The 72,089-nt window shown below is 45.4% G+C and overlaps 1 protein-coding gene across 1 annotated transcript; it reads right to left on the reverse strand.

The window, feature by feature from the left end:
- Window positions 1-293: 293 nt before the first annotated feature.
- MAJIN (membrane anchored junction protein) lies at window positions 294-56,255 on the reverse strand (the record flags this gene model as incomplete). Its single annotated transcript, XM_082269574.1, has 8 exons — window positions 294-339; window positions 11,963-12,071; window positions 12,934-12,979; window positions 18,032-18,069; window positions 40,205-40,318; window positions 42,805-42,880; window positions 43,563-43,608; window positions 56,155-56,255. 8 exons carry the CDS (start codon window positions 56,253-56,255, stop codon window positions 294-296), a joined length of 576 nt encoding a protein of 191 aa, XP_082125700.1.
- Window positions 56,256-72,089: the final 15,834 nt, after the last annotated feature.

The raw sequence follows: 72,089 nt of genomic DNA on the forward strand, positions 1-72,089 counted from the left end.
TCCTTTAATATTTGTTTTTTATTGAATTGGTTGATACAGATCATAAACATTTTGTTGGAACTGGGCTTTATAAAATTGTCTGCCCTCTCATCAGGTGGCAGATGGTCTTCAACTTTAGCTCTCGTGATATGAGTGATAGTTTTCTGGGATAAACTGGACACAAAAATTAAACTGTTAAATGAAAACAGATGAACAGAATACGGATAAGCTTGTCTTGACATGTTATTCCTTGACAATGTATTCTTTGGTGCCGACAAACGAAGCAACCATTCACAAGGACAAAATATTTTTGCTCACATAAAATTACTTCTGCCAAAAAGGAACCTGAATGGAGTAAAACTGACATGAAAAACAAAATGAATAACTACACAGCAGGAAAAAATATATTTTTAGGCATTTAAAGAAAAAGTTCACCTTTAGAACATGTTACATCAGGGCTTGACAAATTTGCTTGAAATCTACGAGCCAGCTAAAAGAGTTAGGAGCCAGTTTTTCTTTTTACACACATGCCGAGTGGCTGGCTTCTGTCGTACCGGCTGCCATACACACGGGCCAAATGGCGGCCAGTTTTTAATGAACAGGACGGTGTTGCCCGGCATTCGGCCCGTGTGTAGTTGGCTTTATGGTGTGATGGGCAGTGGCTCACTAGGGTAGGACAGTGCAGCAAGGTGGAGGCGATAGGAGATCCAGTAACTCATGCCACCTTTCACACGTGCAGCTCAACGGGGATTTCTCTGCTAATCCCCGCTGAGCAGGCGGATGACAGGTCTTGTCTGCTCCACTATGCAGAGCGAACATGGACACAGTCCCGCTCTCTATGGGGCAGCCGGATGGAAATAGACTGTCTGTCCATTTCAATCCGATGCCATCTGATTTGATCAGTCCAACGGATGGAAAGTAGGACCGCCATCTGCCTGCTTTTGGTCGACAGGATGGGATGGTGGCGGTTGTCAGTGGACATCCACCACTCCATAGAGGAGAATGGAAGGTCCAATCAGGTCAGCCTGAAAAACTGACAGGGGGACCGGATCAGACAGCCTGTGTGAAAGGGGCCTTCGGCTGTATGGCATGATAGGGAGAGAACAAAAAAATAATAAAAAATGTATTGGAAATAAATAAATAAATAAACTGTTTCCATCTTTGTGGGGTTGTAAATGGAACTAAGGCTGTCCCGACCAGCTGCCCCATACTCCCTGCCCACTCATCAGTAAGGACAGGGTGCCAGATCAAGCCCTCAACATCTTCAACCTCTTCTCTAAGCAGTGAGAACAGGCAGGGGAAACCCCCAGTGCCGCCAGTGACTGCTTGTGGCAGCCCCTGCCACCACAAGAGGGTACCAGTTCCCCGATGTAAGCGTCTCCCTACAGCAGGGCGCAATCTCAATTACCGGCCGGCGCGGCATCTTAGTCCGCACACTCGCGGGCAGGGGGACAAGACACCTGCCACAGTGTAGCCTAGGCGCCAGGCTGCTAATTATAGTCACCAATGCGGTTTCAACCTGGAGTTTGTCGAGCCCTGTGTTACATATCACACTCGTATATTGAGTGTAAAATGTAACATGTTCTAGCATTCCCCCTCATCCCCTGAGTGGGTTAGGGAATTCTCCCTGCAGCTGCTGTCATAGTTAAAATAAACACGGCTGTGTAGGGCCCTATCCTTAATCTGTGAATGAATGATCATTCACAAATCATACAAGTCCCATCTTCCACCACAGCAGACAGACTTGTAGTTCTCAATGGAGAATAACACTTCTTGCAGCTTTCTCACTGAAAGCCAGGAGGGCTGTACAGGCAGAAAGCTGAAGGATGTGTTTGCAGGAGCCTGACATTGCACACGCGATTCACTGATCGTGGGGGCAGTTCTTTGCAGGCTCCTGGAGGGAAAAATAATGAATGTATATTTTGTTCCCTGCAAAAATATTTATTTTGTATTTATTTTGTTTTTCTCCTTACAGCCTTAGCTTTTAAGGCTTAGGCTGCATTCACATGTCAGCGTATGGATCGCGGGCAGAATCCGGAGATCATTGCAAATCGCAGGACGCCTGTGCGTTGCCCGTGATTTGCAATAGCACCCCAAACGCTGAGCGATGTTGCCGCGATTTCCGCCTGCCGAATCGCGGTAACATCGCGCAAAAAAAATTGCGGGACGCATTACGCCCAAAAAAGTACAAGAGCTTCCTTGGAGCGTATTGCGTCCCGCGATTTTTTTTGCGCGATGTTACCCCGATTCGGCAGGCGGAAATCGCGGCAACATCGCTCAGCGTTTGGGGTGCTATTGCAAATCACAGGCAACGCACAGGCGTCCCGCGATTTGCAATGATCTCCGGATCGCGGGCGGGATCTCGGGCGGAATCGCGGCGATTCTGCCCGCGATCCATACGCTGACATGTGAATGCAGCCTAATAATTAAGGCTCACTTTGGTGCACAAAATAACACAAAGACTGTTATCAACACTGAAGCTGATTTACTAGAGGAGTTCATTAAATTATGTGAATATTTACTTTAGTTGTCCAATCGAGTGAACAGCAAATACCTGTTTATTTAAACTACACATGATTGGATATTTAGCCACTGCAGCTCCAGAAGGTTTTACCCCCTTCCCAACCATTTTTTGCGATTCGGCACCCTTTCTTTTGGTGGTATTTAATCGCCTCTGCGTGTTTTTTCTTTTTTTTTTGTGCTATAGACAAAAAAGTGACAATATTGAAAAAAACAAAAACAATATTTTTTACTTTCTGCTATAAAACACATCCAATAAAAAAAGGCCACACCCCCACAGTTAGAATCACTCCCCTAGGCACACATTTAACCCCTTGATCACCCACAATGTTAACCCCTTACCTGCCAGTGTCATTATTACAGTAACAGTGCATATTTTTAGCACTGGTTACTGTAGTAATGTCACTGGTCCCCCCAAAAGTGTCACAAATGTCAGTTAGGGGTCCGATCTGTCTGCCGCAATGTTGCAGTCCCGCTAAAAATTACAGATTGCCGCCATTACTAGTAAAAAAAAACAACAATAAAAATGACATAAATCTTTTCCATAGTTAGTAGACGTGATAACTTTGGAGAAAACCAATCAAAATCCGCTTATTGCGATTTTTTTTTACCAAAAATATGTAGTAGAAAACAAATTGGCCTAAAATGTAAAAACATTTTGATTTTTAATTTTTTTGAGAATCTTATATAGCAGAATGTGAAAAATATTGTTTCTCTGTCGCTCATTGACAGACGCAGTCCTCTTTGATTAATATCAGTAAGGTTATACTGCCCCCTACAGGAGTAGGACACTAGGCAGGAAAAACGTTCTGGCCACACCTTAGGGGCAGTCCCAGAGGGTATATCCTCTCTATCCCTGCTACAGGATGTCAGTTTTTTTCTGCCTAGTCAGGAGTAAGGACCTAAGTTCCTTGCTGGGATCTCTGGTCCTGGCAAGCTTTTTTAGATAAATCTTTTTTAGTTAGCTTTTTCTCTCCAGTTTTTGTTCCTGTGAGATCTTCAAGCAATTATGCTGGAGCTGGGCGACGGGCTGGATGTTGAGATCCAGTGGTCACCCCAGCCAGCCTACGAGCGCGTGCAGGCCCTAGCTCCGCGCTGGGTCGGCCGCGACATAGTCCCACTGGACGGGGACTGGCCCCGCGAGTTAAACATCTCGCCAGGTCGCCTACGACCAGTCAGGAAACTGAGTCGCGGCGTCCGTATTGGTCGACAGCCACCCCACCTCGGTGGAGAGGGGTTCTGTTAGGAGTGGGTGCCCGCCTGGTATGGTGAGTAGAATGTTCCCCCTCTCCCCCTGTCGGGTTTTGGGAATAGATGCGGGCCCCTCTGTGGATGGTCGGACCCTCATGATCCGGGGTTCCCCTCCATCCAGTGACACACTTTACAGATCTCCCCCTTGCTAGTGTGAGTGGTGAGTAAGGTATACCATTCCAGGAGGCTTGGTTTGGGAGCTGACAATCTATATGAGTCTGTCACTGCAAGGAAAGTCTGCATTGTAAAAACAGCATTCCAGGTGGCTCAGCAAGTAGAGTCATTGGCAGACAAACTGGAGCTCCCAGGGGACTAAGGATCCATGACTGATGCGGTCAGGGATGGAGACAGGGCGCCGCTGGCGTTACTGTTAAAACAGTCGTGCAGAGGGGTGATACTATCAGGCACCTACCTATCGCACGGGAGTCCTCTAATAGCGATGCAGCTGTATCACGGAGCCGTCATACTTCCGCAGGCCGCGCGGGGCCGCCATACTTCCGCGGGCCGCCATTTTGGCGTAGCCTAATGTCTCCTGCATGGCGGTGGCCATCTTAGACACCCAGCTACCTCGAGGAGTAGCGGTGGGAGTGCCGGAAGGCGTGTAAAGGGGCAGAGCCGCCTCCTTTACCCGGGTAAATCGATCCACAAGACTTCCTGTTCTGTAAGGACAGCGCTGAGAGCAGTTCGGTAGAAGCTTCTGTGCATCAGGTGGTGAGCCCTTGGGGTCTCTCTCTCTCTCTCTCGCTGTGGGGGTCCGAAGCAGGTGGCACTGAGGGGCGCTGTTGCGCTGGGGGATTACATACAAAATCCTTGTTTGCTGGCAAGTGTTCCTGGATTTGTCATGGACCCTGCCACACATGTATCCCCACCTGATCCCCTCAAGGTGGCCGCAGGACCCTCCAGTTCTCCACTTACTATTGATGCATTGTCAGCGGTTTTGGAGTCTTTTGTATCCCGGGTGGAGGTGGCCTGTCAGGGACGGGGGGCTAAAAAGCGACCCCCGCCTACCCCTATTTCGTCTGACACTTCAGATACAGATTCTGAGCCTGTCGCGGCAGCTGCAGGTCCCTCTTCTGGGGCTAGTGCCTCGTATCCCATATACTCGGATAGCAAGGAAGACATTTCTCCCTCCGCTATAGCGCAAGATGAAGCGCTGGTAGATGCACTGATTGTGTCTGTACGGGAAACTTTAAGACTTGAGCTTATACCTACGGAAGCAGTTGATACTGAAATTGCTTTTGGTACTTGCAAGCCTACCAAGATGGCAAAGGTGTTTCCTTTGCCCAAATGTTTTCAAGATATAATTAAGGAAGAATGGGTCCGTCCAAAACGAACCCCTGGTATTTCCAAACGGATTGCTAGACGATATCCGTTTGAAGAATCCCTCCTTAATAAATGGACGGTACCACCGTCGGTGGATTCACCGATTTCCAAAATAAATAAAGCAACTGTTATCCCGGTGGAGGACGCTCCGTCTTTTCGGGATCCGGTGGACCGTAAAGCGGAATCTATATCCCGCTCTATATTTTCCCTGATAGGGTCAGCCTTAAGGCCAGTGTTCACCATTGCTCTGGTTGCACAAACATTGACAGAGTGGACCAAGTTGTTACGCAGAGATCTGGAGGGGAGAAGTCTCCCCCCGGCAGTATCGGACTTGCTGGAGCAGATGGTACAAGCGCTACAGTTTGTCTGTGACGCCGCCCTGGACGCCGCTCCATTAATGGGGCGCGTATCAATCTCGGCGGTGGTCCTTCGGCGCATGCTGTGGTTAAAATGCTGGTCGGCGGATCAAGCTTCCAAAAAAGCTTTGACTAATCTCCCCTTTCAAGGGGATCGCCTGTTTGGTGCCACCTTGGATGAGATCATCAAGGGTATCACTGGTGGCAAGAGCACCTTTTTACCACAGACTACTAAAGGGAAAGGACCTCGTCGCAGACGGGGACCTTCCTTTTCCGCTCATAAGAAGTTTTTTCGCTCCTCTGGGGCGGGCGATAAGGCGAAGTCCTCCAAAGCCCCCCCAGGGGGTTTCAAAGGGCGCTGGTCGAGTAAACAAAGGTCTGACCCTGCCAGACCTGAAGATAAGACCAATATAGCCTGAAGGTGTGCCCCCACCCATATCTGGGGTGGGGGGACGTCTTCACCGGTTTCCGGACCCATGGCTCTCCAGGATTCCAGACAAATGGGTTCAAGAGGTCATACGGTCGGGATACAAGATCGAATTTCGATCACTTCCACCGGTGCGGTTCTTCCCTTCCAATATCCGACTATCCCCGGACCGCTTAGAAGCTTTGCGGGGGGCAGTGACGGATTTAATGCAACAAGGAGTGGTGGTCCACGTTCCTTGGACAGAACTTTTCAGGGGTTCTATTCGAACCTATTCACAATACCCAGAAAAGAGGTCAAGGTGTGTCCAATTCTGGACTTGAGAGCACTCAATCATTTTGTCCAGGTGCAAAAAGTAGTGGCCTCCCTGCATCAGGGGGATTTTCTGGCGTCCATAGACATCAAGGATGCCTATCTTCACATTCCCATTTACGCAGGACATCAGCGTTTTCTTCGCTTTTCCGTGGGAGAGAACCATTATCAGTTTGCGGCGTTACCCTTTGGTCTCGCCTCTGCTCCCCGGGTCTTCACAAAGGTCTTGGCCCCAGTTTTGGCACTGTTGCGACAGCGGGGCATTTCGGTTCTAGGCTACCTAGACGACCTTCTACTCCATGCGGAGTCTCCACAGGCTCTGTTGCTAAACTTGGAGATCACTATGATCTCTTTGGAAGAGTTCGGGTGGCTGGTGAACCGGCAGAAATCATCCCTGGTCCCCACCAGGAGACTGAACTATCTGGGCTTAACTCTGGATACATCCTTGGCAAAAGTGTTTCTCCCGCCGGAGAAACTCCGGAAGATTCAGTCGACGACTCAGTTATTATTGACCGTCAACTGGCCTTCCCTGCGAACTTGCATGAGTATTCTGGGACTGATGGTGGCCTCCTTCGAGGCAGTACCGTTTGCCCAGTCTCATACCCGGATTCTTCAAAAAGAGATTCTTCTCAAATGGAACCGGAATCCCGATTCCCTGGACAATCGGATCTGGCTGAGCGAACGGACCAGGGAATCTCTGGTTTGGTGGCTTCGGTCACCAATGCTCAGTCAGGGGAAGTCATTTCTTCCAATCTATTGGACGATTGTCACCACGGATGCCAGTCTATCCGGGTGGGGTGGGGTTCTCGGCAGACGATCTGCTCAGGGGCTCTGGTCCCTGGAAGAATCCAGGTTACCGATAAATGTATTGGAACTGAGAGCGATCAGACTTTGTCTGATTCACTGGACCGAGCAGCTCCGGGGCAGCCCGGTGCGGATCGAGTCGGACAATGCCACGGCCGTGGCTTGCGTCAATCACCAGGGGGGCACCAAGAGTGTCCTGGCGGCCATGGAAGTGGCCAGCATCCTTCGTTGGGCGGAACGATTTGTTCCAGCCCTCTCCGCGGTATTCATTCCGGGGCTGGAGAATTGGCAGGCAGATTTTCTCAGCCGTCAGATTCTGGATCAAGGGGAATGGTCTCTTCATCCAGAGGTATTTCACCAACTGTACCTTCGTTGGGGCACCCCGGATGTGGATCTGTTGGCATCTCGACTCAACAGGAAGGTGCGGAGGTTTGTAGCCCGCTCCCGCGATCCTCTAGCGGACGCCGCAGACGCGCTGGTCGCCCTGTGGGGGCAGTATCAGCTACTGTATGCTTTTCCTCCTCTCAAATTTCAAAACTTCTTCGCAGGATAGAGGTGGAGGGAATTCCAGTGATCCTGGTGGCTCCGGACTGGCCTCGTTGGGCTTGGTACGCCGACCTGGTCAGGCTGGTCGCAGACGCTCCTTGGCGACTTCCTCTTAGGGAGGATCTGCTGTCTCAGGGACCGATCTTCCATCCTGCTTTACGATCGCTGGCTTTAACGGCCTGGCTGTTGAGACCCAGGTGCTGAAGGACAAGGGGTTGTCAGCTTCAGTTATTCCTACTCTAATTAAAGCGAGGAAAGTGACTTCCAGAAAAGTCTATCATCGCACATGGAAGTCTTATATCGCGTGGTGTGAATCCCTTGGGTTTCCTCCACGTTCTTACTTGGTGACCCGAATATTGGCTTTTCTGCAACAGGGGGTTGAGCAGAAACTGGCCTTGAGCACTATCAAGGGTCAGGTTTCAGCATTAGCAATCTTCTTTCAGAAGCCTCTGGCTACTCATTCCTTGGTGCGGAATTTCATCCAGGGGGTGCGACACCTGGCTCCGCCGGTGCGCGCGCCCTTGCCGCCCTGGGATCTTAATTTGGTGTTGTCGGTTCTTCAGAAACCTCCCTTTGAAAATATTAGGGAGATTCCCTTGCTTACTTTATCCCAGAAGGTGGCCTTTCTGGTGGCTATCACTTCTGCACGCAGGGTGTCAGAACTGGCCGCATTGTCCTGTCGTTTCCCATATCTGGTGGTTCATAGGGATAAGGTGGTTCTTCGTCCGAATCCATCCTTCCTTCCTAAGGTGGTTTCAGATTTTCATCTAAATGAGGATATTGTGCTACCTTCCCTGTGTCCTAAGCCCAGTCATCCTCGGGAGTTTGCGTTACACTCCTTGGATGTGGTTCGGGCGATTAGGGTGTACTTGACTACTACGGAATCTTTCCGTAAGATGGATTCACTGTTTGTGATCACGGATGGCCCTAGAAAGGGGTTGCCTGCGTCTGCCGTGACTATCTCCAGATGGATCAGACAGACGGTGGTACAGGCTTATTCTATTAAGGGTCGGGTTCCTCCGTTCCCTGTTAAGGCGCACTCCACTCGGGCGCTTAGTGCTTCCTGGGCCTTCCGCCATCAGGCGTCAGTGGTTCAGGTTTGCAAGGCGGCTACCTGGTCGTCGGTTCATACCTTTACAAAATTTTACAAAGTTGATGTGCTGGTATTGGCGGATGCCTCTTTTGGCCGCAAGGTTCTGCAGGCCGCTGTTTGAGGAGACCGGTGGTCTACCTCGAGGGTTTTTTTCTGTTGGGTTTTCAGTTGAGTCTCATCCTTTTGTCTGATGAGCCTTTAAGACTTCTGGCTGGCACCGGTTGGGCCTTCTGGATTGGATTTTGATTTCCGTTATCCCACCCCTCATTTGTGGCACTGCTTTGGGACGTCCCTACTGATATTAATCAAAGAGGACTGCGTCTGTCAATGAGCGACAGAGAAAATTGGATTTTTGACTTACCGTAAAATCCTTTTCTCTTAAGTTCATTGACAGACGCAGTACCCGCCCCTCTATTTTGAGTTGGGTTGGGTTAAATTCTCTGACACTGCTTTGTGACATAACTGACATCATGTAGCAGGGGGAGAGAGAGGATATACCCTCTGGGACTGCCCCTAAGGTGTGGCCAGAACGTTTTTCCTGCCTAGTGTCCTACTCCTGTAGGGGGCAGTATAACCCTACTGATATTAATCAAAGAGGACTGCGTCTGTCAATGAGCTTAAGAGAAAAGGATTTTACGGTAAGTCAAAAATCCAATTTTTTTTTTTCAGAATTGTCGCTCTTTTTTTGTTAATAGCGCAAAAAAAAAAAAAAATATATCGCACAGGTGATCAAATACCACCAAAAGAAAGCTCTATTTGTGAGAAAAAAAACGACATCAATTTTATTTAAGTACTGCGTCGCATGACCGCGTAATTGTCCGTTAGAGTAACGCAGTGCCGAATCGCAAAATATGGCCTGGTCATTAAACAGGAAAATCTTCCAGTCCAGAAGTGGCTAAGCAGTTAAAATGTATATTTCCACAATTTATTATGAATCAGCCCAAATGCCACATCTTGCAGACATGGTTGTGCTTACACTGCAAGTACACTTTTACCGCATGTAACGTGGTTTTCAGCACCAGTTATGCATGTTAAAAGTTGTGCATACTTTCAAACATAACAATGGTATGTATTTAACAAACTCAGCTCTGGAAGGTTTTGCCCTCTTCATGACCAGAGCATTTTTTTGCTGCTCAGCACTATGCTGCTTTAACTGGCAATTGCGTTATCATGCAATACTGTATGCAAATTACATTTTTATCATTTTTTCCACACAAATAGAGCTTTCCTTTGGTGGAATTTGATCACCACAGGGTTATTTTTAATTTTTTTTTTATATATAAACGAAAATGTTTGAAAAAAAACTCTAATATTTATAACTTTATAAAACATATCCAATACAATCAATCTTTGTCAGAAATGTAGGCTAAAATGTATTCTGCTACATGTCTTTGGTAAAAAAAAAAATTCCAATAAGTGTACAATAAATCGGTTTGTGTGAAAGTTATAGCATCTACAAACGATGGTATATTTATTTGAAAATCGATTCAGGCTTATCCCATTTTTTGAGGCCCTCAAAATGCAAGGACAGTACAAATATCACCCAAATTACCCCTTTTTGGAAAGTAGACAGTCTGAAGCATTTAGTAAGAGGCATGATGACATGAACAGTTTTTTGAAGTTGTAATTTTTTGAGACAACTTTTTATAAAATTAATTGAATAAAAAAATGAATGTTTTTTTACATTCTTTTTTCTAAATACTGTCACCAGTGCAGTACATCATCATCATATGACTGGTGTGGCAGTGATCAGGGACACTGACTGGTGACAGTATGTTAAAAAAAAAAAAAAAACAATTTTCTTTATTAAATTTTTTTAACTTTTTTTTTCTTTATTAACCACTTACCGCAAATCAATGAAGCCCTACGTCGGCTGCAATAAGTGGCTGTACCGGGGTGATGCCTGCAGCTAGAGGCATCATCCCGGTACCATTTTTTAGAGCTGGCAGTCGGCTTTCAGTCGGTAACAACCGATTCGGCTCGGGAGCCATTCGAACATTACCCCAGCGAGCGGGAGGGGATGCTCCCCCTCCCGCCGCCTTCCGTGGCTCTGCCCGGGTCTCCCATCCACCGGCTGGTTGGAGTCCCGATCAAAGCCGCATGCGGCTTCGATCGGGTCTCCGATGATGTAACCCGGAGGCAGGGTCCATGACGTCACGTCCGGGTTACTCGGCTGCTAAAGGCACCGAATTTAAAAAGTGACAGTATTCAAAAATACTGTTTTTGGGATTTTGAATACATTGAAGTGTAGTGGAGGGGTCTAGGGTCTTTTAGACCCCTGATTCCTCAATAAAAAGAGTACCTGTCACTGCTTGTGACAGCAATAAAAGTGATCTTGTTTTTTTTTTTTCTTTTAAAAAACCTGTGCTAAAATTAAAAAAATAAATAGGGGAAAAAAAAATGTAACCGCCCCCGTCGCCGTGAGCTTGCGCATGAAAGAAAACGTATACGGAAGTTGCGCCCGCAAAAGGAAATCGCTGTTCAAACCACACATGTGAGGTATCGCCGAAAAACCAGAGTGAGAGAAATAATTTTAAAAAAAGAGCTACTCTGTAACTCTAAACTGGTAACCGTTAAAATTTTTTAAAACGTCGCCTATGAAGATTTTTGTCGACCGTAGTTTGTCGCCATTTTGCGGGTGTGCGCAATTTTAAACTTTAACATGTTGGGTATCTATTTACTCGGCGTGACATCATCTTTCACAAAATACAAAAAAATGGGCTAACTTTACTTTGAGGGGAGCATGAGTGTTTTTCACGTTCACCTATCAAATATTTCTTATTTATATACTTATATGGACTGTTTTGGACTTTATTTATGGTTTGCACTGTAGTCACTTTCCTATACCTGTCACTTTAATTATTTGTAGTTGCCATATTTATGGCAATTTGCACCAGCTAGCACTTTATTGAGATATATTGCACCTTGGTATATGATATATATTTTTTAAGGTATAGCTACAAGGTATATCTTACATTGTTGGTTTAGTTATTTATTCCATTAATCAGGTTTACACTTGTCACTTTATAGCATTTGCAGTTGCCATATTTATTGATTTTTTCACCAAGTTAGCACCTTATTGAGATTATTTGCACTCTGACATTTTCTGACAGTCATATTTACATATTTAAATTGTCGATTTAATCAATCAATCACTTTTATTAGTCTCACTATATTGCCTCCAATATTAGGCAGTGCCATATACCTCTCTTTCCATTCCATTTATTTATATCCCCTTGTGGGAATATATATGAGGTAGGCTGCAGCCAGTCAGGTATAACCTAGCGCGGACTTCTTTATATATTACAGATATGGGAAAGATAGATCCATCTCCACAGTTAAACCTTTTAATACCTGATTAAATACTGCAGAAAACCACTACCATAACCACTGTTCTCCGTACGTGAGCATGGAATCCCTGCTAATCGGTCTGAGCAGCTGGCTGTTTGGCAGACTCCATTATCTGTCATAAAGTATTTTACAAGAAAACATGTTAAAGTAAATATATATTGTATTTGCATTTTTTTTTCTTTATGGTCATGACTAATCCTAACCCTAACCTTACCTCAACCCTAGAGCTACAGGCTCACTGGACGTCTAGTCCCTGTGTGTCCAATCCCTGTAACCCAGGAGATACATGTGCAACTTCTAGCCCTGCTGCCTGCAGCCCCTCAAAGTCTTTGACAGGCTGAAATATGCAGCAGATTGACCCTGCTATGAGTGGTACATGTCTTTAGGGGCCAATGCCAAGATTGCAGGTTATTACTTCCACCAACATTATTGATTTGGTATATATTGTGATCCCACTGACACCGATGATTTGGGGCATATTTTGTTGCCACTGACATTACCAATATCAGGTTTATTTGGGAACTTATTTTCCTTCCACTGACACCAACTATTTGGAGTTTGTTTTGCACTCAATGTCACCATGATGGGCATATTTTATTCCCCTGACTCCAACATCATGGTGTTTATTATATCCCACAGATGGGTCCAATTTTACTTCCACAGACAACAACAATAGGGAGTTTATGTTATCTCACTTACACTAACAATATGGAGTTTCTTTTTAGTCTCTTACATTAATGATGGGGCTTATATTCTTCTCACAGACACCAGGGATCAGGTTTATTTTGCTCCCATTGACACTGACTGTGTCACAGTCATATGTCTTATTTAATCACAGGCATAGCCAAAATATAATAATTCAGTTATTGAATCTCTGACCTGATCTACCCTTCAACACAAAACTTTATGAATATATGCACATCCTATATTTTTTTATTATTTATTTGATGAAATAATTATAAAAAATATCTCACCGACATTATCGCAAGTTTCATTACCTACTACATCTTCATCTTCTTGCTTTGTGTGGCAAAAGAAGCACAACATTTATTGAGAACAATACATTAATCACTAAATTAATCACATAGTAGATCAACTCATTATGATAATGAAGAGCAGATGTTTTATATCAACAAAGAATAGTTTTTCACTGCTTACAAGCAGCTATTTTAGTAATATACTGTACATTGAATCTGCACAAAGTATACTGTTCATACATTAACCACTTCCATACCACGCGATTTCTGGAACTCCGCTCCTACATGTAAAAATCATAATTTTTTTGCTAGAAAATTACACTGAACCCCCAAACATTATATATTTTTTTTTAGCAGAGACCCTAGGGAATAAAATAGCGGTCATTGCAACTTTTTATGTCACACGGTATTTGCGCAGAAATTTTTCAAATGTGTTTTTTTGGGGGAAAAAAAAGTTTTATGAATTAAAAAACAAAACACTAAAGTTAGCCCAATTTTTTTGTATAATGTGAAAGATGATGTTATGACGTGTAAATATATACCTAACATGTCACTCTTTAAAATTGCACACACTTGTGGAATGACGCCAAAATCTCTATAGGCGACGCATTAATTTTTTTTTTTACAGGTTACCAGTTTAGAGTTACAGTGAAGGCCTTGGGTTAGAATTGTTGTTTTCGCTCTAACGTTCTCAGTGATGCCTCACATATATGGATTGAATGCCGTTTACATATGTGGCCGCGACGAACGCATGCGTTCGCTTCCGGGTGCGAGCACGCGGGGACGGGGACACTTTAAATTTCTTTTTTTTTTGTTGTTTATTTTTTTATTTTTACACTTTCCCTTTTTTTTTTTTTTTTTGATCACATTTATTTCTATTACAAGGAATGTAAACATCCCTTGTAATAGGAATAGTGACTGACAGGTCCTCTTTATAGGGAGATCTGGGTTCAATAAGACCTCAGATCTCTCCTACAGGCTAGAAAGCCTGAAATAAAAAAAAATAAAAAATAGAAAAAATGATCTCGGCTATTCAGCCAAGATCAGTGCAGTATTGAAAACTGCCAGGCCGGGCGTCACGTCATCACCAGGGCCTCCGAGAGTCATACAGATTGCCAGGGACCATCTGGTCCTCAGTCTCTATGGTGACACTTCTGCCAGTGGCCGATTCCTTCTCCGACTCGCTGGAGAAGCGAGGCGGTAGAAGCACCGGAGGGCAGCAGGAGGGGGGATATCCCCTTCCGCCGCCTGTAAGAACGATCAAGCCGCTAAACAGCCGCTATGATTGTTTTTATGATGAAGGGAATTTACGGCTGAAAAAAATGATATCTGAATGATGCCTGCATCGGTCCTTGGGACAGCAGATCCTCCATGAGAGGAAGCTTCCAAGGAACATCTGCGACCAGTCGCACTAGAGCGGCGTACCAAGCCCGGCGAGACCAGTCCGGAGTCACTAAGATGACTGAAATCCCTTCTGCCTCGATACTGCGTAGGAGTCTGGGGAGAAGCTTGAGAGGAGGGGAGGCGTAGATCAGACGATACTGACCCAACGGGGCCACCAGCGTGTCTGTGGCTTCCGCCAGTGGATCCCTTGACTGAGCCACAAACCTCTGCACCTTTCTGTTGAGCCAAGATGCCAACAGATCCACCTCAGGGGTGCCCCACCAGAGACACAGCTGATGAAACACCTCTGGATGAAACGACCACTCCCCTTAGTCCAACGTCTGCCGTCTGAGGTAATCCGCCTGCCAATTTTCCACCTCAGGAATGTGTACAGCGGAGAGGGCTGGAAGGATCCGTTCTGCCAACCTTAGAATGCCGGCTACCTCCAGAGCCGCCAGGGCACTTCTTGTGCCCCCTTTGTGATTGACATAAGCCACAGCCATGGCATTGTCTGAATGAATGCGCACTGGGCATCCCTGAAGATGATCCGTGCAATGATCCAGACACAGTCTGATCGCTCGGAGTTCAAAGACATTGATCAGCAGTCTGGAGTCTTCAAGCGTCCGGATCCCCTGAGAAGAATGCTTGCCGAGGACGCCTCCCCAGCCGGACAGGCTGGCATCCGTGGTGACCACTGTCCAATACAAGGGGAGGATGCGCCAAAGAGCGAAGCCACCATATCAGGGACTCCTTTGTTTCTCCGACTCAGCAGGATCTGATTGTCCAGAGACTGCGGAGTCTTGTTCCACTTGGTCAGAATCTCCCCCTTGCAGGCACCTCGTATGGAACTGAGCAAACGGAACCGCCTCAAAAGGTAGATACTATCAGACCCAGCACCCGCATGTCCGGTGGGATGACCATTTGTTAGACAGCAGGAGGTGATCTGCAGTCTGCAATAAGCTTTGACAAAAAAAAAAACCTGGAAGCTTATTGGTTTCTATGCAAAGCTGAACCAGATTTTGCACCCTCCAGTTTTAGTAAATTAACCCCACAGTGTCATAATAGTGCAAGGATTATAAAACTGGCTGAAATGTTTACACATTCAGTTCCAGAGTGCATATTTACTTGTACGTTTAATGTATTGTTCAACCCAGTGAAGTTAAAATGCCTGATAATCCTGCCAGTCCTCCCTCCCCTAACCTTTCTGTGCTTTCCAGCCAACGTTATTAAGAGATTACGACAGATGGTAAAGTTAACAGATATGGGCAGTACCAGACACCAAATGTGAACAGCTGGAAGTGCCATACAGAAACCCACAATTCACTAGCACTTTACATTAAAAAACATATGGGGATTTTGCCTTGTTAAAATAATTATATTAGGAAGTTAGTTGCTTTTTTAATGAATTCACATACATTTTACCACTTCAATACAGGCCACTTTCACCCTCTTCCTGCCCAGGCAAAATTTAAGCTTTCAGCTCTGTCACAATTGTGCGGTCAGGCAACACTTTACCCAAATGCAATTTTTATCATTTCCTTCACACAAATAGAGCTTTCTTTTGGTGGTATTTAGTCACTGTTAGGTTTTATTTGTTACAAAAAAAAGAAAAAAGACAGAAAATTTTGAAAAAAAAAGTTTTTCTTATTTTCTGTTAGTAGGTTTTGTAAATAAGTAATATTTCTACTTCACTGATGAGCGCAGATGGGCACTGATAGGCTGCACTGATGGGGAGGCACTTATATGTTGCACTGATAGGCGGCTCTGATGAGCACTGATAGGCAACACTGACAGGCGGCACTGATGGGCACTGATAGGTGGCACTGACAGGTGGTACTGATGGGCGTCACTGATGGGTAGCACAGATGAGCAGCATAGATGGGCACTGATTGGCAGTGGTTGGGGTGACTTATGGGCACTTTTACTGTACTGTAATCAGGGCACTGATGATCAGTGCCCTGATTACCTGTCCTAGACTAACCTTTGTTGAGGAGCCGCTGGTCGGCTCTCCTCGCCACACACTCTGACAGTGTGAGGCGAGGAGCGCTGATAAACGGCACTTCCTCATTTACATATGACCGGCTGTGATTGGACACAGCCGATCACATGGGTAAAGAGTCACATCATTGGCGCTTTTCGGGGTCGCGCCACGTCCTAGGAACACAGCGCAGCCGTGATCGCCGCACTGTGCACCCCCGCAGGTGCGCGAGAGCGGCCCTTCTGGGGCACCGTCATATGACGTCCTCCCAGACTGAGAGCCGCACTGCTCCGTCGTCATTTGACGGTGGGTGGGCGGCAAGTGGTTAAAGAGTTAGTTTACCTTTCCTTCACATTTACAACAAAACCCCCATGCCTTCCAGCATCCCTAGCTCATTATATACAGTACTATTGCTCAGCTTTTTTTAAAGATGTTCCTGTGCAACTCATATTATCAGTGGCTACAGCTCTGGTAATTAATTGTGCATTGCTTATTAACAAATGTTTTTTCATGTTACTGCTTGTACTTTGAAATACTTCAATAAAAAGTCATATAAAGTGAAAAGGTGTTCATTTAACACTATTTCTGTAGGCCATGTGTGACTTGCTCATAAAAACATCCAGGTAGCCAACCCCCTCCATTCTATCTAAATGGTAGAATGGGCATTGAGGTGAAAAGTGGGCCTCCATCAGGCGCTACGGCTGTTCAAGCTGCACTTTTTATCCCTCTAGCAGGAGCTTTTGCACAATGCTGAGCTCAGCCACTGCTGCTAGAAAAAAAGAAAGAGCAATGGACATACATGCAGTTTGAATGAGCCAGACTGCCTACAGGGGACATACTTCTAACCTCCTGTCCTGTTGTTTAAGCAGGATGAAGGGGGCTCGGCTACGTTGGAGTTTTTTGGATAGGATACAGGAATGCATGGGGGGGGGGGGGGGTTGTTGGAAATTTGCAGAAAATGTGAGCTAATCCTTTAGTAGGCTGTTTACAGGGGTGTGTGGTTTAGTTCACTATTACCAAAAAAACTGCCTATGTGGGAAGCGGCATCTGTTAATATACGATCTCACAAAAGTGAGTACACCCCTCACATTTTTGTATATTTTATATCTTTTCATATGACAACACTGAAGAAATTACTATTGGCTAAAATGTAAAGTAGTGAGTGTACAGCTTGTATAACAGTGTAAATTTGCTGTCCCCTCAAAATAGCCCAGCACACAGCTATTAATGTCTAAACCACTGGCAACAAAAAGAGTACACCCCTCTTGGGCATGGAGTTCATCAGAACTACACAGGTTGCCACTGGAGTCCTCTTCTACTCCTCCATGACGACATCCCGGAGCTGGTGGATGTTAGAGACCTTGCGCTCCTCCACCTTCTATTTGAGAATGCCCCACAGATGCTCAATAGGGTTTAGGTGTGTAGACATGCTTGGCCAGTCCATCACCTTTACCATCACTTTCTTTAGCAAGGCAGTGGTCATCTTGGAGGTATGTTTGGGGTCGTTATCATGTTAAAATACTGCCTTGCGGCCCAGTCTCTGAAGGGAGGGGATCATGCTCTACTTCAGTATGTCACAGTAAATGTTGGCATTCATGGTTCCCTCAATGAACTGTAGCTTCCCAGTGGCGGCAGCACTCATGCAGCCCCAGACCATGACACTCCCACCAGCATTGGGAAATTGTTTTATTGTGTTTGTTTAATATCACATTATTATTTCACATGTGTACTTACTTCACATTTTTGTTCTTTAATCTGTCCAGGACAATGTTCTACAAAACAAGTAAAATGTGTAAACATATTTGGCAAGTTACTGCATTAATGAATATTAATTGCATTAATGTGGCAGTGTAAGTTTTTCTGATCAAATCTGCCTTTAGGCTAAGTTAAGACCTATGGGTGTGGGGATTGATCTGTTTTTAAACTTGCATTTTTGATGCGTTTTGCGGGGGGGAGGGCTGGCTAACAGGAAAGTATAACAGTTTGATGCAACTTTACACTCTCTGACAGTCAAGTCGCATTAAAATCATGCAGGAACAGAAGAGTTAATCATTAGGGTTAGTGTTAGCGGTAATTGTTAGGGTTAGCCTTCTAACCCTAACAGTTACCGCTAACCCTAATGATTACCGCTAACCCTAACCCTAATGTGAGTTTGGACATAAAAAAGGTGTCTGTACTACTTTGATGTGACTTGAGTGCCAGAGAATGTAAAGTCGCATTAAAGTTGCATCAAAGTCACACTCCTCTAACAGAACAGAAGTGTATTATACGAAAAATGCAATCTGCTGCAGAAAAAAAAAGTCCCTGACCCTTTCCAATAAACGCACCAGCTTAAAAGACACAAAGATGTTTACTAGATTAATAGTAGATCATGTTAAATGGACTGTAGAGCGTTTCTGCAAATCACATAGGTGTGAAAGCAAAGGTTACCAATGTAAAGGAAATAGACTGCATAAAATACTTCAGCTGTCTATGACATCCAGACAATCAATATTAACATAAAATAGACAAGAATTTGTGCAATGTAAACAGACACAAAAGAATTGCAGAAAACTGGTCCCTAAACAAAAATTTTATTCTATTTGTCCTCCTTTCTATTTTGCCCTCAGATGCAGCATGCACCACTCACCACTATCCCAGCTTCTGTGCAATTTTCAGACCTTGTGGAAATGGATGCAGCCATGGTACTGTGCAGCTTAGGCAGCTCCCCATGAGGCAGACGGACACTGACACCTTTTTTGCTAAATGTTCAGCTTCACTTTAATAAGGAGGATAGAACATGAGAACAAACTGGGATAAGGCTGAATTCACACCTGGTACTATGACAGGCGTTTTACGTCTGTCACCACAAGGACACACAGAAATCAATTTTTTTCTGTGTGTCCCATTTATGCTGCAAAGCAGCAGAGCAGCAGAGAGTTGAGCTGCAGCAATAAAATGCAGACATGCTCCATTTTATTGCAGTGCGCTGTACAGCAGCACATCACATTGTGGTACAATGACATGCATGAAGAGTAAAGTTTTTGTAATGTTTGTGAAAAAAGAAACAATAACAAAAGAGCGATGTGATGCGCTGAATCGAACACCACACTAACCCCTTTGCAGTTGGAATGGACAGCTGCCAGAAAGGTAAAGCACTCCTGCAGCTGTCCATTTTAGTGTGAATTCACCCTAAAACAGTTAAAAAGTAACTCCACTTTTGTTGAGAAAAAAAAAAAACAATTCCCACTGGGTAATGTACATTGCAAGAATTTTAACAAACTTTGTTGCAGGGTCTTACCTGTTTTGGTTCTAAAGAAAAAACTGCTTGTTTGACCATGTTCTTTGGATGCTGAATCTGAGGGTCGTGTTCATTTTAATCAACTGGTACACTTGCATTGCTTTGATGAGAAATATTGCAGTGTCTGCATCCCTCCCTCTTAGGAAGTATCTTACCAAAAATGAAATTTCTGTTGCAGAGGATGCCTAAAATCTGACTTGTACCTTAGAGTGGACCTCTGGGAAAATCAGCAAGCCAATCACACAAGCAGAAAATTACATTTCTGAGGGTGTTCTGTACACCAGTGTTTCTCAACCTTTTTTCAGTTAAGGCACCCTTTAAAATTATAGACAATCTCAAGGCACCTCTGAGACGGCTGAGACAGTTGTGGACATCGCTGGATCAAGGCGGGGCTCAGGTTAGCATCATGGAGGGCTGAGGGGGGCTGCTTTACACAGAAGGTTTTTTTATCTTAATGCATAGAATGCATTAGGATGAAAAGCCTTCTGACTCTTCAACCCCTTTAAGGACTCGTCCCCTACTCCTCTTGAAGAATTAGCACTTTTGAGTGGGTACCTGATTTTGACAAGTACCTGCTACCACTGGGCACCCGGCTGTGAAGCCGCAAGCTGTCACAGTCAGGTGCCTATAGTTAAGGTTCTGGCACCAAGGAGAGAAGACAGTCAGTGAAACCAGCTAGGGTGAGCGCACTGCTGGAATCTAGGACAGGTGAGTGGCTATTTTTTTTTTAAAGTCAGTAGCTACAGTTTTTGCAGCTGCTGACTTTTATTTTTTTCACAGAAGACTGGAGCTCCTCTTTAAAGAGCGGGTGCCTGCCCGCGTCCTTACCAACCAAGATATAGCCTTAACAACGGATGACTTATCAGCTGCCAGTGGAGTTCCCCCGACAGCTGAATGTAAATGAAAAAATTGACAAAACAAAAAAATTGAGAAAAAAAAAAAAACTGCTTGCCCACCCCCAAATCTATACCATGCCCTTTGGGTCTAATATGGATTTTAAGTGGAACCCATGCCAAAAGTAAAAAAAAAGAAATGGTGTGGGTTCCCCCCAAAATCAATACCAGGCTCTTATTTGAGCGTGCAGCCTGGAGGCAGACCAGGAAGGAGTTGGGGGGGGGGGAGCATGCGCCCCCCTCCCCTCCTAAACCATACCAGGCCACATGCCCTTTACAAAGCACCTTGCCTCCATGTTGATGAGGACAAGGGCCTCCTCCCCACAACCCTGGCCCAATGGTTGTGGGGGTGTGGGGGGTGACATATCGGAATCTGGAAACCCCCTTTAACAAGGGGGCCCCAAGATCCTGCCCCTCCCCCATGTGAATTCACCAACAAATTGTCAAAAAGTAAATAAAAATGCACACACAGTTTTGGACAAGGCCTTTAGTATAAAGAAAAAAAAAAACAAAAAAAAAACCCCACAAAGTCCCCCGGTGTAGATGCATCATCAATCACAATGAACTACGGCTGCCAACCCCCCCCCCCCCCCAAAAAAAAAAGGGTCCGTGCCCGATGAAGGCTCCGGCCATCTGACAGATCCAATGATAAAATATTGAGTGTCACCACAGAGTGGCACTGTGGACACTATTATGTAGTTCTGTGCCTCATTCTAGTGTTATGTAATTACAAGAAAGCAGGGAGAAATGGACTTTGGTGGCTCGACATAATCACACAAATAAGTGAAGTTGTTTAAAATATGCATTTTATTATATTCTCATTAAAAGCATAACAGTCACAAGACAATCAATAGCAGTAGCACATATTGGTTTCAAGAACTATCTCATCATCCCACCACTTAGATGGACTATCCACCTCATTGTTGGATAAACACACCCACAATTTACATCATAACATGGGACCTGTATTGGTAGATTCTTGTGTAGAGATTTACACGGGTAGCAAACAGTGGGGTAGTGTGTCCAGTGGTAGGGGTACAGCTTGGCTCTACATGTTTTGCGCCAACGGTGCTTCTTCCGGAGCTTATTACCATAAAAAATGAGAGTTATACATAGAAAAAGGTAACATGTAATCAATACACACGTATCATATATATATATATATATATATATATATATATATATATATATATATATATATATATATATATATATATATATATTATATTATATATATATATATATATATATATATATATATATATATATATATTATATGAGAAGATTCACAATTTTTTATGCCTTCAGGCCTAGTATTACTGGATGCCTTATGCTGCCAGTACCTTGCTATACTCTCTTCAGATGCTTTGTTGAATTTTAATAATACTTTTGTAAGTATTATTAGGCCTGAAGGCAAAAAAAATTGTGAATCTTCTCTTATATATATATATATATATATATATATATATGATACATGTGTATTGATTACATGTTACCTTTTTCTATTTAAGGATGCTGACAGGCCGCTTGCTGAGAAAAAAAAACCCACTGGAATCAGGTACTTAGCTGCAGTTAACCTTCCTAGCGGTATTCCAGAGTGTGGCTCGGGGGTTGAATTTCAGTGCCAAAAGCGGTAACCCCGAGCCACACTCAGGGTACTGCTAGGAAGATCGCTGGATCCTGGAAGAGAGGGTACTCACATTGTCCCCGGGATCCAGCGATGTATCCCGGCGGTGTGCGGCGGCGGATCTTCCTCCCGATGCTCTGTGCCATTGTTTCCGTCTCCTGCGACGTGACGCTCGCAGGGGGGAGGAACCGGCGGCAAATTCAAATAGTAAAACACACAAACACACTGATACATTAGAAAATAAAATAAATTCACATTAGTTTGCCCCCCAGTGCCCTTTCCTGCAGTTTTACTGTACTTTTTATGTATATATATGTATATATACGTATATATATATATATATATATATTGTAAGGGATTAGCTCGGTGGTAGGCGTATGGGTGACCCCTTTGGGGGTGCGTTTTCACAGAGAGATAGCCGAGCAGAGGTTGAAAACAAGACTGATTTATTCATGCAATTTACTTCACACAATTGCAAGCGTCAAAACAGCCAAAATAAAATAAAAGACAAAATAAATCCTTGCCTCTGTGGGCGGCTACCTTCTCACGCTGGAACCTACCTAAGAAGTCTTCCCAACCTACTGTTGGGCCGACACTGCTGATCCTACAGCAGACACTCAAATGTCCATTTGTTTGCTTTTCACACAGCACAAACATTGTCCATTGAACATGTCCCTTTGTTTTCTTTCACACAGCACATGTTCATTTATAACAGGATCTTTTACTCTTCAGATTCTTCACATTGAACACAGTTCATTTAACAGGTCCCTTTACTCTTCACACTCTTCACATGGAACACTTTGTCTTCTCACCTTTGAGACGTCTTCACTCGTGGTTACCCTCCTTAGCTTCACATCGCTGTAGGGGGTCTTCTCCCATGCTCACCAGCTTGTCGGGAGGCACACATCCGACTGTCCCCCTCTCCCAGCCCACACGGCGACAGGAGGCAGCAGTCCTTCTCCCATGCCCACACGGCGTCGGGAGGTACACGTATGTCTGCCTTCCTCTCCCAGCCCACACGGCGACAGGAGGCAGCACTCAATAGATTTTCTCTGGACAAATTATAGAGGCCTTGATCTCCTCATTCTGAACAGCTGAATGGTTTTCAACTTCCTGCTGGCTCTTTTTGCAGCCAACACCCTATAGTATCAGTGAACTTTTCAAAGCAGGTGGGAATGTGTCTCCTCTCAGTGACTACATTCCCAGATTTACCTGACTTCCTGTCACATACCCCCCCCTCTTGTTTCAACCCTAGGGTTGGGACACATATTTCCAGGCACGCATGTGTCAGGCACTGCTGACTCACTGATAAGCCTCCTATTATCCTCAAGCTTCCGGATGAAACTGTTTCTGTCATCTTCAGTGACAGATTTCTCATAAATGCCACACAGTTTGTCTCTCATCTCATATACACATTCTTCAACTGCATTTTTGGCATAATTTTGCTCCTTCTCGTTTCTGTCATCTTCATTGACAGCTTTCTCATAAATGTCAGACAGCTTGTCCCTCATAACCGTCTGTCCAATCCACCATGGAGGACCGTGATCCATAGGCAACTCAATTGGGCTAGTCTTAATGTCTTCAACATTCTTAAGACGCCTCTCTCTGCAATCCATAAATGTTTTCCACAAAACTTTGAGAACCTTTGCTTCACTAAGCTTTGTTCCAAGTAGGGACTCTTGACATCCCTCTGTGACTTGAGTTGCCTCTCCATACAGCTGTACACAATCATTGACTTTTTGTTGTAAAAGGGAATGATCTTCCTTCTTGAGCTTTGCTTGCTCTAAGATGCTGTGCAGAGGATTTTCCAATTGAGACAACAGGCTGTCACACATTTCTTCAAAGTGACCCCAGTTCCATTTTGGAAACACTCCCTGAAAGGCACTTATTCATTTGCTTCACGTTTTCACCAACAGCCTTAGTTTTCTCCACTAGGTTTTCAGCCTGAACTGAGAAATCACCACATTTCTTACTCAGCTCCTTTGTTTGCTGAAGTTCTAATGATACATTTTCCAATGCTTGAAGTTTTTGAAGGAACGGTTTATTCCAAAGGGGTGATTCAAGCCACATGTCGTCACATTTCTGAGGCTCACTCAGGACAGACCCCAAAACACTGATCCTTTTAAAAACTGCATCAGGCACACTATCCCCTCTTTGGGACAGATTCTCTGTTGCCTGGAATTCCTCTTCCAGTTCCTGCAACGGAATCTTCATCTCTTCTACTTGCTGTTCTAAGGCTCGCTTAGACTTTTCTAGCTCCTGAACGCTTTTCACAACATCATCCTTGGAGCTGACCAAATCTTCCATTTCTGTACACAGCTGTTGGTTAACTCTTTCTAGTTCAACCTTACACTCTAGAGCTTCCTCCAAAGAGCGAGCCAAGAACAGGGCTTTGCTCTCGTTATCACGCACCTCCGTTTCTGCACGTGCGCGTTCTTCTGCATATTTTGCAGACACAGTCTTCTCTTCACCAAGCATCTGATCAAACTTCTTTTTCACATCTTCAACACACTGTAAAGAACCAACGCTTTCTTCCATGCGTTTTTTCATATCCGCTATCTGAGCTTGCAATGTTGCGACTTGCTCTGATAGGTTTTTCTTTGCTTCCGCCTCCTCTTTTAATTGTTCCAGGAAGCCATTTTTCTCATCTTCCATTTGTTTGAGCTTTGTGCTAAAACTCAGCCTTTGACACCTCTCTTCCTGTAAGAGTTCCTGCGTGTCTTGCAGCTGCGATTCCAAGATAGAAAAATCTTCCGCAATTTCTCTAGATTTGCTGTCTGCTTGAGAAAGCTGATTTGTAACATTGTCCAACTCAACCTGCAGTCGGTTTGCCTTCTCTGACAGCTTAGCACACAATCGGTCACCTTCTGACACCTTGACTTGCGATTCCAGAAGCTGTGCCTCTACTTTTTCCCTCTTATGTTCACAATCTCCTTTTCCCTGCATAAGAGCCTTCACCTCATTGGCTAGCATCTGGGAATAAGAATGTAATTCTGCCACACAGGCTTCTTTCTCCTTTAACTGCTGCTGGACACGTTGGGCTTCCCCTTTCCAACTTTCACAGTCCGCACGCCATTCATCTACCACATTGCTTAAAGTAGTGAGCTCATACACAGTACTCAGTAATTTAGCCTCTCTTTCACTTTTCTCTTTGTCGCTGAGAGACAATGTCGCTTTCAGAGCAACATTCTGTTCCTGCGACTCCTGCAGGTCTATTTTTGTAGCTCCCAAAGACTGAAGACTTTTTTCCAGCTGATTACGCAACTCCAACATATCAGCCATACTTTGCTTCTGCAAAGTCTGAATTTCACTTTCCTTTTCCATGAGGATGGTATCTTTCTCCATTATAGTCTCTCTGCGTTTTTGCAACTCGACCAAAAGAAGAGCAGTGGATTCTTCCCACTGTAACACATGAGACTTGAGTAGTTCATTCATTTCCTGCAAGTTTCTATGCTCCATTTTAAGCAATTCCAAGGCTTGTTCCTTTTCTTCCATTTTCCGTTGCAAGGCATCCAACTCAGCCCTGCACACATACTCGGTTTCCTCCAAACCGATGGCCTCCATTGGCTGCTGGTGTCTCTGTTTCCAGCCTGCCATGCTCTCTTGATGAGCCTTTTGTTGAGCTGCAAAGCTCCGTTGTTTCAGCATCTCCCCCATTTTGGGTTTACTTTTCATCTGAGCACACTGCGTCTCCATAGCAGTTTCATCAGTGTTGCTAGGGACAACAACCTTCCTCTTTAGTAGACTCTCTTTAGGCATGGATGGGGCTGGTTCAGACGGTAACATCCCCTCCATCCATAGAATCCGGTCTCTCATTTCATCTATCTTTGCATTTTTCAGGCGTTTGGATCGCCCCATCTTCAATAACTCCACAAACAAATTTTTCACAGTCCAGCAAACAAAATTTGAGACCACTGTCTCTTCAACACATGTAGTTTTTCTCTCTCTTGCGGGATCTCTTTTCCTGCGCACACAGTTTGTGCAGTCACTTGCACCAGACACAACAAAGTTCATCAAATAATTTTGAGACCGCTGTCTCTTTAAAACACTTTTTTTTTTTTTTTTTGTCAGGATCTTCTCTCCTGCACACATAGATTGTGCAATCTCATGCACCAGATAAAGTTCATCAAACATTTGCACTTCCTTGCAGGGATCTTCGCTTCTGCCCACTGCATACCTCCACCATATGTAAGGGATTAGCTCGGTGGTAGGCGTATGGGTGACCCCTTTGGGGGTGCGTTTTCACAGAGAGATAGCCGAGCAGAGGTTGAAAACAAGACTGATTTATTCATGCAATTTACTTCACACAATTGCAAGCGTCAAAACAGCCAAAATAAAATAAAAGACAAAATAAATCCTTGCCTCTGTGGGCGGCTACCTTCTCACGCTGGAACCTACCTAAGAAGTCTTCCCAACCTACTGTTGGGCCGACACTGCTGATCCTACAGCAGACACTCAAATGTCCATTTGTTTGCTTTTCACACAGCACAAACATTGTCCATTGAACATGTCCCTTTGTTTTCTTTCACACAGCACATGTTCATTTATAACAGGATCCTTTACTCTTCAGATTCTTCACATTGAACACTTTGTCTTCTCACCTTTGAGACGTCTTCACTCGTGGTTACCCTCCTTAGCTTCACATCGCTGTAGGGGGTCTTCTCCCATGCTCACCAGCTTGTCGGGAGGCACACATCCGACTGTCCCCCTCTCCCAGCCCACACGGCGACAGGAGGCAGCAGTCCTTCTCCCATGCCCACACGGCGTCGGGAGGTACACGTATGTCTGCCTTCCTCTCCCAGCCCACACGGCGACAGGAGGCAGCACTCAATAGATTTTCTCTGGACAAATTATAGAGGCCTTGATCTCCTCATTCTGAACAGCTGAATGGTTTTCAACTTCCTGCTGGCTCTTTTTGCAGCCAACACCCTATAGTATCAGTGAACTTTTCAAAGCAGGTGGGAATGTGTCTCCTCTCAGTGACTACATTCCCAGATTTACCTGACTTCCTGTCACAATATATATATACACACACACGTATATCTATATATACTGTATATATATATATAATATATATATATATATATGTATACACAAACACACACATACATACATACATATATATATATACAGGGCTCAAAATTTAAAGTCCTGAGCTACTAGCCAGGCCTTAAGGGTTACTCGCCACCTAAACACGCCCTCATAAAATTACACTGTTAAATGTTTTTGCATTAATGCAGAAGTTACAAAAATAAATATTAATAACAAAGTTTCCAGTGCCCATCAGTGCAGCCTAATCAGTGCCCATCAAGGGTTTGGAACCCCCAAATCACCCTCCTAGTACCCCCCCCCCAAATTTCACCTCCTAGAACAAATCCTACCTACTGGCACAACCCCCCCCCCCCCAAATACCCCTTTTTAACAGCCCCAAGACTTCCTGTTCTGGCACAAATCCATCCCCCCACCCCATTCCAATAATCTCTATAAGGACAATCCCCACTCCTGGCACAAATCTCACCCCCCCCCCCCAGCACGAATCACTCCTCCTAGCACGCTCCCCCCCCAATTCCCCTGCTAGAAGAAATCTTATATTGTCACCTCTCAAATTCCCCATCCCAGCACAACCCCCCCCCCCCCCATATCGATCCCACTTAGAAGTAATCATCTTCTCCCCACCCCTCCTAGTACAAATACTTTGTGGGGGATTGTCCCGGGGGGGGGGGGGTTGGAATAAGAGAATTTGTAGCATGAGGGGTGGGGAGAAGATGATTACTTCTAGGTGGGATCAATATGGGAGGGGGGTTGTGCTAAGAGGGGGGGGACTGTGCTGAGATGGGGGGGTTGTGCTAGGAGGGGTGGGGACTGTGCTGAGATGGGGGGATTGTGCTGAGATGGGGGGTTGTGCTAGGAGGGGGGGGCTGTGCTGAGATGGGGGGGGTTGTGCTGAGATGGGGGGGTTGTGCTAGGAGGGGGAGGGACTGTGCTGAGATGGGGGGTTGTGCTAGGAGGGGGGGATTGTGCTGAGATGGGGGGTTGTGCTAGGAGGGGGAGGGACTGTGCTGAGATGGGGGGGGTTGTGCTAGGAGGGGGGGATTGTGCTGAGATGGGGGGGTTGTGCTAGGAAGGGGGGATTGTGCTGAGATGGGGGGTTGTGCTAGGAGGGAGGGGGGATTGTGCTGAGATGGGAATTTGGGAGTTGACAGGATAAGATTTGTACCCCAGTGTAGTTCTCCCTTTCCTCCAGCATGCAGACCTCAGATACAGCGCGGCACATCACTCTGTGATCCTCCTCTTCATATGTCAGAGTGGAGGAGGAGCGGAGGAGAAGCCTATTCCTATTGCTTTGCACGGACAGCTGGCGGAAGAGATGCGGCTGCAGAAGCAGAAGGGGAAGAAGATTGCGGCTCAGGAATGACACTGGATGTCAGATGGGACTATACAGAGTTTGTTACCCGCCCCCTTTCCACATTGCTTACTTTGACTCGGAGGAGAGGGGATAACAAACTCTGTATAGTCCGGATCTGACATTCAGTGTCCTTCCTGAGCCGCAATCTTCTTCCCCTTCTGCAGCCGCATCTCTCCCGCCAGCTGTCCGTGCAAAGCTTTAGAAATTGTCTTCTCCTCCGCTCCTCCTCCACTCTGACTCTTTAAGGGGAGAAGTACCGATCTGATGTCTGCTATACTGACAGCAGTGTGCAGCCCGGTGAGAAGACAGAGAGAGCACATCCCGCTCTCTCCTGTAACAGAAACACTCCTGGCAGCGCCCTCTCCACCTCCCATGACACAGACGCCCAGGGCAGCCATCCATCCATCCATCCCACCCTCCCTTGTACCGGCTCTGGGTGAGATGATCGGCTTACCCCCTCCATCAGTCCTGCTGGCCGGATAATGTCGGAGCGGTGGATCATCCCGCTCAGCTTTAATTGTAATTGCCGGGCGCTCGCCGGCATATACAGTCCCGCCTCCTAGCCCGGCTTCTTTGATAGACGTCACACGTCCTGGTTGGCCAGGTGTTCTGTCTATCAAAGAAGCCGGGCTAAGAGACGGGACTGTGTATGCCGGCGAGCGCCCGCCAATTACAATTAAAGCTGTTACAGGGGATGATCCGCCGCTGACATTATCCAATCCTTCGGCCAGGTTTCCTCTCCTCTCTTCCCCTGACAGTAGCTCGCCCTACATAATTTTCCACTCGCAAAATGCGAGTAGGCGAGTGGAAAATTTGAGGGCTGTATATATATATATATATATATATATATATATATATATTGTAACAGGAAGTCAGCTAAATCTGGGAATGTAGTCACAGGAAGGAGATACATTTCCAGCTGACTTAGAAAGTCCATTAATTAATTTAGGGTGTTGGCTACAGAGCTAGCCAGCAGGAAGTTGAAAGGCCTTCAGCTGTTCAGAATGAGGAGATCAAGGCCTCTATAATTTGTCCAGAGAAAATCTATTGAGTGCTGCCTCCTGTCGCCGTGTAGGCTGGGAGAGGAGGACAGACATACGTGTACCTCCCGAAGCTGGTGGGCATGGGAGAAGGACTGCTGCCGCCTGTCGCCGTGTAGGCTGGGAGAGGGGGACAGTCGGATGTGTGCCTCCCGACAAGCTGGTGAGCATGGGAGAAGACCCCCTAAAGCGATGTGAAGCTAAGGAGGGTAACCAAGAGTGAAGACGTCTCAAAGGTGAGAAGACGAAGTGTTTCTGTGTGAAAGAAAACAAAGGGACATGTTCAATGGACAATGTTTGTGCTGTGTGAAAAGCAAACAAATGGACATTTGAGTGTCTGCTGTAGGATCAGCAGTGTCGGCCCAACAGTAGGTTGGAAAGACTTCTTAGGTAGGTTCCAGTTGTGAGAAGGTAGCCGCCCACAGAGGCAAGGATTTATTTTGTTTTATTTTATTTTGGATGTTTTGCTGCATGCACTTGTATGAAAAATAAACCTGTTGTTTGCAAGCACTTTTGGGCTATCTCTCTGTGAAAACGCACCCCCAAAGGGGTCATCCACGCCTACCACCGAGCTAATCCCTTACATATGGTGGAGGTATGCAGTGGGCATAAGCAGAGATCCCTGCAAGGAAGTGCAAATGTTTGATGAACTTTATCTGGTGCATGAGATTGCACAATCTATGTGTGCAGGAGAGAAGATCCTGACAGAAAAAAAAAAAAAAAAAAGTGTTTTAAAGAGACAGCGGTCTCAAAATTATTTGATGAACTTTGTTGTGTCTGGTGCAAGTGACTGCACAAACTGTGTGTGCAGGAAAAGAGATCTTGCAAGAGAGAGAAAAACTACATGTGTTAAAGAGACAGTGGTCTGAAAATTTTTTGCTGGACTGTGAAAAATTTGTGGAGTTATTGAAGATGGGGCGATCCAAACGCCTGAAAAATGCAAAGATAGATGAAATGAGAGACCGGATTCTATGGATGGAGGGGATGTTGCCGTCTGAACCAGCCCCATCCATGCCTGAACGGAATCGGCTAAAGAGAAAAGTTGTTGTTCCTAGCAACACTGGGGCAAATGAAACTGCTTTGGAGACGCAGGGTTCTCAGATGAAAAGTAAACCCAAAATGGGGGAGATGCTGAAACAACGGAGCTTTGCAGCTCAACAAAAGGATCACCAAGAGAGCATGGCAGGCTGGAAACAGAGACGCCAGCAGCCAATGGAGGCCATCGGTTTGGAGGAAACCGAGTATGTGTGCAGGGCTGAGTTGGATGCCTTGCAACGGAAAATGGAAGAAAAGGAACAAGCCTTGGAATTGCTTAAAATGGAGCATAGAAACTTGCAGGAAATGAATGAACTACTCAAGTCTCATGTGTTACAGTGGGAAGAATCCACTGCTCTTCTTTTGGTCGAGTTGCAAAAACGCAGAGAGACTATAATGGAGAAAGATACCATCCTCATGGAAAAGGAAAGTGAAATTCAGACTTTGCAGAAGCAAAGTATGGCTGATATGTTGGAGTTGCGTAATCAGCTGGAAAAAAGTCTTCAGTCTTTGGGAGCTACAAAAATAGACCTGCAGGAGTCGCAGGAACAGAATGTCGCTCTGAAAACGACATTGTCTCTCAGCGACAACGAGAAAAGTGAAAGAGAGGCTAAATTACTGAGTACTGTGTATGAGCTCACTACTTTGAGCAATGTGGTAAATGAATGGCGTGCGGACTGTGAAAGTTGGAAAGGGGAAGCCCAACGTGTCCAGCAGCAGTTAAAGGAGAAAGAAGCCTGTGTGGCAGAATTACATTCTTATTCCCAGATGCTAGCCAATGAGGTGAAGGCTCTTATGCAGGGAAAAGGAGATTGTGAACATAAGAGGGAAAAAGTAGAGGCACAGCTTCTGGAATCGCAAGTCAAGGTGTCAGAAGGTGACCGATTGTGTGCTAAGCTGTCAGAGAAGGCAAACCGACTGCAGGTTGAGTTGGACAATGTTACAAATCAGCTTTCTCAAGCAGACAGCAAATCTAGAGAAATTGCGGAAGATTTTTCTATCTTGGAATCGCAGCTGCAAGACACGCAGGAACTCTTACAGGAAGAGAGGTGTCAAAGGCTGAGTTTTAGCACAAAGCTCAAACAAATGGAAGATGAGAAAAATGGCTTCCTGGAACAATTAAAAGAGGAGGCGGAAGCAAAGAAAAACCTATCAGAGCAAGTCGCAACATTGCAAGCTCAGATAGCGGATATGAAAAAACGCATGGAAGAAAGCGTTGGTTCATTACAGTGTGTTGAAGATGTGAAAAAGAAGTTTGATCAGATGCTTGGTGAAGAGAAGACTGTGTCTGCAAAATATGCAGAAGAACGCGACCGTGCAAAAACGGAGGCGCGTGATAACGAGAGCAAAGCCCTGTTCTTGGCTCGCTCTTTGGAGGAAGTTCTAGAGTGTAAGGCTGAACTAGAAAGTGTTAACAAACAGCTGCGTACAGAAATGGAAGAATTGGTCAGCTCCAAGGATGATGTTGTGAAAAGCGTTCAGGAGCTAGAAAAGTCTAAACGAGCCTTAGAACAGCAAGTAGAAGAGATGAAGATTCCGTTGCAGGAACTGGAAGAGGAATTCCAGGCAACAGAGGATCTGTCCCAAAGAGGGGATAGTGTGCCTGATGCAGTTTTTAAAAGGATCAGTGTTTTGGGGTCTGTCCTGAGTGAGCCTCAGAAATGTGATGACACGTGGCTTGAATCACCCCTTTGGAATAAACCGTTCCTTCAAAAACTTCAAGCATTGGAAAATGTATCATTAGAACTTCAGCAAATAAAGGAGTTGTGTAAGAAATGTGATGATTTCTCAGTTCAGGCTGAAAACCTAGTGGAGAAAACTAAAGCGGAGAAAACTAAAGCAAGTGATATAAATCTGGGAGGAAAAAGCAAACGCCACCTAGTGGAGAAAACTAAGGCTGTTGGTGAAAACGTGAAGCAAATGAATTTCAAGTGCCTTTCAGAGAATATTTCTAAAATGAAACTGGTAAAAGACGGGTGGCAGAAGTTTGATCGTGATCTTGAGATGCATTCCATGTGGAATTCAGATAGAGAAAAAGAACTAGGTGACCTTGAGCGGTCAAATAGTTCAGCAGAAAGTGCATTGAAGAAACCTGTAAAAGAATGTGTTGCAGTTCCATGCTTCTTCACTGATGCAGAGAGGAGGTCTATAATGGATACCACCCAGATCGCTGGGTTCAACTGTGTTGTTGCCTTTGACCCCTATGTTGGTGGAAGGAAAGTTGATGATGTTCTGGTTGGCTTCTTCTGTGAAGAGTTTGGCAAGAAATATAAACTGAATATCAAATCAAATAGTAGGCCTTTACTGCGACTCGCTCAGGAGGGCGAAAAGTTTAAGAAGTTGATGAGTGCAAATGCTTCAGATCTGCCTATGAATATGAAATGTTTGGTGAATGATATTGATATCTCTGGGAAAAGGAACAGGGGTCACTTTGAAGAAATGTGTGACAGCCTGTTGTCTCAATTGGAAAATCCTCTGCACAGCATCTTAGAGCAAGCAAAGCTCAAGAAGGAAGATCATTCCCTTTTACAACAAAAAGTCAATGATTGTGTACAGATGTATGGAGAGGCAACTCAAGTCACAGAGGGATGTCAAGAGTCCCTACTTGGAACAAAGCTTAGTGAAGCAAAGGTTCTCAAAGTTTTGTGGAAAACATTTATGGATTGCAGAGAGAGGCGTCTTAAGAATGTTGAAGACATTAAGACTAGCCCAATTGAGTTGCCTATGGATCACGGTCCTCCATGGTGGATTGGACAGACGGTTATGAGGGACAAGCTGTCTGACATTTATGAGAAAGCTGTCAATGAAGATGACAGAAACGAGAAGGAGCAAAATGATGCCAAAAATGCAGTTGAAGAATGTGTATATGAGATGAGAGACAAACTGTGTGGCATTTATGAGAAATCCGTCAATGAAGATGACAAAACAGTTTCATCCGGAAGCTTGAGGATAATAGGAGGCTTATCAGTGAGTCAGCAGTGCTTGACACATGCGTGCCTGGAAATCTGTGTCCCAACCCTAGGGTTGAAACAAGAGGGGGGGGTATGTAACAGGAAGTCAGCTAAATCTGGGAATGTAGTCACAGGAAGGAGATACATTTCCAGCTGACTTAGAAAGTCCATTAATTAATTTAGGGTGTTGGCTACAGAGCTAGCCAGCAGGAAGTTGAAAGGCCTTCAGCTGTTCAGAATGAGGAGATCAAGGCCTCTATAATTTGTCCAGAGAAAATCTATTGAGTGCTGCCTCCTGTCGCCGTGTAGGCTGGGAGAGGAGGACAGACATACGTGTACCTCCCGAAGCTGGTGGGCATGGGAGAAGGACTGCTGCCGCCTGTCGCCGTGTAGGCTGGGAGAGGGGGACAGTCGGATGTGTGCCTCCCGACAAGCTGGTGAGCATGGGAGAAGACCCCCTAAAGCGATGTGAAGCTAAGGAGGGTAACCAAGAGTGAAGACGTCTCAAAGGTGAGAAGACGAAGTGTTTCTGTGTGAAAGAAAACAAAGGGACATGTTCAATGGACAATGTTTGTGCTGTGTGAAAAGCAAACAAATGGACATTTGAGTGTCTGCTGTAGGATCAGCAGTGTCGGCCCAACAGTAGGTTGGAAAGACTTCTTAGGTAGGTTCCAGTTGTGAGAAGGTAGCCGCCCACAGAGGCAAGGATTTATTTTGTTTTATTTTATTTTGGATGTTTTGCTGCATGCACTTGTATGAAAAATAAACCTGTTGTTTGCAAGCACTTTTGGGCTATCTCTCTGTGAAAACGCACCCCCAAAGGGGTCATCCACGCCTACCACCGAGCTAATCCCTTACAATATATATATATATATATATATATATATTGTGAGGGATTAGCTCGGTGGTAGGCGTATGGGTGACCCCTTTGGGGGGGGGGGGGTCGGCACACAGGGAGATAGCCGAGGAGTGGTTGAAAACAATAGTTTGGTTTATTAGGTCAATTTCTTCAAACAAGTGCATGCAGCAAAACATCAAAATAAAATAAAACAAAATAAATCCTTGCCTCTGTGGGCGGCTACCTTCTCACAGCTGGAACCTGCCTAAGAAGTCTTTCCAACCTACTGTTGGGCCGACACTGCTGATCCTACAGCAGACACTCAAATGTCCATTTGTTTGCTTTTCACACAGCACAAACATTGTCCATTGAACATGTCCCTTTGTTTTCTTTCACACAGCACATGTTCATTTATAACAGGATCCTTTACTCTTCACACTCTTCACATGGAACACTTTGTCTTCTCACCTTTGAGACGTCTTCACTCGTGGTTACCCTCCTTAGCTTCACATCGCTGTAGGGGGTCTTCTCCCATGCTCACCAGCTTGTCGGGAGGCACACATCCGACTGTCCCCCTCTCCCAGCCCACACGGCGACAGGCGGCAGCAGTCCTTCTCCCATGCCCACACGGCGTCGGGAGGTACACGTATGTCTGTCCTCCTCTTCCCAGCTCACACAGCGACAGGAGGCAGCACTCAATAGATTTTCTCTGGACAAATTATAGAGGCCTTGATCTCCTCATTCTGAACAGCTGAATGGTTTTCAACTTCCTGCTGGCTCTTTTTGCAGCCAACACCCTATAGTATCAGTGAACTTTTCAAAGCAGGTGGGAATGTGTCTCCTCTCAGTGACTACATTCCCAGATTTACCTGACTTCCTGTCACATACCCCCCCCCTCTTGTTTCAACCCTAGGGTTGGGACACATATTTCCAGGCACGCATGTGTCAGGCACTGCTGACTCACTGATAAGCCTCCTATTATCCTCAAGCTTCCGGATGAAACTGTTTCTGTCATCTTCACTGACAGATTTCTCATAAATGCCACACAGTTTGTCTCTCATCTCATATACACATTCTTCAACTGCATTTTTGGCATAATTTTGCTCCTTCTCGTTTCTGTCATCTTCATTGACAGCTTTCTCATAAATGTCAGACAGCTTGTCCCTCATAACCGTCTGTCCAATCCACCATGGAGGACCGTGATCCATAGGCAACTCAATTGGGCTAGTCTTAATGTCTTCAACATTCTTAAGACGCCTCTCTCTGCAATCCATAAATGTTTTCCACAAAACTTTGAGAACCTTTGCTTCACTAAGCTTTGTTCCAAGTAGGGACTCTTGACATCCCTCTGTGACTTGAGTTGCCTCTCCATACAGCTGTACACAATCATTGACTTTTTGTTGTAAAAGGGAATGATCTTCCTTCTTGAGCTTTGCTTGCTCTAAGATGCTGTGCAGAGGATTTTCCAATTGAGACAACAGGCTGTCACACATTTCTTCAAAGTGACCCCTGTTCCTTTTCCCAGAGATATCAATATCATTCAAACATTTCATATTCATAGGCAGATCTGAAGCATTTGCACTCATCAACTTCTTAAACTTTTCGCCCTCCTGAGCGAGTCGCAGTAAAGGCCTACTATTTGATTTGATATTCAGTTTATATTTCTTGCCAAACTCTTCACAGAAGTAGCCAACCAGAACATCATCAACTTTCCTTCCACCAACATAGGGGTTAAAGGCAACAACACAGTTGAACCCAGCGATCTGGGTGGTATCCATTATAGACCTCCTCTCTGCATCAGTGAAGAAGCATGGAACTGCAACACATTCTTTTACAGGTTTCTTCAATGCACTTTCTGCTGAACTATTTGACCGCTCAAGGTCACCTAGTTCTTTTTCTCTATCTGAATTCCACATGGAATGCATCTCAAGATCACGATCAAACTTCTGCCACCCGTCTTTCACCAGTTCCATTTTGGAAACACTCCCTGAAAGGCACTTATTCATTTGCTTCACGTTTTCACCAACAGCCTTAGTTTTCTCCACTAGGTTTTCAGCCTGAACTGAGAAATCACCACATTTCTTACTCAGCTCCTTTGTTTGCTGAAGTTCTAATGATACATTTTCCAATGCTTGAAGTTTTTGAAGGAACGGTTTATTCCAAAGGGGTGATTCAAGCCACATGTCGTCACATTTCTGAGGCTCACTCAGGACAGACCCCAAAACACTGATCCTTTTAAAAACTGCATCAGGCACACTATCCCCTCTTTGGGACAGATCCTCTGTTGCCTGGAATTCCTCTTCCAGTTCCTGCAACGGAATCTTCATCTCTTCTACTTGCTGTTCTAAGGCTCGCTTAGACTTTTCTAGCTCCTGAACGCTTTTCACAACATCATCCTTTGAGCTGACCAATTCTTCCATTTCTGTACGCAGCTGTTTAACACTTTCTAGTTCAGCCTTACACTCTAGAGCTTCCTCCAAAGAGCGAGCCAAGAACAGGGCTTTGCTCTCGTTATCACGCACCTCCGTTTCTGCACGTGCGCGTTCTTCTGCATATTTTGCAGACACAGTCTTCTCTTCACCAAGCATCTGATCAAACTTCTTTTTCACATCTTCAACACACTGTAATGAACCAACGCTTTCTTCCATGCGTTTTTTCATATCCGCTATCTGAGCTTGCAATGTTGCGACTTGCTCTGATAGGTTTTTCTTTGCTTCCGCCTCCTCTTTTAATTGTTCCAGGAAGCCATTTTTCTCATCTTCCATTTGTTTGAGCTTTGTGCTAAAATTCAGCCTTTGACACCTCTCTTCCTGTAAGAGTTCCTGCGTGTCTTGCAGCTGCGATTCCAAGATAGAAAAATCTTCCGCAATTTCTCTAGATTTGCTGTCTGCTTGAGAAAGCTGATTTGTAACATTGTCCAACTCAACCTGCAATCGGGTTGCCTTCTCTGACAGCTTAGCACACACTCGGTCACCTTCTGACACCTTGACTTGCGATTCCTGCAGCTGTGCCTCTACTTTTTTTCTCTTGTGTTCAGAATCTCCTTTTCCCTGCATAAGAGCTTTCACCTCACTGGCTAGCATCTGGGAATAAGAATGTAATTCTGCCACACAGGCTTCTTTCTCCTTTAACTGCTGCTGGACACGTTGGGCTTCATCTTTCCAACTTTCACAGTCCGCACGCCATTCATCTACCACATTGCTCAAAGTAGTGAGCTCATACACAGTACTCAGTAATTTAGCCTCTCTTTCACTTTTCTCTTTGTCGCTGAGAGACAATGTCGCTTTCAGAGCGACATTCTGTTCCTGCGACTCCTGCAGGTCTATTTTTGTAACTTCCAAACACTGAAGACTTTTTTCCAGCTGATTACGCAACTCCAACATATCAGCCATACTTTGCTTCTGCAAAGTCTGAATTTCACTTTCCTTTTCCATGAGGATGGTATCTTTCTCCATTATAGTCTCTCTGCGTTTTTGCAACTCGACCAAAAGAAGAGCAGTGGATTCTTCCCACTGTAACACATGAGACTTGAGTAGTTCATTCATTTCCTGCAAGTTTCTATGCTCCATTTTAAGCAATTCCAAGGCTTGTTCCTTTTCTTCCATTTTCCGTTGCAAGGCATCCAACTCAGCCCTGCACACATACTCGGTTTCCTCCAAACCGATGGCCTCCATTGGCTGCTGGCGTCTCTGTTTCCAGCCTGCCATGCTCTCTTGATGAGCCTTTTGTTGAGCTGCAAAGCTCTGCTGAAAATCCGCATTTGCCTGCTGTTGAGCTGCATTTGCTTGCTGTTGAGCTGCATTTGATATAATCAGATGTTTCAACATCTCCTCCATTTTGAGTTTACTTTTCATCTGAGCACACTGCGTCTCCATAGCGGTTTCATCAGTGTTGCTAGGGACAACAACCTTCCTCTTTAGTAGACTCTCTTTAGGCATGGATGGGGCTGGTTCAGACGGCAACATCCCCTCCATCCATAGAATCCGGTCTCTCATTTCATCTATCTTTGCATTCTTCAGGCGTTTTGAACGCCCCATCTTCAATAACTCCACAAACAAAATTTTTCACAGTCCAGCAAAAAATTTTCAGACCACTGTCTCTTTAACACATGTAGTTTTTCTCTCTCTCTTGCAAGATCTCTTTTCCTGCACACACAGTTTGTGCAGTCACTTGCACCAGACACAACAAAGTTCATCAAAAAATTTTGAGACCCCTGTCTCTTTAAAACACTTTTTTTTTTTTTTTTTTTCTGTCAGGATCTTCTCTCCTGCACACATAGATTGTGCAATCTCATGCACCAGACAAAGTTCATCAAACATTTGCACTTCCTTGCAGGGATCTTCGCTTCTGCCCACTGCATACCTCCACCATATGTAAGGGATTAGCTCGGTGGTAGGCGTATGGGTGACCCCTTTGGGGGGGGGGGTCGGCACACAGGGAGATAGCCGAGGAGTGGTTGAAAACAATAGTTTGGTTTATTAGGTCAATTTCTTCAAACAAGTGCATGCAGCAAAACATCAAAATAAAATAAAACAAAATAAATCCTTGCCTCTGTGGGCGGCTACCTTCTCACAGCTGGAACCTGCCTAAGAAGTCTTTCCAACCTACTGTTGGGCCGACACTGCTGATCCTACAGCAGACACTCAAATGTCCATTTGTTTGCTTTTCACACAGCACAAACATTGTCCATTGAACATGTCCCTTTGTTTTCTTTCACACAGCACATGTTCATTTATAACAGGATCCTTTACTCTTCACACTCTTCACATGGAACACTTTGTCTTCTCACCTTTGAGACGTCTTCACTCGTGGTTACCCTCCTTAGCTTCACATCGCTGTAGGGGGTCTTCTCCCATGCTCACCAGCTTGTCGGGAGGCACACATCCGACTGTCCCCCTCTCCCAGCCCACACGGCGACAGGCGGCAGCAGTCCTTCTCCCATGCCCACACGGCGTCGGGAGGTACACGTATGTCTGTCCTCCTCTTCCCAGCTCACACAGCGACAGGAGGCAGCACTCAATAGATTTTCTCTGGACAAATTATAGAGGCCTTGATCTCCTCATTCTGAACAGCTGAATGGTTTTCAACTTCCTGCTGGCTCTTTTTGCAGCCAACACCCTATAGTATCAGTGAACTTTTCAAAGCAGGTGGGAATGTGTCTCCTCTCAGTGACTACATTCCCAGATTTACCTGACTTCCTGTCACAATATATATATACTGTATATATAAACTTTAACTTATTTATAGTTATTTATTATATTATAATTTATGATTTTGTGTTTCAAACTTTATCATACCTGAGATGTTATAAAGAAGAACGCACAGTAAAAAAAAAATCATATGTAAATAGTTGGTTTGGGCTGCTCATTCTTAAGAATTACATGCAAAATAATGGTACCGCTTTCAGCACCTAAAATCAGAAAGAATCATACCGCCAGGGAGGTTAACAGTGTTTAGGAGCTTCTAGGAGCTTTCATTTTTTTCTGCTGGCAAATCGCTCCCAAAAATGCAAAAAAAAATGCATTTTTTATTTATTTTTACTCATAGAAGCTGAAGCTTGAAAAACGCTTTCAGATTACAATAGTGTGCATGGACACATAGGATAACACTTCTTGCTTCTAGGGGCAGAAAAAAAAAAAGCACTCAAAGTAGCTGGTAGGAGCTAAAAAAAAGCTAGTGTACATGGAGCCTGAATGCTTTGTAAATGTTTGCTGAATCTAATATTTAACACTGAAGCCAAAACAATGCCTGGCTGTGTGTATTGTGCCTAACTGCTTAGAATTAGTAAAACAATGTGTAGAAAGTACAATATTCCAGTGATATTTAAGTATACTTACCACTCAGTATAGAATAAGGCTCTATATACACGGTGAAGACATATGGAAATGGACAGAGGGCCTTATGCTTATATTTAAACCTCAGACAACGTGCACTTTCCCATTTGGTCTTATCTAGGAGACATTCAGTTAAGATTAAACAACTTACATGTTTACAGAAAACTATGCTCTAATACAGGTGTATCTCAAAAAATTTGAATATCATCAAAAAGTAAATTTATTTCAGTAATGCAATTCAAAAAGTAAAACTCATAATTTATATAGATGCGTTACACACAGAGTGATATATTTCAAGCATTTCTTTCTTTTAATTTGGATGATTATGGCTTACAGCTAGCGAAAACCCAAAATTCAGTATCTCCGAAAATTAAAATTTTACAGAAGACCAATTTAAAAAAAGGATTTTTAATACAGAAATGTTGGCTTACTGAAAATTAAGTCTATGTACGGTATAGTATGCTCGTTACTAATACTTGGTCGGGGCTCTTTTTGCATGAATTACTGAATCAATGAGGCGTAGCATGGAAGGGTTATCAGCCTGTGGCATTGCTGATGTGTTATGGAAGCCCAGGTTGCTTTGATAGTGACCTTGAGCTCGTCTGCATTGTTGGGTCTGGCGTCTCTCATCTTCCTCTTGACAATACCCCACAAGTTCTCTATGGGGTTTAGGTCAGGTGAGTTTGCTGGCCAATAAAGCTATCACGTTCCAGGTGATGACTGGATTTTCGTGGAGGCCTCTCTTACACCTCCTGCCCAACACTCCTGAAGGTGGCGCCAGAGAGTGTAAGGGCACAGAGAGGCACGAAGGCCGTAGTAGCTGGCTGGTGAAGTCCGCACTTAGATGGATGAAGCTGGGGGTTGCAGTCCTAGGACCAGGATACTGAAGCAGCTTTGGCACCAGAGCAGGGGGTGATAGCAGAGCTGATATGCAGGCAGTGACGAGCAGCAGCCAGGAAACAGAGGACCCAGTCAGCAGACAAAGCAAAGTCCAGGAAGCAGGCCAAGGTCGGTAACAGCTGGGCAGCGCAGTACAGAATCAGAAGGCAAAGACAAGTCCAGTAATCAGGTAATCATACACAGGTAAGCAGGTTCAGTGGATCAGGTCACAGTAATACAGGTACAAGCTGAATACCATTCAGTAACTGCTCATGGTGACAGTTTAAATAGGCAGCTGGGTGCCAAGTATGTACGTGAGCATGCGTATGTGCGAGTGCGCCCACGAATGCGAGCACGTTGAATAGAAATAGTACATCTTTGTTCAGATGTATTAGCATGTGAACAATGCATGAATATTAGCATAAGCTCGCACTGGCTTTCTGGTGCTGAGAATCTGGTTTACCTTACACAAGCACAGTGATACCATGATCATTAAACCAGGTATTAGTACTTTTGGCAATGTGGCCAGGTGCCAAGTCCTGCTGGAAAATGAAATCAGCATCTCCATAAAGCTGGTCAGCAGAGGGAAGCATGAAGTGCTCTGGAATTTCCTGGACCAACATCAGCAGATGACCTAGCTTCCCAAATCATCATCACGGAGAGTGGAAAATTTTGCATTTCATTTGGAAATCAAGGTCCCAAAGTCTGGAGGAAGAGTGGAGAGGCACAGAATCCAAGTTGCATGAGGTCCAGTGGGAAGTTTCCACAGTCAGTGATGATTTGGGGAGCCATGTCATCTGCTGGTCTTGGTCCACTGTGTTTTATCAAACCCAAAGTCAGAGCAGCCCTCTACCAGGAAATTTTAGAGCACTTCATGCTTCCCTCTGCTGACCAACAATGCAGACGAGCTGAAGGCCGCTATCAAAGAGCTTCCATAACATCTCAGCAGTGCCAGAGGCTGATCACCAAAATGCCACACTGCATTAATGCAGTAATTCATGCAAAAAGAGCCCCAATCAAGTATTGGTACAGTGCATACTATACTGTACATGGACATACTTCTCAGTAAACCAACATTTCTGTATTAAAAATCCTTTTTTTTTTTTTTTTTTAATTGTTCTTATGTAATATTCACATTTTCTAAGATATCTAATCTTGGATTTTCACTAGCTGTAAGCCATAATCATCAAAATAAAAGAAAGAAATGCTTGAAATATATCACTCTGTGTGTAACGCATCTATATAAAATATATGAGTTTCACTTTTTGAATTGTATTACTGAAATAAATTAACTTTTTGATGATATTCAAATTTTTTGAGATGCACCTGTATGTAAGTAGCCAGTCAACTAAGTGGCAAAGACCGTGTCTGTGCACAGCAGGGACACCATCTCTATGGTGTTTTCTTATACTGTCCATGTCCAAAGTTCCACAATACAAACACATACCAGTATGTTATGTAGCTTCTATCCAAACAGACCCTGATTTTTTAATAGTGTGTGTGCGTGTGTGTGTGTGTGTGTAATATGAAGGAAAGTTTGCCTGTATGCCAAAATCCAAAATTACCCTGAATTCTATTAGTATGTGAATTGTGGAAGGCAAATTAGACTGTATGTCAAAATTGTCAGGAACTAATCCAAATAGTCTTATGGATCCAGTATAGTTCTGTATAGCATGTGTCCATTACATAAATGTAGGGGTAACAAAGAAGCATTCAAAGGATACAAGGAAAAATCAGGAAATGCCTTGTTGAAAATGGATATAAGTTATCATGGTTGGCAATTATGGCTCTGATGGACTCCTATGGAATAAGATTTTAGGCAGATGGTGTTTAATGACATCAGCATACAGTAAAGCAGGCCATAGATGAGGCAAAAAAACGAATGTTCTGTCAATTGAAAAACAAAAATAGCTCATATGAATGTGCCATCATTTGTTTCATTTTTCGGAAAAAAAATCCAGCATGTTGGATCAGGCCATTTCAATTACGGCACAAAAATCGCATGTCGCAGCTGGCACACTAATGATGCGAAAAGTGAATGATTCAACAATCAACAAGAATTTTTCTTTTGGTTTTCGACTTATCTATAGCCGGACTAAGCCCCCGTTCACACTGGGACGACCTGTCAGGTGACCTGGTCGCCTGACAGGTCGCCGTAGGTCGCCTTCCACAGAGAAGCTGTGGACCCGTTCTAATAGGAGCGACACAAGTCACTCCGACTTAGAAAAAGGGTCCGGAGCTTCTTTGGGGCGACCCGGAGCGACCTGCATTGACTTCAATGTTATGAAGTCCGTGCCGGCCGCTCCGAGGTCACGGTGCAAGCAGCGCGGCGCGACCTGTGAGGTCGCCCCGGGAAGTAGCGTCGCCCCAGTGTGAACGGGGCCTAACACTGCCAGCAAGCAAAAACAAACAAAAACAGATAAGAAAAAAACACTAGATTGGAATAATGCAATACATCACATTCGTCTACTAAAATACTCACTACTAATTCGTGTAGAGCCTGCCTTTTGTTCTCTATATGATGAGAACTAAAAAAAAGAAACAATTTATTTTTTAGAACGTATCTAAACACAACTGATATATACTTTTGGGTGGACAGAAACTTTACTTTAGAGGAGAATCTAAGTACATGCAATTAACATGCAGTCCAGTAGCTGACATCCTGAAAATCTGTAGCTTTGCCTAATTCTTTTCCACCAAAAGTATGTTAGTAATAATGTCTCGGACTTTCATTTTGTTTCCTAAACTCCATTTAGTCCTCTACATTTAGTAGGTTTCTAAATTATCAGGAAACAGGGGGTTTTTTTTCTACTTTAAAGAGGAATATAACCCTACCAAACCCCAAAACAAAAAATAAAAATTCCTAACACTTGTCCCTGTCTGAAAAAAAAAAAAAATCATACTTACTACACCATGGAGTCCAACATTGTCTGTGCAGAAGTTCTCCCTTAGCCACACTTCTCTAGCACCATCATCGTCAATGGAAGTCCAGTGCATGCGCAAATGTGCAGGGAGTCTCTTTCAGACAAAAATACATCATGTCTGCGCATGCATGAGAGCTTGTAAATTGTATCCTGGAATGTCAATGTCACACATCTCCGGAGGCAGTTTTGTGAGATCTCAAACATGTATAGACACACTGGCGTAGTCTCTGCCAGAGCAATGGCAATATCGGTCACCTTGGTGGCCGAATCTGATATATCGTGGAAAGTGCATATCGGCCCCCGATAATTGGTCGATCACTAATATATATAATCTTAGAGAGAAAATTTAAATCCACACAAGCCTATCTCTCTCGCACACATTTTTCTGTTCTGCTAAAAAAAAAATCAAGTCTGCTAAAGGTGAGGAACCTGGAATCAAAATCTTGAGTTTATTCATCAGTCATTTTTGAGTAATCTCTAACATAGGAAATTTCTAATGAGTTTTTCTGGATCTTCTCATATATAACCTTTTTTTCAGATCTTCTCAATTAGGCCATGCTGATCCGTAGTCGTACACTTTCTATATATTTTGGGGCCAGTTCCAGATTTTTAATGGAATGTGAGCCTCACTGATTGCCTAGTTTAGCTGTGAGTAAAGGCCCGATCAGAAAATCGTACAATACATACCGCATTCAATGTGATTGTATGACACTCTATACATTAGTACACAGCTTTAGAGAGCCGATCACGACAGGTCATGCAAAATATCCAATGGGACAAGCACAAACATTTTTCTTGTATGATACCAGATCATACGATTTTTGTTTAATCAGTACAGTTTTCAAAACAAATACAATACATTACTTCCGAATTTTTATTTTGTCGTAAGAGAATTTGTCACTTTAGTAACCTCTTTATTTTCGATATGGAGACAAGCATGCAAATAAAAAAAAAAAGGACTATCATTCATTCAATAATCTCATTGTGTATATCAGGCTTTAGAGGGAGACATGTCAGACCACAGCTTAGAGATTGCTGCTCTCAGATACATAGCCATGCATCCATCTGCAGTTTGTTTAGTAAGGAAGGTTTGCTGGGTGAGTACTATTTTTACTCCTGATTGAAATATTACATTTCTGAGGAACATTCAGCTGGGCTTTAAATTTACTATTACTAATTTCCAATAACAGTGCAATACATTTTTTTGGTTTAAAAAAATGTGCAAAGAAATAAAAATGTCTTAACAGATTGAATTTTTAATATGTTGTGTTTCTTGGATCTAGAAGATAGATAATATTTGTGTGCAGATCGTGTTAGACACAACAACACAAACATATTTATTTTCCACATTTTAGCATCCTGGCATGCATGTCAACATTTTAAAACCACCGTGAAGGGCTGCACGGTGTATGAGACCTAATACCAGTAGCTTACAGAAAAGTACAGATACAAATACAGTAGAAGAAGTGCACAGGATCCCCTTCAATAAAAAAGCTACATTTATTTGCTTTAAAAAAAATAGGAAAACTGGGGGGCATGGCCTGACTGCGATGGAGTGAGGACGTGCGGCTCTGGAGCTCTCGCTTCCCCCGAGCTTAGCAGCGATCTGGCGGCTTTCACAGCTCTCTCCCTGGGTGCCCGACATGCCGGCGAAACAGAGACTGTTCTCCCAGCCTCCAGGTGGTGGCAGCGGTTCCTGACCCGGTGATCTCAGGACCCTCTTCGTGGCCTCCTCGGACGGGCAGCACACTACTCCCAAGATGGGGCAGGACAGGACACATCAGCCTCTCCACGAGAGATGATTACGGGCCACGCGCGCCTACACAGGTTGAACTGTATGGACTATTGTCTTTATTCAACCTCAACTACTATGTAATTATGGCTACTTTCAAAAGACTCTTGGACGTACATCTCAAGGATCAGAACATTAAGGGGTATGAGAGATGATTACGGCCATGCGCGCCTACACAGGTTGAACTGGATGGACTATTGTCTTTATTCAACCTCAACTACTATGTAACTATTGTAAGGGATTAGCTCGGTGGCGGGCGTGGATGACCCCTTGGGGGGGTTCGGTACACAGGGAGACAGCCAAGAAGTGGTTGCAAACAACACTTTGATTTATTCATGCAATTTACTTCACACAATTGCAAGCCTCAAAACAGCCAAAATAAAATAAAACAAAATAAATCCTTGACACTGTGGGCGGCTACCTTCTCACACACTGGAACCTATCTAATGAAGTCTGTCCCCAACCTACTGTTGGGCAGACTTTGCTGGTCATACAGCAGACTCTCAATAGTCCATGTTTTATATCTTCACACAGCACATGTTCATTTAAGCTGTCCCTTTGTTTTTCTCTTCACACTCTTCACATTGAACACAGTTTGCTTGTCTCTCCACATAGCAAACAGTGCATTTATTTCTTTCCACATAGAAATAGTTTCTTTTCTCACCTTGAGAATTCTTCACTCCTAATTAATTTCCCCTTCACACAGGAAATGTCCATTGGTTTCTTTCTACACAGAAACGATCCAAGACCTCAGCTTGAGTAATCTTCACCCTTGTTACCCTCCTCAGCTTCACAACGCTTCCGGAGGTCTTCTCCCATGCTCACCAGCTTTCAGGGAGGCACACATCTGACTGACCTCCTCTCCCAGCCCACACGGCGACAGGAGGCAGCAGTCCTTCTCCCAGGCTTCCTCAGCGTCGGGAGGCACACATCTGTCTGTCCTCCTCTCCCAGCCCACGCGGCGACAGGAGGCAGCAATCCATAGACTTCCTCTGGACAAATTATAGAGGCCTTCATTTCCTCATTCCGAACAGCTGAAGGCCTTTCAACTTCTTTACACCTTCCTGCTGCCTTTGGCAGCCGACACCCTATAGTAATTGGTGAACTTTCCAAACCAGGTGGGAATGTGTCTCCTCTCTGTGACTACATTCACAGATTTACCTGACTTCCTGTCACACTATGTAACCCGGATCGAGCTCACCGCAGGTACTAAAGCACAGCCCTTCTCCCTCCTCTCACTCTGCAGCTAGATCCCCTAATATATCTGATAGTGAAGATGTGGAGGGGGATTGGGACTAGAGGGCAAACATTAAGGCTCTTCTCACTAAAGCAGACATAGTGCAATTGATTACTACAGTGAAACAGTCTTTTAAACAAGCTATTGTGGGGCTACGTGAGAACACAGCGGCTCTGGGACACAGGGTGGACACACTGGAGACTGGTCAGGATGACACACTGCAAACTGTAGCAGCTTTGCAGGAAAACACTAAACGGCATGAAATGGTGTTGAATTCACTCATGGAACAACTAGAGTATTATGAAAATAGGGATCGGAGGCAAAACATAAGGATTCAGGGACTTTCGGAAGCCACACGTCCCTCTGACTTATTACCTACAGTCCAGGGATTGTTCCGTCAAATTTTGGGGATTGGTGCACCTCATGTTATTGAAATTGACAGGGTTCACAGAGTCCTACTCCCGGTCCTTCAAGACGGGGACAGACAGACCCAGAGACGTTATCTGCGAAGTACATAAACTTGTCAACAGGGAGGCAGTGATGCGAGCAGTCCGCACTATGCCTATGGTGGATTTTGATGGCGCTCAAATCTTGCTGTTCCCTGATCTATCCAGAAGGACCCTGATGCAAAGATGGGCCTTGCGCCCCCTCCTTGATGTCCTTTGATCCAACCAAGCCACTTACCGCTATTAGAAAGGGCAAGTCTGCAGTTCTACAGAACAAAGATGACTTACCACACTTTTGTGCGACTTTAGACTTGCCGGAAGTAGACTTTCCTGACTGGCGACTTCAGAGCTCCAATCCCTTACTCCAACGCCACCCAAAAGGTGGCGCAGAGTCTCGTCGAAATCCAGCAAGAAGAACCGTGCTCCCAGTGGGGGACCTGGGTCCTCTCCCTCGGCCTTGTGAATAATTTCCCCGTCAATCTGGAAAAATGCTTTTCCCACTTCATATATTGGCAGAACTTACCTATTCTGTTTATTCAACACTAATTAATGGTTATGCTATTACTCTCATGCGATTGAATCCAACCCAGGGAGATATATGTTTATGTTTTATGTACAGTTTAAATTCGTTATCATTATGATGTAGCTACTATGATCTTAGATTATATGCTCAGGGGTGCATTGCTCACGCTCTTCTCGTGTTCAGTCACTCTCCCCCAGTAGATCCTAATGAGTATCTTTTTTTGGCAACTTGGGGATATCGTTTCTCATCCTCCCTTAGAATTGGCATACGTGCCTATTTTTTTGTTTTTCTGTTTCTTTTAGGTTTTTTGTTGGTGGCTTGAGGTTTTTGTGGGGGGACATCGAAGAAATGAGTAATCCACTCTATTGGGATGCCGTTAGAACACTATGCTGGTGGCTTGGTCTACTTCTGCTTAACCCTTTCTACATTTCTGAACCTTATTATGGCTACCAAAATTAAGTTGTTATCTTACAATGTGTGGGGAACTCTGTCCTCCTCTGAAGAGGGGGAGGTTGTGGCAGGAACTGCGCCACCTTCATCCTGACATTTTATTTATTGCTTCAGGAAACGCACTTTACTGCCTCATCCACTCCTGGACTGCCTTTACAAATACTTAACCAATAGTATTACAATGTTTCCACCAAAGCTAAAGCGAGGGGGGTTTCTATTGCCATACAAAAAAACTGCCCATTCACATTACTAACCTCCAAATTAGACCCAGGGGGCAGATTTTTGTTTCTCGAAGGTATGATTCATGGTCAATTGTATACAATTGCTCCCCTCTATGCCCGAACTCCAGGATGGTCGCATTCCTTTAACAACTCTGAGGCAACTTAGTGAATTTCGAGAGGGTATGGTCTTACTCAAAGGTGATTTCAATGAAGTTCTCGACCCAGACCTTGACTCCTCCTCGGGCAGGACACCCTTATCATATAGAGCCTTTAAACATGTTAAGAAGTTGTTTCGTGAGTTACACCTTGTAGACAGTTGAGGAACTTCAAACACAAGGGTCAAAGATTTCAGCTATTACTGCAAAACTCATTTTTGTTGACCAGTTTTATTTAGGTAATTTTATCTCCTCCTCCATTGGATCACTTATCTCTGATCATCCCTTGGTATCGCTTTCCTTTTCCCCTCCCAACGCACATCAGAACGAAAGAACTTGGCGACTTAATGAGACCCTCCTGGATAATTCTGCTATCCTGGAGTCAGTGACAAACTCCTTACGAAATTATTTTGAAATTAATACCTCTGATGAGGTGTCTAATCAGGCACTTTGGGAGGGTCACAAGGCTGTGATCATAGGGGAGTTGATCTTTTATGGGGCCAGGCTTAAAAAAAGAAAACAGCAGGAGATCTCTGACTTACTTACCAAAATCCATGCTTTGGAGATAAAACATAAACGTCTCCTTAACCCCGCAGATGCCTTGACTTTATACTCCCTTAGGCAAACTTTAACTCAATGCTGGGAACGCAGGGCAAAACATAAGTTACGCTTTTGGGCTCCTCGTTTCTATAAATATGGCAACAAATGTGGAAAATTGTTGGCACGCATGCTGAGGAAGCAGCAGGCCACTCAACATGTCCATTCTCTCAAGGCACGGGGCAAACAAACCACTAGCTCTATCTCCATAGCTAGGGAATTTCAACGTTTTTATGAATCTCTCTATTGCATCCTGTTGTCTTCCCAACTAATAAAAAGCGCGACCCTTAAAGAACATACTCAGGCTTACCTGCAGGAATCTAACCTTCCTTGGTTGCCGGAGGAGGTGCTGGCAGAATTAGAAAGACCTTCCGACAAATTTGGTAAGATTGTCGCAGGCCTTCCCCAGGGCAAGAGTCTCGGCCCGGATGGTTTCACGAACCAATATTATAAAAAACAGTTTTCCATCCTTGCAGGCCCCATATTGACCTATTTTAATTATGTTACTCTAGACAATGCCTTACGACATGAAGCCCTTATGGCCCACATTACGATCTTGCCCAAACCGGGAAAAAGAGCCGCAAACTATCGGCCTATATCCCTTTTGAATTCCGACACTAAGATTTTAGTCAAGCTCCTCGCAATTCGCCTTCAGGACCACGTTACAGCCTTGATCCATTCTAATCAGGCTGGTTTTATGGTGGTCAACTTAAAGTGTCTGTGCTTAAATATTATTGCAGTTCTCGTATTTTAAAAGGTGCTAGTGCAAACCTGCAATAAATAATTTGAAGTGATGATTCCAAAGTGCTGCGTGCTCAGTGCAGATGAATGTCCTTATGCAGGATCAAACACAGGGGGGAATCCGTCACCGAGTAATGCACCCACTTACCAGACAACCCCTTGGGGTCTAGCTTGGGTAAATGGTCTTTAGGAATGGTTCCCGTTCTTCCCAGAGCCGTTTTTCTTAACTCTTCCCACTAGGGTGTAATTGAGGGTCTGTTCCACTATCTCAAAGGAGCCGGATGGTATGTCCACTACATGTCCTGTTTAAAGATGTGGTGGTCTGCACAAAGGAGCCTCTCCAGACTTCACACCAGCGGTGCACTCTTTCACGTGACCGGTCTTCGGCAGACAGTCTCCACCATGTTGAGCAACTCCTATAGCAGATCTCGGGTGACTTAGATACGTGTCATGACTACCCCCTGACATGCTTCGGACATATAAACGTACTCAAAATTAATATTCTCCCTAAGATCATATATTTGCTCACACACTCACGAAGGACACCGTATTACATTAAAGAATAGGAAAGGGAGTTGGGGATAGAATTTGCAAGTAGTGAAGATTATGCATTTGGCCCATGTATCCTCCATCAGCACTCAGGTTCAGGAATCCTCATACAAGTTCCTGGCTCGGTGATATAGAACACCCTCTCGCCTCGTAAAAATGTTCCCAGGGTCTGACATGCAAATGCTGGCGTGGTTGCGGCCAGCGTGGTACATTCCTCCATCTTTGGTGGGATTGCTCAGGGATTAAGGCCTTTTGGGATTCAATAACCCCCTGGATTTGGAAAACATCCATACAACCAGTGAAGTGTACCCTGCTTCAGTTACTCTTCCATGGATGTTAAGTCCTCGATTAAACGTTAGAAAAAAAGTGTAACACCCTATTTGCTGAACGCAGCAAAATGCCTGATTCCAAGTCACTGGAAACAGGCCACTTGCCCTAGAGTTGCTGAATCAAAAAAAAAAAAGAAGTGAACCATGTGACGGTGGCGGGTATCAGACCCCTGGCCTTCTCATCCAACTCGTGACCAAGGACCAGGCAATCTCACACCCTGCCGTCACTTGCGTTACAATGCCACTCTCAGCTGCACCTGGCACAAAGATTCTTCCAGCTTGCGGGACCACAATCTAGATGCCAGCAGGCTGAGAGCGATTGTCACTGGGCCAATTAAACAATTAACGCTTTCTCTGCCACCACAGCTACGTTTGAGCCCAGCGGACGCTCATAATTTTAGAAATACAAATTATGACTTTAGAATAATCATCTGTAACACGCGCTGTCACCGCAGACAGGAGTGTCAAGAGGATTTATTCTAGACAGTAGCGCTCTTCAAGAGACAGGTTCTTTGGTTAGTTTGCGTTAAGAGCTTAGAGACAAAATTAACACTTTACAAAATAAGGTATAAATATAAAAAGGGTTAAAATTGGTGCAAATAAAAATATTTACAGAAAAATGGGTTACAAAGAAATAGAGACACAATTCAGCAATTTAGAAAAATAAGATAAAGAATTGAGAAGTAAAGATACTTGCAGTCAATGTCCTTGTACTATCAGAGTTCAGAAGCTGAGCCGGTTCCTAAAGTGATAGATAGACGTTTCTTCCTTGATGTTACTTCTTTGATGTTACATAAGAACTGAAAAAAACATCTGCTTCTTTCCCTTTCTCTGAGACCCCAGGGGGTGTCACCAGAGGTCCTTGACCAATAAACACAGTGGCCCTGGGCGGCCCGGCTCAGACAATGGCAAGGAACCTCCCGTTTAGACAGATTTATAACAGAATTCATATCTCAAAATATGTAATGGTTACATTCTTAAAACTGATATTTTATTGTGCGGCATTGACTTTTATATCCATAGACACCAAACACAGGTTATCTCGTAATAACCTCTGACCCGTAAGGCATCTGACCGCTGGCTTGTCTTCCCTAGGAGCGAACGTGATCATGTATGATCTTAATTCGATCGGTAGTTTATTTTGCATTTAACTATACACTTTCTAGAGACATATCTTGTTTGTGTTTACAGTTATGAATTTGTGGGTCAACGTGTTCCAGTAACAGAGCTCTTGAATGGCTATGTTTTACGACCCATTAGCCTTATGGCTTTGCTCAGAGTTACAACCTCATGCTGTTCTGGAAGACACAACATCTGCTAGTATTTACCTCTGTGCTTGAGATAAGGGTCTTTGAAGTTGGCTTGTTTGAAGCCCAAACTTCCTGCATTCCAGGAATTAATTAACAAAGGAGGGTGGGGTGGGGGGCTGTGAGAATGAGTGGCCTTTTGGTTTTAAACTGTCATGGCTGAGCTCGGACACAAAATGGTTGCTTGACAAAATGGTGTCCCAGTGCAGGATACCATTACAAACCACATCATGGGAGCTGAAAGATGAGTATTTACTGTTAAAGATAAGTTAGGTTGCTTTCGTGACATATGATCGGGGTGGATGTATTATTCTGAAGAGATCCCTGATGCTTAAATGTACCAGTTCCAATATAGCAACTATCCCCTTGGACTCTCACACTGACCCCAATAGACACTAAAGACCCGCAAGCAGTATTAGATACGATAATGCATCCACGACCTCCTAGGTTATAACCGACTTAGCTTGCATTCATTTTCTTGTCTGTGCTGTGAGGTGTTGCCCCCCAACTTCTCTTCCACCCCTTTTCCCTTTTTTTTTTTGTTTTCTTCTCCTTTCTCTTTTGAATGTTCTCTTCCCTTTTCGTTAACTAGTATTGTTTAGTGGTACTTGTCCAACATTTCACAATGTTATATACGCTGATAGACTCTTGGATGGCCATAAGGACATCATTCTGGATGTGCCAATCCAGTAAACAGGTTAGATCTCAATAAAGGGTTACACTCTATTTGGCCTATAGGCAAAATCTGTTAACTGACTATTGATTGGACAACTACTATGTATTTCTTTCTCTTATAGCATACTTTTGTTTTGTACAAACTTTACATAAATAAATAAATATTATATTTAAAAAAAAAATAAAAAATAAAAATAAAGGAAAACTCACACTCTTTCCAATGGTGTAGCAGGCATGCCTGGAAGTTGTACTGTCACTGGCCCCCCAAAGTTTTAGAAAGGAAGATGTTGAAAGCGAATGAAGCAGCGGGGAAAATGGCAGCACAGGCAACGGAGGGTGTACTCACAATCGGGCTGGTTTAACTGAACTGTGTCTGAGATTGATTCTCCCCCCTCCTCTGCTGGTCTGCACTCACACTAGATTGTAAGAAAGTGTTTCTGAGAACACCTACAAGTGTTCCTGGGCACACTCTCCTGCTGTTCAGACCAGCGATCCCTGTTTTACTCTAATTCTCTATAGAGAGAATTGTGCTCCAGCATTGTTAACATTCACACTGCAGCAAAATGTACTTGGTCAGTCCAAGTGGTCCCAGGCACAGTTTTGAGCACTTACAATGCACAAAGGAACAGACCCAAGGGCTGAGCCGCACCCTAGCGTGCACCTGTGCTCAAATTATGAATATTAGGCTGTTTACATATTCTTATGATTAATCTCTAAACATTACATGTTTTCTGAAAGCAGGGAGCCTGCAATTAAAATGGTGATAGCTGCAATTTTTTTATTTCACATGATGATATTAGCACAACTGTTTTAAAAGCATATTATCAAAAAAAAAAAAAAAAAAAGTGTAACACCCTATTTGCTGAATGCAGCCAAATGCCTGAATCCAAGGCACTGGAAACAGACCATTTGCCCTACAGTGGCTGAATGGAAAAAAGAAGTGAACCACATGGGAGCTAAACGATGGGTATTTATTGTTAAAGAGTTTAGAGTGCACCTGTGCTCAAATTATGAATATTAGGCTGTTTACATATTCTTAGGATTAATATCTAAAGATTACATGTTTTCTGAAAGCAGGGAGCCTGCAAATAAAATGGTGATAGATGCAATTTTTTATGTCACATGATATTAGCACCACTGCTTTAAAAGTATATTATCAGTAAAAGTACCCTAAGTTTAATTTTAGTGCACTCAAACACAATAAATTACAAAATTTTTAGGTACAATATAAAATATGAGGTTGTGTCAAGTAAATTTCGTTTGTAAAATTGTTCACACTCATGATACAGTGACAAACTTCAGTACCCAAAATTGTCTATAGGCAATTCGTTAAAAGCCCTTACAAGTGATTAGTTTAGAGTTACCCTGATGATGGCCCTAGAATTATTTTTCACACTCCAGCATGCACGGAGATGCTAAAACGTGTTGCACAACTGTCATCTGCATACGTAGGAACCCACAATGAGCACATGTATGTGTGTGCAAGGGGGGGCTTTGAAAATATATTTTTTTTTTTTGGGGGGGGGAGGGTTGTTACGTTTATTTTTTATTTTACTCTTTGCTATCACATAGGGAACCAATAGCCCAGCACCAATAGCATATTCCTAGTGACAGCTCCTCTTTAAGGAGACATCAGGAGTCTATAATACCCTAATTAGGGATGCACCGAAATTTCGGCCACCGAAATTATCGGCCGAAAATGAGCCTATCCCATTTTGGCCGATAATGGGTTAACAATGCCGAAATCAATGGCCACCGTGAGGAAGGAGGAGGGCGCAGCGCAGGTTTTAAAAGTCCCGCCTCTGGCCGGGAGCCCGCCTCTCAATGACGTCCCTACTACTACGATGTGTGTATGAATGAAGTGTCATACCGGGCAGGAGGGCAGGCGAGCGGCCGCTAATAGATATAACTATGTGAGCCTTCACTTCACTGTCAGCGGGACTGTGTGTGAATAAACTGACCTGACACCGGGCGGGGGGGGGGGGGGGCGGGGGGAGCGGCCGCTAATAGCTGTAACTATGTGAGCCTTCACTTCCCTGTCAGCGGGACTGTGTGTGAATGAAATGACCTGACACCGGGCGGGGGCGGGGGGAGCGGCCGCTAATAACTATAACTATGCGAGCGCTTCACCTCCCTGTCAGCGGAGATACATGCCTTACATGAGATACATGGTTAATGTATTGTCACTGCTGGTCACTGATGCATTAGTGACCGACCAGTGGCAGTTATTTAACCCCTTTGTGCTGCATTAGTGCAACCAGTATCAGGGCAACCAGTGTTAATTAACACTGATACTGGTTGCACTAATGCAGCACAAAGGGGTTAATTAACTGCCACTGGTCGGCCACTAATAGATGAGTGACCAGCAGTGGCAATATATTAACCCCCTCATGCTGCATAATACAAATACCATTGGCAATTAAATTAATCTCTTGCCAACCCATCACAGTACATATACTGTGACAGGGTGGCAGCGACAGGTGTATGTCACTACCTGTTTTTGGTTTATGCCCCTGTTCTATCTATTTTAAAAGTTTTTGGGGGAAAAAGTCATTTTCGGTTTTCGGCCAAGGGCATCCTGCATTTTCGGTTTCGGCCCAGAATTTTCATTTCAATGCATCCCTAACACCAATAAAGCTGATCAAGCACAGATCTTACTTAATCAGCTTCCTTCCTGGCCAGAGCAGTCAGGGAATGACGGCGCTAAACTCAGAAGTGACATAATATATGTTGCCCTCTGGTTCATTAAGCAGAGGCGAGGGATCAGCAAAAGGATGTTCACTAAGCTCCCTCCACCCTACCCAGCAACACCTGCCAAACCATCCCAGGCATTGGATGCATGGTGCCAGAAACTCATGAAACAAGGCTTTGTTCCCTACCTCCAAATACAAAGTCCATTCTTTTTCACTCTTGCAGAAAGCTGAGCCTGTGAGAGAGAGCAGACTCAGCACGTATGGGTAAGGAACAAGGCTGGGAGTGCTCGTTAGTGAGTTTATTTCTAAAACAGAGCACAGCATTTTAATGTATTAAGGACACTGTAATACATAGGTATGTTTTGGGGAAATATAAGTAAGGTGAACTAACACTTTAAATATGAAAAGCCTTGGAAATATCCTTGTGACACTTACCTAAAGCTGACACCATATCGGATTTTGAACTTGTAAACATATTTTGAAGAGTGAAGAAATCGTGTTTCAGGCACAGCAAATGAGAAAGCTCTTATTGGCATATTACTGCTGACACAAAGAACAAAATAAATGTCATTTTAATAAAAGTACAAATATTAGATCCCTGCATTTTCAAATAAGTATAAAGCTTCAAACTACCAAGCAGCACAAACAGTATCTCACAAAAGTGAGTACACCCCTCACAATTTTGTAAATATTTTATTATATCTTTTCATGTGACAACACTGAAGAAATTACACTTTGCTACAATGTAAAGTAGGGAGTGTACAGCTTGTATAACAGTGTAAATTTGCTGTCACCTCAAAATACTGTAATTCAACACACATCCATTAATGTCGAAACCGCTGGCAAAAGTGAGTACACCCCCTAAGTTAAAATGTCTAAATTGGGCCCCAAAGTGTCAATATTTTGTGTGGCCGTCTTTATTTTCCAGCACTGCCTTAACCCTCTTGGGCATGGAGTTTCACCAGAGCTTCACAGGTTACCGCTGGAGTCCTCTTCCACTCCTCCATGATGACATAACGACCCAGTCTCCGAAGTGAGGGGATCATGCTCTGATTCAGTATGTCACATTACATGTTGGCATTCATGGTTCCCTCAATGAACTGTAGCTCCCCAGTGCCAGCAGCACTCATGCAGCCCCAGACCATGACACTCCCACCACCATGCTTGTTTGTAGGCAAGACACACTTGTCTTTGTACTCCTCACTTGGTTGCCACCACACACGCTTGACACCATATGAACCAAATACATTTATCTTGGTCTCATCAGACCACAGGACATGGTTCCAGTAATCCATGTCTTTAGTCTGCTTGTCTTCAGCAAACTGTTTGCGGGCTTTCTCTTGCATCATCTTTAGAAGAGGCTTCCTTCTGGGACGACAGCCATGCAGACCAATTTGATGCAGTGTGCGGTGTATTGTCTGAACACTGACAGGCTGACCCCCCACCCCTTCAACCTCTGCAGAAATGATGGCAGCACTCATACGACTACTGTCCTGTTAAACCGCTGTATGGTCTTGGCCACCGTGCTGCAGCTCAGTTTCAGGGTCTTGGCAATCTTCTTATAGCCTAGGTCATCTTTATGTAGAGCAACAATTCTTTTTTTCAGATCCTCAGAGAGTTCTTTGCCATGAGGTGCCATGTTAAACTTCCAGTAACCAGTATGAGAGAGTGAGAGCGATAACACCAAATTTAACACTCCTGCTCCCCAGGCACACCTGAGACCTTGTAACACTAACGAGTCACATTACACCAGGGGGGAATGGCTAATTGGGCCAAATTTTGACATTTTCACTTAGGGGTGTACTCACTTTTGTTGCCAGCGGTTTAGACATTAATGGCTGTGTGTTGAGTTATTTTGAGGGGACAGCAAATTTAGACTGTTACACAAGCTGTACACTCACTACTTTACATTGTAGCAAAGTGTCATTTCTTCAGTGTTGTCACATGAAAAGATATAATAAAATATTTACAAAAATGTGAGGGGTGTACTCACTTTTATGAGATACTGTAACTCAACACACAGCCATTAATGTCTAAACCTCTGGCAACAAAGTTGAGTACTCCCCTAAGTGAAAATGTCCAATTGAGCCCAATTATTCATTTTCCCTCCCAGATGTCATGTGACTTGTTAGTGTTACAAGCAGTGGCGGCCCGTGCATAGGGGGCGCCAGGGCGCCGCCCCCCTAAAAAAAAAGGAGAAAAAAAAAAAAGACAAAAAGAACAATAAAGTTACAAAAAAAAAAAAATCGGTTCGCAGGACTCGCCGACCTATGTGGTGGCTAAAGGGGGGGTGGGGTTTACGACCCAGAAAAGGCGCCGATTGGCTGCCTTCTGGGGGCGTAAGGGGGCGTAACCTGGGCGCCGGAAGGAACGCCTGACCACCCCCACCTTCGTGATATCCTGGCTGTGATTGGTCCAGTCTCCAGCCTGGACCAATCACAGTGGGACATCAGCCGGCGTCAAGATCACCGCTTCTGGAATCCGCCTTCAGACTGACTTCCTTGCCACCCGACCGCCCGAATGTGTCGCGCAGCCAGCCCAGCAGCAGCGGAGTAGACTTCGGTGGACGGTGGTCGGTCCCATCCGCAGCTCCGCACTCACCACCAGTCACCACTCACCGTGACAGGGAGGAGCCTGGAGCAGGAGGACTCACTGAAGAGGAGACGGAGTCGGAGACCAGTCCAGGACTCGGCGAGTCGGATCGGGTGGCGGCGGGCCGGCCTTCTTCTTCGTGGACGTGGACGGACGGGACGGCGTCGGCGGCAGTGGTACTGCAGAGACGAGACCGTGCATCCATCCGGAATCCGAATCCAGACCAGGTCTCCAGACCTGTGTGCAGCAGCGCGGCGGTAACGGTAAGTGAGTCCTCAGGCCTCAGCCAGCCAGCCATTGCCATGCCATCCAGCCAGCAGCCCATGCCAGCCAGCCAGCCAGCAGCCAATGCCATGCCAGCCAGCAGCCCATGCCAGCCAGCCATTGCCATTGCCATGCCAGCAGCTGTTGCCATGCCAGCCAGCCAGCAGCCAATGCCATGCCAGCCAGCCATTGCCATGCCAGCCAGCCAGCCATTGCCATGCCAGCAGCTGTTGCCATGCCAGCCAGCCAGCAGCCCATGCCAGCCAGCCAGCAGCCCATGCCAGCCAGCCATTGCCATGCCAGCAGCTGTTGCCATGCCAGCCAGCAGCCATTGCCATGCCAGCCAGCCAGCAGCCGTTGCCATGCCAGCCAGCAGCCGTTGCCATGCCAGCCAGCCAGCCAGCAGCCGTTGCCATGCCAGCCAGCCAGCCAGCCAGCAGCCGTTGCCATGCCAGCCAGCCAGCAGCCAATGCCATGCCAGCCAGCCAGCAGCCATTGCCATGCCAGCCAGCCAGCAAGCAGCCATTGCCATGCCAAATTGCCAATGCCATTGCCGCCATCCATGATGAAGCACAGCACTAGTCTGGTCTGGGCCCGGCCTGGGTAACTTGATAAATCTTGCACCGTGACCTGCCTGTACCTACCTGTTCTGGCATGGCCTGGGTCCATCCATCCATGATGGATGGATGGACCCAGGCCAGAACAGGTAGGTACAGGCAGGTCACGGTGCAAGATTTATCAAGTTACCCAGGCCGGGCCCAGACCAGAGTGTGCAGATATCATTATATATATCATCATGGATGGATGAAAGGGGGCATGTACCCTTGTCACTGCACTGAAAGAGGGCATGTACGCTGGTCACTACATTGAAAGGGGGCATGTACGCTGGTCACTACATAGAAAGGGGACATGTACACTGGTCACTACATTGTAAGGGGGCATGTACGCTGGTCACTACATTGAAAGGGGGCATGTACGCTGGTCACTACATTGAAAGGGGGCATGTACGCTGGTCACTACATTGAAAGGGGTCATGTACGCTGGTCACTGCATTGAAAGGGGACATGTATGCTGGTCACTGCATTGAAAGGGGCACGCTGGTCACTGCATTGAAAGGGGGCATGTACGCTGGTCACTGCATTGAAAGGGGCACGCTGGTCACTACATTGAAAGGGGGCATGTACGCTGGTCACTACATTGAAAGGGGGCCTGTACGCTGGTCACTACATTGAAAGGGGACATGTACGCTGGTCACTACATTGTAAGGGGGCATGTACGCTGGTCACTACATTGAAAGGGGGCATGTACGCTGGTCACTACATTGAAAGGGGTCATGTACGCTGGTCACTGCATTGAAAGGGGACATGTATGCTGGTCACTGCATTGAAAGGGGCACGCTGGTCACTGCATTGAAAGGGGGCATGTACGCTGGTCACTGCATTGAAAGGGGCACGCTGGTCACTACATTGAAAGGGGGCCTGTACTGTGGGATTAGTGCTAGGGGGCCTGTACTGTGGGATTAGTGCAAGGGGGCCTGTACTGTGGGGTTTGTGCTAGGGGGTCTGTACTGTGGGGTTTGTGCTAGGGGGCCTGTACTGTGGGGTTTGTGCTAGGGGGCCTGTACTGTGGGATTATTGCTAGGGGGCCTGTACTGTGGGGTTTGTGCTAGGGGGGCTGTACTGTGGGATTATTGCTAGGGGGCCTGTACTGTGGGGTTTGTGCTAGGGGGCCTGTACTGTGGGGTTTGTGCTAGGGGGCCTGTACTGTGGGGTTTGTGCTAGGGGGTCTTTACTGTGGGGTTTGTGCTAGGGGGTCTGTACTGTGGGGTTTGTGCTAGGGGGCCTGTACTGTGGGGTTTGTGCTAGGGGGCCTGTACTGTGGGGTTTGTGCTAGGGGGTCTTTACTGTGGGGTTTGTGCTAGGGGGTCTGTACTGTGGGGTTTGTGCTAGGGGGTCTGTACTGTGGGATTAGTGCTAGGAGGTCTGTACTGTGGGGTTTGTGCTAGGGGGTCTGTACTGTGGGGTTTGTGCCACTCTCAGTCAGTGTATCCCATAATAGGGTGTCTCTCACAGTATATCCCATAATAGGGCCCCTGCTCCCTATTGGATATACTAGTACTGAGAGACCCCTTAATATGTGATACATTGTGAGAATTTGTTCACGCAAGCAAAATACAGGGGACAAAATGGGTGGAGTCGATAAGGGGTGGGGCTTCTGAGAAATGGGAGGGGTAAAATAGAAGGGCGGGGTCTTGCGCCCCCCCATCTTAAAACTTCACCAGCCGCCACTGGTTACAAGGTCTCAGGTGTGAATGGGGAGCAGGTGTGTTAAATTTGGTGGTCCAGTGAGGAGAGAGAGCTAAGAGAACTGCTGCTTTGCGCACAAATCTGCATTGAGATCGGACTCAGGTAAGTATTTAAAAGAGGCTGGGAGTAGCTGCTGCTTGCCTAAAGTTTTTTACTTTAACCACTTGCCGATCACCCGCCCGCCACATATATACTGCGGCAGGCTGGCTCGGCTGAGCGAAACGGTGATCCATGGGAGTGCTCCTGGGGGTAAACGCGCGCCCCCTCTAGGCAGCGGGGATGCCGATCCATGGGACCAGCAGCACCGATTGCCTCTGGGCAAGGCAATCGCTCCCCACTTAGAGAGAACACCGGTCAGCTATTGTAAACACAGCTGACTGTTTTCTCTGAAATGATCACAGAGCGCCTCCCCCGACAGTTAAAAAACACTCCCCTAGGCTCACAATTAACCCTTTGATCACCCCTAGGTTAACCCCTTCCCTGCCAGTGTCATTATTACAGTTACGTAGCATATTTTTAGCACTGATTATTTTAGTAATGTCACTGGTCCCCCCCAAAAGTGTCAAAAATGTCAGTTAGGGGTCCAATCTTTCCGCCGCAGTGTCGCAATATTGACTTTTAATTTTCTTTTTTTTTTCTTTTGGGAATGTTATATAGCAGAAAGTGAAAAATATATATATATGTTTTTTTTTTGTTTTTTCAGAATTGTCGCTCTTTTTTGTTTATAGCGCAAAAAATAAACATTGTACAGGTGATCAAATACCACCAAAAGAAAGCTCTATTTGTGAGAAAAAAAAAGACATCAATTTTATTTGGGTACAGCATCTACGGACCACGCAATTGCAGTGGCGAATCACAAAAAATGGCCTGGTCATGAAGGGGGCAAATCCTTCTGGTTCAGAACTGGTTAGAGCAGAATCTTCTCCCTAGAAGCTATACCTCCTTCCAGGATCAGACCCCAATCCACTGCACATATAATAGAGTGGATGGGGCTGGGGATGGAAAGTGATGACACCTTGTGATTTTTTCTTTAGCTGCACTGTGTTGTGTTGGGGTTTCATGGTGTGAAGATCCTCCGCGGGCACTAAGAGGTAAGACTACGGGTTAGCCAAGTCATAGCAGAGAACTTTAAGGCAGCATCGTCTATGCAGCAAAGAGCTGGTGTCTGAATCTACCCTCCCCCCATCCCCGGCCCAAGCAAGCCAGTACATGGTTGCCAACATTTTGAAAAAATTTCCAGGGCCTAAATCTACCCTCCCCCCATCCCTGGCCCCAGCAAGCCAGTAATACACAATAGTAACAGGCGCTTTGTCACATATCAAACCAGAGTCCATAGAGTTAAAAATCATTAAAAGTCATTAGTGGCACAGGGGAAGAAAAAGTCCACCATGTAGGGCAGCCTTCTAGAACCAAAGCCAGGGGTTCCACAGAGCTAAAACAAAAACAGACAGAGGCGCCTCTAAGTGTAGACTTTATGCAACAAGTTTTAATGAATAAAATACTGCACTCACATTGGTAAGCATATGTTTCATGCCCATAAACAAGATTCCAGTGTGGAGAAGTGTACATCATCCGGTCCTAGACGTCCATCCTGCTGAAGCCAAGATCCCTTCGCCGTGGCCGGCTTGTACGGCGGGGTTAGAACCAGGAAGTAGGCTCGGTGTATTTTGCTGGCAGCGAGGCTTGGTGGACAGTCGAACCAGGATGACGTCATCTGCATGCGACGCGTTTCCGAGCGTGCGTGCTGCCTGGGCCTTCACGGCCCAGCAAGCCAGTACATGGTTGCCAACATTTTGAAAAAATTTACAGGGACACTTTTTTTGCTTTTTATCAACAAAGCCACGGAAGGCAGAGAATGTAATTGGGGTGGGACATTTATTTCAAATAGCATGTTGTTAAACTTATTGTGTACGTAATTGAAAAATACTAATATACGGAAAGTGTGTCATAAGGACAGAAACACAGCCAAAAGGGAGTGTTCAGTATTAAAATGATTTATGTTTTTATATAAACTGTAGACCAGGCATCACAAAATAATGCACCATTTAGGAGCTGCCTCTTTCCCCAAGTGCTGTGCGGGGGGGGGGGGGGGGGATGATGTGAAGGAGGCAGTGCTTTAGAGGCAAATGAGGAAAAGTGGGGCAGTGCTGTGGGGGGGGGGTGATGTAAAGGGGGGACAGTGCCGTTGGGGGGTTTTGGGGTTGATGTGCAGGGGGCAGTGGACACTAATGTGAAGGGGAAACTGATGTGAAGTGGGGGACTGTGATGTGTGGGGGGAGTGAGCACACTGATGTAAGAACGGGATTGTGAGATAAAATGAGGAGGCTGTGATGGGAAGGATCTCAGTCATCGCACAAACATGCAATTCGGACCTCTGCTGGAAGAAAGTTTTACTGATCAGACCTCCATTAATTTTAATTCAATACCCCTGCTGTAGACTGCCTTTTTCAACCACTTCAATACCGGGCACTTTCACCCACTTCCTGCCCGGGCCAGTTTTCAGCTTTTAGCGCTGTTGCATTTTGAATGACAATTGCACGGTCATGCAACACTGAACCTAAACCAAATTTATGTATTTTTTTCCCACAAATAGAGCTTTCTTTTGGAGCTATTTGATCACCACAAGGTTTTTTCTTTTTTGCTACACAAATAAAAAAAGACCGAAAAGTTTGAACAAAAAAAAAAAGTTTTTTTGTTTAGGTTATAAAATTCTGTAAATAGATACGTTTTTTCCTGCACTGATGGGGTGGCACTAACATGCAGAACTGATGGGCACTGATAGGCGGCACTGATATGCAGCATTGGTGGGCACTGGTGGGCAATAATGGGCACTGGTGGGCGGCCCTGATAGATTGCAATGATGGGCACTGGTGGGTGGCACTGATAGATGGCAATCATGGGCAGCTCTGATGGGGAGAGCACTGAAAGGGTCCCTGAGCCCTGATTGCCATCCCTGGTGGCCATGGGTGGACATCCCTGGTGGCTCTAGTGGCACCCCCCCAAGGGTCTGCACTAGTAATCAATGCTCTGAATACCAGCACAGGCACCCTGTCAGGAGAGCCGCAGATCGTCTCTCCTCTACTCGTGCCTGTCAGGCACGAACTGAGGAAAGCTGATCAACGGCACTTCCTATTTATTATGTGACCAGCTGTGATTGGACACAGCTGGCCACATGGTAAAGAGCCTACGTCATTAGGCTCTTTACCGAGATCGGAGATGTGGAGTGTCAGAGTGACACACCGCAGCACCGATCGCCGGTCTGCGCGACCCCCGGGGGCGCACAAAGCGCTCTATCCTGCTGGACGTCATTTGAAGGCCAGTCAGGATAGTACAACCACTTTGCTGCTGTCAATCTGTTATAGGGCATACGGCAAGTGGTTAAACTATACAGGCCATTTAAAGTGCAATGCCCAACAGCTCTTGCAGAAAATACAGTGATTGTCAGAAATTACACTGCAAACACATTTGGCATAAACTATTTAGAAACATCATTTGACAGTAACTGTTCTGCTTGAAACTGCAGGGGTACTAAGTGGAAAGAGGGTGTACCTGGTGCTCAGTGAGGGGACGGAAGGGGGGCAGTGGTGCTTAAAGGGGAGACAAGGGGAGTACTGTGCTTAGTGGGGGAACAAAGAACACTGGTGCTCAGTGGGGGAACAATGGGGGCACTAGTGCTCATAGGGGAGTGGTGCTCAGTGGGGAGACAAGGGGGGCAATGGTGTTCAGTGGGGGAGGGGGGGCTCTGGTGCTCAGTGGGGAGACAAGGTGGGCACTGGTGCTCAGTGGGGGGAGGGGGGGGCTCTGGTGCTCAGAGGGAAGTGGTGCTCAGTGGGGAGACAAGGGGGGAAGTGGTGCTCAGTGGGAGGAGAGGGGGGCAGTGGTGCTCAGTGGGGAGACAAGGTGGGCACTGGTGCTCAGTGGGGGGAGGGGGGGGGCTCTGGTGCTCAGAGGGGAGTGGTGCTCAGTGGGAGGAGAGGGGGGCAGTGGTGCTCAGTGGGGAGACAAGGAGGACACTGGTGCTCAGTGGGAGAACAAGAGAGGAGGTGGTGCTTAGTGGAGGGGGGACCAGGATGGCACTGATGCTCAGCGAGGGAAAGTGGGCACTGGTGCTCAATACTTGGCTACTTGACACCTTCTAGAATTCTGTAGAAAAATCATCCCTCCCATCTTTCTCCAGACACAGATGCAGTGACAGCTCAATCACTGCTGCCACATGTAAGCAAAGAACCAGCAGCAAAAGACCTCCTCTACCAACCTCTCTGCTGGGCTCTCACAGATGACATTATCTATTAAAGAGCCCAGCAGAGGAAGCCAGTAGTTGCAGTCCTCCTTTGCTGCTTTTGTTTACTTGGCTGAGCCGTCACTACAAAGGCATCCCTTCTGACCTGCCTGGGCCACAGGAGTAGTGATATCGCCATGTGACTGCTCCTGCTAGTGGCAACACCTCCCTCAATGTGGCACCTGTGGCGCCCCCCCCCCCCCCCCCTAGTTTTGGCCCAGGGCACCAAATCAAATGAACGACACTTGCCTTACCATTCACTCTGAAGGGTACCCTAACGCACCTTGCAGATGGATGTTTGTTGCAGTGTAGCATGTGGTATTACCTCAGTGTGGGTTGTAGTGGCCTGGCAGAAAAGACGCATGTCCCTTTTCTTGAGGTGCATTCACTTGGAATGGGTTGCCTAACACAGCGCACATTAAAGCGGTAAAAAACACACATTACCACTTCTGGACCGGAAGATTTCCCCCCTTAATGACCAGGCCATATTTTGCGATTCTGCACTGCGTTACTTTAAAGGACAATTGTGCAGTCGTGCGACGCTGTACCCAAATAAAATTGATGTCCTTTTTTCCCACAAATAGAGATTTCTTTTGGTGCTATTTGGTCACCTGTGCAATTTTTATTTTTTGCGCTATAAACAAAAAAAAAAAAAGAACGACAATTCTGAAAAAAAAAAAAACAGTATTTTTCACATTCTGCTATATAAGGGTCCTTTCACACGGCCGCTCCGCTCATTAAGTCCGCTGCGGGACTTTTTTTTTTTTTTTTCACGGAGCGGATGACATTTGTGTCATCCGCTCCGTGTGCCCGCATATCATCCCATCCGTTTGCGGATGATATGCGGACATAATGTAAGTATATGGCATTGCGGATGTCAGCGGATGACACCGCTGACATCCGATTTTCCTTCCTTTCCGTTTTTTACACGGATGAAAAAATAGGGTTCTGTTCCGTTCCAAAAAACAGAACAGAACTGAAAGGAGGAAAATCGGATGTCAGCGGATGGTATTCCGCTGACATCCGCAATGCCATTCACTTACATTATGTCCGCAAATCATCCGCAAACGGATGGGATGATTTGCGGAAACACGGAGCGGCCGTGTGAAAGGACCCTAACATTCACAAAAAAAATTTAAAGATCAAAATATTTTAACATTTTAGGCCAATTTGTTTTCTGCTACATATTTTGGGTAAAAAAAAAAAAAAATCGCAATGAGCGTATTTTGATTGGTTTGCGCAAAAGTTATCGCGTCTACTAACTACGGGAAAGATTTGTCATTTTTATTGTTTTTTTTTTTTTTTTTTTTACTAGTAATGGCGGTGATCGGTGATTTTTTGTGGGACTGCAACATTGCGGCGGATAGATCGGACCCCTGACATTTTTTACACTTTTGGGGGGACCAGTGACATTACTACAGTGCTAAAAATATGCACTGTTACTGCAATAATGACACTGGCAGTAAGTGATCAAGGGGTTAAATGTGTACCTAGGGGCGTGTTTCTAACTGTATGGGGGCGGGGCTTGTGAAATGATCAGAGACCTGTGTTCCTGTATAGAAGGATCACAGGAGCTCTATGATCATTCCAGGGAGAAAAACGGTCAGCTGTGTTTACATTCTTCTCTCTCAGCGGGGAGCGATCGCGGGTGTCAGGCGGCAATCAGAGCCGCCTGCCCTGTGCATCGGAGTCCCTGCTGACGAGTGGGGGCGGTAGGGCGCCATCAGCGGCGCGCGCTTGCCCCCTAGCTGTAGGTATACCTACGTCGGTTTGCGCAGGAGGGCCGCCCTGCCGCAGTATAACTGCGGCGGGCGGTTGGAAAGTGGTTAAGGCAATGCATCCCAGCATAAATGTGTAACCCTAGGCTGAGGGGTTGGTTACACCCGTGTTTCTCAACCTTTTTTCAGTTGTGGCACCCTTTAAAATTCTGCACAATCTTGGGGCACCCCATTCTAAAATGTAAAAAAAAACAAAAAACCTAAACTATTAGTTTTACATATAGCAGCAACATCCATATACATGGGCTATCCAGCGTTAGAAGTGATTTATTCCTCCACTATTGCAAACTGGTACTGACTAGTATTCTAGTGTTTCTTTTCTCCCTTAGTTTCTCTTCTTTTACTTGCCAATGTGACCCCAGTGCTGATGGAGAGGGGATGAGGAGGAGTAAACAAGGATGCTATGCAAGCACCCGTCATTCTCCTTATCAACCAGTGATGTAATTCTGCAATGTAAAAACCTGTTTCAATTTGTGGCAATTTTTAGGCATTATGCCAAGGCGCCCCTGAAGAACCCAGGGGGCACACTAGGGTGCCACGGCACCCTGGTTGAAAAAGGCTGGGTTACACCATGCTGTACGTGTTATGTTTCATATATTGTGTGCGCTGCTGGGAAGGGAGCCAATCAGCGAGTCTGGTACCCAGCAATCGTTCTCAGGAGAGGCAGAACGCCCGTGTGCCTATGTACACAAGGCAGACTATCGTTCTGTGAGAGGAGAAGATGGAGATCTTGTTTCTGCTAAGCAGGAACACGGATCTCTGTCTTCTCCCAGTCAAAGCACATCCACACAGTTAGCAAGCACTCTCTAGGAGCACACTTAACCCTTTGATCACCCAATGTTAACCTTTTCCCTGCCAGTGTCATTAGAACAGTGACAGTGCATTTTTTTTTTTTTGCACTGATTACTGTTTAGGTGTCACCGGCCCCCAAAAAGTGTCAGATTTGTCTGCCGCAGTCCTGCAAAAAAAAATCGCTGATCGCCATTACTAGGAAAAAAAAAAACAATTAAAATAAAAAATTCCATAAATATATCCCATAGTTTGTAGACGCTATAATTTTTACGTAGACCAATCTATATATATATATATATGTATACACACGCTTATTGGGATTTTTTTTTTTACCTAAAACGTAGCAGAATACATATTGGCCTAAATTGATGAAGAAATTCGATTTGTTACATTTTATTGGATGTTTTATAGCAGAATATAAATGTTTTTTTTTTTTCAAAATTGTCGGTTTTTTGTTGATAGTGCAAAAGATAAAAACTGCACATGTGATCAAATACCACCAAAAGACAGCTCTATCTGTAGGAAAAAAGGACATTAATTTTACTTGGGTACACAGCGCCGCGCGACATCGTGCAATTGTCAGTTAAAATAATACAGTGCCATATTGCAAAAAATGGCCTGACCAAGAAGGGAGGGGTAAATCTTCTAGGGCTGAAAAGGTTGAACTGCATTGGCCTCCACAGACCAACAATACTCATCAGACCCGGAGTGAATGAGCTCTATAGAATGATATACACTGACACCCTGAGAGCCTCTACCACATAGAGAACTTCTCATTTATAATTCATTCTTTCCTCCCTCACACTCCTCCCGCGCTACGGGTTCCCGCCCAGCTGATCTCCACCAATCACATCCCGCCATAGAGGTAGTTGGATATCAGGTAGATGTAGCGCGGTAAGATAGAGATAGCTGTGTGCGCGCTCTCACCTCAGCCTCGACGTGTAGAGCCCTGCTCCCGCGCTTCACACACTACACTGTACACTACCCAGAACTCTCTCCGCCAATAAGAGTGCAGACGCTGCGGGAACACACGTCACGTGACAGTGCTGAGACACTCTGATTGGATGTTATGATCACTCCTTAGAGTGAGGAGCACGGGGGACATACCTGTGATAGACCGTCCATGATAAGAGAAAGGTGGTCACACAGAGTGCTCATAATAGGCGGGTCTGCTGTTATTGTTTTTATCTCAATGTGATTGTAAAACCTTCATTTTTTTTTTTTACCATTTAAACCCCCCCGGCATTTTCTGACACTAAAAATCTGTGTTTTTTGCTAGAAATTTTCTTAGAAACCCCATCACAATGTATTTTAAAGCAGAGGCCCTAGAAAATAATCTAGTTGGTTTTGCAATTGTTTATGTCATGAGGTATTTGCGCAGCAGATTTCAAGCGCATTTATTTTTTTTTTTTAATACACTTTTTGGAATTTAAATGCAAAAACAGCACAAAACATGACCCAATTGTTTTGTAAAACATAAAAGATTTTATGCTGAGTACATAGATACCAAACATGTCAGGCTTTTAATCACTTGCCGGCCAGCCGCCGTAGTTATACTCTGTTACTGCACCCACTACCTGCTACATGGTTTCGTGTAGCAGTTAGTGGGGGCACACGTGCCGATTGGCTGGAGGAGGAGCCAATTAGCGGGTCCGGCAGTTGCGATGTTCCCTGGGCACCAGCGATCACTCCCCATGGAGACAGAACAGCGGTCTGCTGATGTAAACATGGCAGACCGCTGTACTGTCAGTGATGAACACAGGGATCCTGTGTTCCTCCTATTTAGGAAAACAGGTCTCTGTGTTCATCCAGTGAAAAAAATCAACCCCCCTAGAAAGCATCCACTAGGCACACATTTAACCCTTTGATCGCCGTTTGTGTTAACCCATTCCATGCCAGTGTCATTAGTATAGTAACTGCATATTTTTAGCAGTGATTAATGTCACTGGTCCCCCCAAAAGTGTCAGGTGTCTGATCTGTCCGCTGCAATGTCGCAGTTCCACTAAAAATCGCTGATCGCCGCCATTACTTTTAATAAATAAATAAATAAAAATGACATAAATCTTTCCCCTAGTTTGTAGACGTGATAACTTTTGCACAAACCAAACAATTTACACTTATTGGGATTTTTTTTTTTTTTTTACCAAAAATATGTAGCAGAATACAAATGGGCCTAAAATGATGAAAACATTTGATTTTGATTTTTTTGGGGGGGGAGGGGGTGTTTTATAGCAGAACGTGAAAAATATTGTTTTTTTTCAGAATTGTCACAATTTTTTTGTTATTAGCATAAAAATCGCAGAGGTGATCAAATACCACCAAAAGAAAGCTCTATTTGTGGGGAAAAAAAGACATTAATTTTATTTGGGTACAAAGTCGCACGACTGCGCAATTGGGATTTAAAGCAACGCAGTGCGATATCACAAAAAATAGCCTGGTCATTAAGGGGGTGAAACCTTCCCGTCCTTAAGTGGTTAAATTGCCCCTGCAACGGCGACAAACAATGTAAATTTTACTATCCATAGGGGATGCTCTAACCCAGGAGTTCCCAAACTGTGGGTCGGTCGCGAGCTCAGTTTGAGTGGGTCGCGCTGAGCGGACCCACTCAAACTATAAGAAGCCGGAGCCGCTGCCTTTCCGTAATGAAAAATGGCTGCAGCCGGCCAATGTCCACTGCGCATGCGCAGTCGTCACCGCTTGGGGAGGCCCATACACGTTCTGGCAGGCGGCGCATGTGCAGCGACAGGGCGGCGCCATTTTTAAATGGTAAGCCGCCTCAGGGATGGGTAAGACAGACCTCTCCTGCACCATGCTCACAGCCCATCATCTCCTGCACCATGCCCGCAGCCCTGCATCTCCTGCACCATGCCCACAGCCCATCATCTCCTGCACCATGCCCACAGCCCATCATCTCCTGCACCATGCCCACAGCCCTTCATCTCCTGCACCATGCCCACAGCCCATCATCTCCTGCACCATGCACACAGCCCTGCATCTCCTGCACCATGCCCACAGTCCTGCATCTCCTGCATTATGCCCACAGACCCTGCATCTCCTGCACCAAGCTCACAGCCCTGCATCTCCTGCACCATGTCCGTAGCCCTGCATCTCCTGCACCATGTCCGTAGCCCTGCACCATGCGCACAGTCGTGCATCTCCTGCATTATGCCCACAGCTTCTGTATCTCCTGCACCATGCCCACAGCTCCTGCGTCTCCTGCACCATGCCCACAGCCCTGCATCCCCTGCACCATGCCCACAGCCCTGCATCTCCTTCACCATGCCCACAGTCCTGCATCTCCTGCATTATGCCTACAGTCCTGCATTATGCCCACAGTCCTGCATCTCCTGCATTATGCCCACAGCCCCTGCATCTCCTGCACCATGCCCAAAGCCCTGCATCCCCTGCACCATACCCACAGCCCTGCATCTCCTGCACCATGCCCACAGTCCTGCACCATGCGCACAGTCCTGCATCTCATGCACCATGTCCGAAGCCCTGCATCTCCTGCACCATGCCCATAGCCCTGCACCATGCCCACAGTCCTGCATCTCCGGCACCATGCCCGCAGCCCTGCACCATGCCCACAGCCCTGCATCTTCTGCGCCATGCTCACAGCCCTTCATCTCCTGCACCATGCCCACAGCCCATCATCTCCTGCACCATGCACACAGCCCTGCATCTCCTGCACCATGCCCACAGTCCTGCATCTCCTGCATTATGCCCACAGACCCTGCATCTCCTGCACCAAGCTCACAGCCCTGCATCTCCTGCACCATGCCCGTAGCCCTGCATCTCCTGCACCATGTCCGTAGCCCTGCACCATGCGCACAGTCGTGCATCTCCTGCATTATGCCCACAGCTTCTGTATCTCCTGCACCATGCCCACAGCTCCTGCGTCTCCTGCACCATGCCCACAGCCCTGCATCCCCTGCACCATGCCCACAGCCCTGCATCTCCTTCACCATGCCCACAGTCCTGCATCTCCTGCATTATGCCTACAGTCCTGCATTATGCCCACAGTCCTGCATCTCCTGCATTATGCCCACAGCCCCTGCATCTCCTGCACCATGCCCAAAGCCCTGCATCCCCTGCACCATACCCACAGCCCTGCATCTCCTGCACCATGCCCACAGTCCTGCACCATGCGCACAGTCCTGCATCTCATGCACCATGTCCGAAGCCCTGCATCTCCTGCACCATGCCCATAGCCCTGCACCATGCCCACAGTCCTGCATCTCCGGCACCATGCCCGCAGCCCTGCACCATGCCCACAGCCCTGCATCTTCTGCGCCATGCTCACAGCCCTTCATCTCCTGCACCATGCCCACAGCCCATCATCTCCTGCACCATGCACAC

This window comes from Pelophylax lessonae (genome assembly GCF_965119305.1).
Source record: "Pelophylax lessonae genome assembly, chromosome: 10".
Classification (NCBI taxonomy): Eukaryota; Metazoa; Chordata; class Amphibia; order Anura; family Ranidae; genus Pelophylax; species Pelophylax lessonae.